Source organism: Staurois parvus, unplaced genomic scaffold (assembly GCF_062004578.1).
Source record: "Staurois parvus isolate SC_StPar_1 unplaced genomic scaffold, SC_StPar_1.0 ptg000454l, whole genome shotgun sequence".
Taxonomy (NCBI): domain Eukaryota; kingdom Metazoa; phylum Chordata; class Amphibia; order Anura; family Ranidae; genus Staurois; species Staurois parvus.
This window is the reverse complement of record NW_028318250.1, coordinates 11702900-11774988: the sequence shown is the minus strand read 5'-3', so window position 1 is coordinate 11774988 and position 72089 is coordinate 11702900. Positions and strand designations below refer to the sequence as shown.

Below are 72089 nucleotides of genomic sequence, written 5' to 3'. Positions count from 1 at the left end.
AAGCGAACAACTGGAGGTATCCTAAGACCGGTCCTACAGGAAAGTGTCTGAAGGAGTCTATAAGCTGCAAACATAAACACAAGGCCACCCCACTTGAAGCGAAACAATTGGAGAAGTTACCTCCAAAGTTGCTGGGTATTCCATAGAAGCTGAATGCTACTGGACTCTTACCAGACTTCCCGCACACTGGGACCAAAGCTGGAGGATCACATCATTGATGGTAGATTCCCAATCAGTCATTCTGCCTTAATAGATGCAATCTCTCCGAGCTGCTGAGAGCAGAGAACAGAATAAACTATTATTCCCCGAGCATGTCCAGGATCCCAGGGGCTTGTGGGAACCCAAGGTGTTGTGGGGAAAGGAGTTAAAGGGGCCTATATCTGCATCTAAGCATAATGAATAAAGGGGTGCTTTGCTACAGTTTTGCACATGTTAAACAACTTTGGATACTTTTCATGATACAGAAATATACCACGAGTGGCTTAAAATATCCCTTTAATTTTGAAAGGATATTTACCTGCACAGCACCAGATTATTTTAATGAAGCTCTTAAGAACCATGTTAAGTAGCACATATGGATATTAGTGAATATTTTTAAGTCACTTTTAAATTCATTCTGCAGAATCGTAGCAAATATGCAACATATAGCTGCCAATTTCTAGTAAATTAAACTGTGACTGTTTAAAGGGCCTGCTCACACTAGAATGCAGTGTGGGTAATCTGCTTTCCCGTGCGACGTCCCACACCCCATTCCAATTGTACTGCTCTTGCAATCTACTGCGGGGGTCAGTGCAAAGCTAATGACATCCCAAACGCAGGTTATAGAAAAGTACCATGCAATGCGGTTGCCCTGTGCTTCAAAAAGAAGTGCATGCACTACTTTTGGTGCAGAGCAGTTTCAGCCAATATAAAATAAATGGGCTGAAATTGCAGTGCACAGAACTGTAAGTAAATTGCACTGGAATGGCACAGTGTTCCTGTGTGGTTCACATGCAGTTCCTAGTGTGAACGGGCCCTAAAGCTCAACTCTAGTTACTTGTCCCCACCTCTACCCTCCTCCAGCCACTTTGTAGTATCCTACAACTTTCTAAAAAAAAAGTCAACATGCATTTATTTTCTAGTTATCTATGCTCATGAGGCATGATGTCACAGGTTCTCTTATCTGCCGGAGGACAGAACGCTGAAGGACTATCCTATATATCCAGAGCAAGAAAAAGAGCGCCACCTGTTTGCTCTTTTTCCAGTTGTTGATTTCCTTGTCTGAGGAGGGCTGCATTCCCGAAGCGCTATCCATAGGCCACCTTTTGCCCTGGTTCCCCTGGCTTTCCTTTGGCAATTGATTCCTGGAGCCCTGAGGTTTTGGCAGGGTGAGGCCTTTATTCCCTGCTGGGCATCTTTTAAACCCAGAAGATGACTACCCCTTTATCCAAGAGCAGCAAGTCTGCTGAGGGTCTGTTGGAGTCAGAGCTTCTTTTTATTTTCCCAGGCATTGGGAATCTTTTTCTTCTTGTTTTTTTACTGATTGAAAAAAGACACCCCATTTAATTCAACCAATAATAACGAAAAAAACATTTTTTACAATCCCATATACACAATATTATACCCACAGTTGATCCAGAGGAAGGAAAAAAAACCCCAAACAAAGCATGATCCAATTTGCTCCAGCAGGGGAAAAAAATCCCTTTCTGATCCACCAAGAGGCAATCAGATATTCCCTGGATCAACTTTACCTATAAATGTTAGTATCCAGTTATATTATGTGCATATAGGAAAGTATCCAAACCTTTTTTAAAGCAATCTACTAAACTGGCCAGAACCAGCTCTTGAGGGATTCTCTTCCACATTTTTTCTCCAGGTGTAAAGAGTGCCCCCTTGTCCTTTGTGATGACTTTAAAGTGAATAACTCTACATCAAGTTCACTATATGGACCACCTATGTATTTATACATGTTGATCATATCCCCACTTTATATCCTCTTCTCAAGGGAGAATAAATTCAGTTCCTCTAATCTTTTCTCATAGCTAAGCTCCTCCATGCCTCTTATCAGTTTGGTTGCTCTTCTCTGCACTTTCTCCAGTTCCCTGATATAATTTTTATGAATTGGTGCCGAAAACTGAACTGCATATTCCAGACAAGGTATTACTAATGATTTGTACAGGGGTAAAATTATATCTCTCTTTCTAGAGTCTATACCGCTATAAATACAAGAAAGTATTTTGCCCACTTTGGAAACCGCAGCTTGGTATCGCATGCCATTATTATGCGTATGTTCTACCAGAACACCCAGATCCTTCTCCACCATTGGTTCCCCCAATTGTCCCCTAGTATGTATGATGTATGATGCATGCATATTCTTAACTGTACATTTATCAACATTAAACCTCATTTGCCACATAGTTGCCCAATTAAACAGTGTATTGAAGTCAGCTTGTAAGTTGGAGACATCCTCTAAGGAAGTTATTCCACTGCATAACTTGGGGTCATCTGCATAAACTGAAATGGTACTTTTAATCCCAGACCCTATATCATTTATAAATATATTGAAAAGTAAGGGTCACAACATTGAACCTTGAGGTACACCACTAAAAACCCTAGACCATTCAGGGTGTGAACAATTAACCACTACTCTCTGAATACGATCTTTTAGCCTGTAGACTTTACCTTACACATTACCCATGTTTGGGGAACTGTGTCAAACGCTTTTGCAAAATCCAAGCATACTACATCGACAGCCACTTGTTTTTGCTTACCTCCTCCTAAAAATAAATCAGATTTGTTTGACAGTTTCTGACTTTCATGAATCCATGCTGTTTGTTACTTAAAATATTTTTTTCTAACAAGAACTCATCTATGTGGTCTTTAATTAAACTCTCCAGTGTCTTCCCAACTGTAGAGGTTAAACTAAAAGGGCTATAGTTACTTGGTACTTTGACCCATTTTAAAATATAGCCACCACAATGGCCTTATGCCAATCCAGTGGTACAATGCCAGCCATTAAAGAGTCCTTAAAAAATTTAAACAATGGCTTTAAAATGAGAGAGCTCAATTATTTTAGGACTTGTGGGTGCCATCTGGTCCAGGTGCTTTATTCACTTTTTTTCTAGCTAAATATTTCTGGACCATATCAATTTTGAGCTAGTGTGGATCATTTGGGGCGGGGTCAGTATCATCCCCTTTATGGACATGAGCTCCTCCATGCTCCTTTGCATACACAGAGCTGAAAAATGTATTTAATAAATGTGGCTTCTCCTTGTCCACAGTTACCCACTCTAGATTATTCTGTAAAAAGCCTACATACACAGACCTGCCCATTTTATTATTAATAAATCTGAAGAATTATTGGGGGGTTTGTCCTACTATCTTTTGCAATCTGTAGCTCGTACAGATTTTATTACCCTAGAATGGGGAATTAAGTTTAGCCGGCATTCCTGCATTCTATTAGTAGGTAAAAGTGAACTCTTTTATGGTTTTCATATCAAAAGGTACTTTACAGTACATAAAATGTATTTTGTTTGTAATGTTTGGTGCTATTTATAGTTGAAAAACTGTACTTCATATAAAGCAGAGCATGTGTTTCCTTCCACAACAAAATGCACCTGTAGTCCTCACCAAAAAATAATCACATGACACAAGGGATGGAGGTTGTTTAAAAGGGTTTTATCATTCAGGTGTGACTTAGGTAGCATGGTGTCTAAATGAATTCTTGCTCCTTTAGCAAATTAAATCCTATTTTCATATCCAGTGAAGGAAGTACTGGTTATGCAAATCATAATCTACTATAAAAACAGGGAAAACACAATTTCATTTCTGATGATGATAAACATTGCAGCATACAATTGTCTTATCTTCTCCTAACATTCCCTTCACTACATATTTCTTACTTCAATGTTGTTCCGTTCGATTTCAGAGAATAAAATGATTCTTCTGGCTTCTATGATTTAAAATTTGGATGCACATTAAAACATCTCATAGAGCCCCTCTCTATGCCAAACTTAAAAGGCTTTCAATAAAATTACATGTGCAAAGATTGCAAGAAAGAAGCATTATCTTCCCTGTCCTGTCTTTCAATTAATACAGTTACAGCAACCAATTTACTTGTGCTCCTCAACAGTGAAGGGTTCTCATCATGACTCACTTAAACAGTTACCATCCAGAGGAGGTAAAATGCCAACGAGAGACACACGCACACGCACGCACGCACACACACACTCAGAGGCCACTTTATTAGGTACACCTGTTTGGCTGATTAGCAATTTGTGTTACCAAGCAATTAAACACATGGCAGCAACTCAATGCATTTAGGCATCTAGATATGGTGAAGACAACTTGCTGAAGATCAAACTGACCATAAGAATAGGAAACAAAGGGGATTTAAGTGACTTTGAATGTGGCATGGTTGTTGGTGCCAGATGGGCTGGTCTGAGTATTTTAAAAACTTCTGACGTAAAGGGATTTTCACGCACAACCATCTCTAGAGTTTACAGAGAATGGTCCGAAAAAGAGAAACTATTCAGTGAGCAGCAGTTGTGTGGACGGAAATGCCTTGTTGATATCAGAGGTCAGAGTTGAATGGACAGACTGGCATGAGATGCTAGAAAGGCACCAGTAACTCAAGTAACCATTCGTTACAACCAGAATACCATCTCTAAATGCACAACATGGTGAACCTTGAAGCAGATGGGATACAGCAGCAAAAGACCACCCTGGGTGCCACTCCTGTCAGCTAAGAAAAGGAAATTAAGGCTACAATTCGCACAGGCTCACCAAAATTGGACAATAGAAGATTGCAAAAATGATGCCTGGTCTGATGAGTCTCAATTTCAACTGCAACATTCAGATGGTAGAGTCAGAATTTGGGGTAAACAACATGAAAGCATGGATCCATACTGCCTTGTATCAACAGTTCAGGCTGGTGGTGGTAGTGTAATGGTGTGGGGGATATTTTCTTGGTACACTTTGGGCCCTTAGTACAAGTTGAGCATCGTTTAAACGCTATGCTCTACCTGAGTATTGTTGCTGACCATGTCCATCCCTCTATGAGTACAGTGTACCTATCTTCTGATGGCTACTTCCAGCAAGATAATGCATCATGTCACAAAACTCAAATCATCTCAAGCTGGTTTCTTGAACATGACAATGAGTTCACTGTACTCCAATAGCCTCCACAGTCACCAGATCTCAATCCAATAGAGCACCTTTGGGATGTGGTGGAATGGGAGATTCCTATCATAGATGTGCAGCTGACAAATCTGCAGCAACTGCATGATGCTATCATGTCAATATGGACCAAAATCTATGAGGAATATTTCCAACACCTTGTTGAATCTATGCCACGGAGAATGAAGGCAGTCCTGAAGGCCAAAATGGGGCCGACCTGATAATACTAGCAAGGTGTACCTAATAAAGTGGCCGGTGTGTCCATCTGTACTGTGAAGTGCCGTCCTGTCAGCTTTGCTACATTTGGCTTAATCTCGGTTGACAGTATATCTCTAAAGACTGCAGAATTCATCCAGCTGCTTCTGTCTTCTGTCACATCATCAATAAAAACCGATGACCCAATGCCACTGGAAGCCATGCACGCCCATGCCATCACACTGCCTCCACCATGTTTTACAGATGACGCTGTGTGGTTTGGATCATGAGCTGTTTCTAGCCTTCTCCACGGTTTTTTCTTCCTGTCATTCTGGTACAGATTAATCTTAGTTTCATCAGTCCAAAGAATGCTTTTCCAGAACTGGTCTGACTTTTTTAGATGCTTTTTGGCAAAGTCTAATCTGGCTTTTCTATTTTTCAGGCTTATGAATGGTTTGCACCTTGTGGTGAACCCTTTGTATTTGCTCCTGTGAAGTCTTCTCTTGATTGTAGACTTTGACAATGATACGCCCACCTCCTGGAGAGTGTCCTTCACTTGTCTGGATGTTCTGAATGGGTTTTTCTTTACCATAGAGAGGATCCTGCAATCATCCACCACTGTTGCTTCCGTGGACGTCCATGTCTTTTTATGTTGCTGAGCTCACCAGTGCGCTCTTCTTTCCTCAGAATGTACCAAACTGTTGATTTGGCCACTCCTAATTTTACTGCTGTCTCTCTGAAGGATTTGTTTCATTTTTGAAACTTTACAATGGCCTGTTTCACTTGCATGGACAACTCCTTTGAACGCATGATTTAGGTTCACAGCATTAGATTCCAAATGCAAATACCACACTTAGAATCAACTCCAGACCTTTTTTCCTGCTTAGTTGAATAAGAAATAATGAAAGAGTAGGCCACATCTGGCCATAAAATAGCTTTTGATTCCATTGTCCAATTACTTTTGGTCCCTTGAAACAGGGGGGATGGCTACTCTGAAGAGCTGTAATTCCTAAACCCTTCCTCCAATTTGGATGTACATACCCTCAAATTAAACCTGGGAGTGTGCAATATCAGCCCATATCCATTATATAACTATAGTTTGAGCATGTTTTGGTAAATACCTGCAAAAATATAAAATTGTGCCTGTGTCCAAATATATATGGACCTAATATACAGTACATTGAAGTTTGAAGGATAGCAGGACTACAGACAAGATGGTCCTTTGTTTAGCCAGAAACATCAGTGAAACACTCCTAACATGGTGGTACCATAGGGCCCAGCCAGCAGTAGAGAATTCTGATGTGTATCAGAAAAACTGGTTCATTATTCCCAACAAACATTCTCCTCTTTCTACTTAGTCAGGAAGACTAAGTCCAGTTGCAATAAAAGTTGGAACTTGTATTGAGAGAATGCTAAACTTTCCCTGTCAAATGGGGTCTCTCTGTACTCTACCCACTTCGCAAATGTGTGCCAAAACCCAGGGCAGGGACTTATAAATACCCTGCTGACCCAAGATGACCACCAGAGGTCACCTGAACGCAGCACAGCTAACTGAGAGAAGAGAAACCACTCGGTTGAGTGCCACCTGCAGTGGAGAAAACAGACTGCACCTGTCTACAGGCTTTGTACAGCAAGTCCATAAAACAAACAAAACATCTGCTTGTCCAAGGCGCAAATGGGTTCCCAAAATAGACAGCATGTGTATCTTTTTGGGAATGCATTTAAAAAAAAATTAGCATAACAAGTTGAGCACAACTCCTGCACACTACTTTACATGGCTCTGCATAGCATAGCCATGTATAGCAGTGTGTTTACAGTTAAAAGCACTAACACAGGCCACTGTAAAACAGCACACAGTTATCCCTTTGATCACCCCACATGTTAACCCCTTCCTGCCCAGTGCCATTAGTACAGTGTTAGTGCTTTTTATTAGCACTGATCACTGTATTAGTGTCACTGGGGATATAAGTGACACCAAGTTAGTTCCCCCCAGTGTCAGAATGCCTGCCACAGTCCCTCAGTCCAGCTATAAGTCACTGATTGCCGCCATTACTAGTAAAAATAAATAAAAAAACAAAAATCCCAGTATACATACCACCATTTGCAAACGCTATAACTTTAACGTAAACCAATTTATTTACACATATTGAGATTTTTTTTTCTAGCAAAGACATGTAGCAGAATACATTTTGGCCTAAAATTTATTTTTATTTATTTATTTACTGGACATGTTTAATAGTAAAAAGTCAAAAACATAGTTTTTTTCTCAAAATTGTAATTTTTTTTGTTTATAGTGTACAAAATTAAAAATGCACAGGTGATCAAATACCACCAAAAGAAAGCTCTATTCCTGGGAAAAAAATGCATGACCGTGCAATTGTCAGTTAAAGTAACGCAGTGCCGTAACACAAAACAAATATCCTGGTCAGGAAGGGCCATAAATCCTCTGAAGGGCAAGTGGTTAACAGTCAACACAGTGATCTCCCTCTCTACCTTACAGTGTAATGAGCACACGCTATACTGAAGGGAAGTGGAGTAGGGTGTCTTGCACAGAACAAACAGGCACCAGTTTCAGAGCAAAAGTCAAGAAATGACTGTACAGTACAGCCACAAGACTTTCTATGTGGACTCCCTCCCCCTCAGGAAAGCCCTCAGGGCATATTCCCACCCGGCCCACCAGTACCAGAGATCAAAAAAAACAACAGAAGATTAAGAGTGCTTGGGGGTACAGATATATGCTGATGGAGCTTTAAGCTGTGCTGGAGGGTACAAAGGTGTGCTGGGGGGGGGGGGGTTGCATGCTCAGAAGGTATAGAGGTGTGCTAAGGGGAGTATAGAGAAGTTCTGGGGGAGGAGGATAGAGAGGTGTGCTGGAGGGACATTGGTTGTAGTAGTGTTATTTGTAGGGACATTGGTGGGAGAGGTGTGTGGGAGTACAATGGGACATGTATTGGGGTATACAGAGATGTGGCAGAAGTGCATTACAGGGTACAGAGGTGTGGGGGAACATTGGTGGCAGAGGTTTGCAGGGTTAAAGTGGTTGCAGAAAAGTGTTAAGAGGTACAGAGGTTTGCAAGGAGGAATGGACATAAGTGGCAGAGGTGTGTAGACATACAGTAGTTTCCAAAGCATGTTGGGGATATAGAGACGTAAGGGGTGAACATTGATGGCAGAGGTGTGGGGGATACAGTGGTGGCAGAATTGTGTTAGGGGATACAAAGGTGTGGGAGGGCATTGCTGGCAGAGGTGTGTCAGATACAATGATGGAATAAGGGTGTTAAGGGGAAAATAGATGTGCGGGGGGTTACAGTGGTGGTGTAAGGACACTGGATTCAGAAGTGTGTAAGGAGTGATGTGGGGGCAGAGGTGTGTAAGGGGGCACAGTAGTGACAGAGATACATGGGAGGAATACAGTTTTGGCAGGGAGCTGCAGATGTGTGTGAGGGGGTACAGTGATTGCAGAGGTGTGCAAGGTGGGTTCAGTGGCGCAGAGGTGTTTGTGCGTGTGTGTGTGTGTGTGTGTGTGTGGGGGGGGATTTTGGTAGCAGAGAGAGTGCAGTGGTGGAAGTAGTGTGTGTAGGGTGTAGTGATGGAATAGACATGTAACAGAGGAAACAGTGGTGAAAAAGGTGTTCCATGATGATGGTGGTGCAGTGGTGGTATTGAGGTCTTGAGGTGAGCAGTGGTTGAAGAGGGGTGTGGGGAGTGCTTTATGTAACATGTAATTTATGCTTAATGTAACGTAATACTCTGTTCACTGTTGTATGCTACATACTATACATACTGTATGGCAAATGCACTGTACGTTACATAGTCTTGATCACAGCACTTTGTACACTGAAAGTCAGCCACAATAAACATTTTGTTGAATATGTCTCCTGCTGTTAAGTCCCATGGAGTGAACCCAGGGGCAGACTGACCATTCGAAAACTCGGGCACTGCCCGAGGGCCCGGGGTCAGTAAGGGGCCCCATGAGATGCCCCTGGTAGCTTTCATAGGCTTTTTTGGGTGTGGTTTGAGTGTGGGCGAGGACACAGGGGCCCCATGATCCCCTATTGCCCGGGGGCCCCATGAGTTGTCAGTCCGCCCCTGAGTGTACCTGCATTTTTCCTGTGATTCTTTATACCTCTGTTTTGTCCTGCACCCAGGATGTTATCTCTACAATGGTGTGGCTCATGCTTTTGAGATATATACTGTATATATATATATATATATATATTGTGGGAACTCGCTTCAACTGGTAGAGCTTTTCTTGTTTAAGCACACAGCAACTCGCTTCTTTAAGGGCTTTTTTGCCCACTTTTATTTAAAGAAAGTTCAAATAACACAAATGCTTCCCACGCAGGGGTATCCACCATCAGGAAATACCAACAAAGATTCAGCCTCCTGGCTTGTACACAGTTTTAAGTCTGCCTCCTGCAGACTCTTCCCAAAATATGTCACTCGCACACAGCTAGTCTGGCTTCCACCTGACTCCAAGGCAGAGACCTCCCGTCTGCCAGGGTGGAGCCCTCCTGACTCCGTTTGCCGGGGTGGAGCCCAGAACTATGGTTAGGACTCTATAAAAAGGTCTGCACACACCTGTGCAATCAGTGTGCCGGGGGTTCTCAAAACACGGACCCCGGATTGGAGATTTCATCCCTCCCAGATCTCTTTGAAATCTCCAGGCTCCAGATCCCAAAACAGACTTAATGAGTAAATGAGGAAACTGAAAAGCCAGTTTCCTCTGCAATCCATCAACTCTCTGGAGCCCCTCAACCTGCCTGGTTGAGAATCCAGGGTTTTCAGATTTATTTTGACCATGGCAGGACACCGCACTGCCACAATATATACTGCTCAAAAAAATTAACAGAACTCCTTTTAATCAGAGTATAGCATCAAGTCAATTAAACTCCTGGGATATTGATCTGGTCAGTTAAGTAGCAGAGGGGGTTGTTAATCAGTTTCAGCTGCTTTGGTGTTAAGAAATTAACAGTATGTGCACTAGATGGACAACAATGAGATGACCCCCAAAATAGGAATAGTTTTACAGGTGGAGGCCCCTGACATTTTTCTCCCTACTCATCTTTTCTTACTGTTTTTCACTATTTTTGCATTTGGCTAGGGTCAGTGACAGTACTGGTAGCATGAGGCGATACCTGGACCCTACAGAGGTTGCACAGGCAGTCCAACTCCTCCAGGATGGCACATCAATACGTGCAATTGCCAGAAGCTTTGCTCTGTCACCCAGCACAGTCTCAAGCGCATGGAGGAGATTCCAGGAGACAGGCATTTACTCTAGGAGAGCTGCACAGGGCTGTAAAAGGTCCTTAATCCATCAGAAGGACTGGTATCTACTTCTTTGTGCAAGGAGGAACAGGATGAGCACTGCCAGAGCCCTACAAAATGTCCTTCAGCAGGCCACTGGTGTGAATGTCCCTGACCAAACAATCAGAAACAGACTTCATGAGGGTGGTCTGAGAGCCCGACGTCCTCTAGTTAGTGGGCCCTGCGCTCACTGCCCGGCACCATAGAACTTGATTGGCATTTGCCATTGAACACTAGAATTGGCAGGTCCACCACTGGCACCCTGTGCTTTTCACAGATAGGAGCAGGTTCATCCTAAGCACATGTGACAGATGTGACAGGGTCTGGAGAAGCCGTGGAGAATGTTATGCTGTCTGTAACATTGTTCAGCATGACTGTTTTGGTGGTGGGTCAGTGATGGTCTCGGGAGGCATATCCATGGAGGGAAGCACAGATCTCTACAGGCTAGACAATGGCACCCTGACTGCCATTAGGTATCAATAGGAAATCCTTGGACCCATTGTCAGACCCTACACTGCAGGCAGTTCCTGGAGGATGAAGGAATTGATACCATTGATTGGCCCCATTGTTTGCCTGACCTAAATCCAATAGAACACCTCTGAGATATCATGTTTCGGTCCCTCCGACGCCTCCAGGTTGCACCTCAGACTGTCCAGGAGCTCAGTGATGCCCTGGTCCAGATCTGGGAGGAAATACCCCAGGACACCATTCGTCATCTCATTAGGAGCATGCCCCGACATTGTCAGTCATGCATGCAAGCAAGCACGTGGGGGCCATACGAACTACTGAGTACTATTTTTGAGTTGCTGCAATGAAATATCAGCAAAATGGACTAACCTGCTGAATCATTTTTTCACTTTGATTTTCAGGGTGTCTTTGTAGGTTGATAATTTTAATTTCCAGGTATGTGGTGGTGGTAGGTATGTGTCCCGATTGTTTGGGTTCTGGTCCTTTCAAGAGATACAACAAGAGGCATATGGAGTACTCAGAGATTCTCACACATGCAGGGTGAGGGGTTAGGGGGTGATCCAGCAGAAAGCGAAAAACTGCTTTACAGTTTTCCCAGGATTGTTAAGTCCTGATACGAGTCCTAGAATTTGGAGGCTTGGAGGGGATGGGAAAAAGCCTGACTTCGGTCCTGAAAGGGTTAACACACCTGAAAGAGAGGGCTTAACAGGGCAGGAAGCAGTCAGCAGGTGTCTATGAGGTGTTGAGTGGAAAAGGATACAGTTGTGAGAGGGCTGTGAACTGCCTGGCTGGTACGTAAACCTAAACCCTGCAGTGGAACTAGTTTATAATGGCAGTTAGACATAGTTTTGTTTTCTGTATACATTATTATTACAGCTGTTGAGTGTTTTTGTTTGGTATACTGTAGGAAAGCTATTATGGGCTGTTTTGAACAATAAAAGACCATTTAAATGTACGAAGTCAGCTGGCTGATAATCCAGAACCCCATAACATCATTATTCCCTCTCTCTCTCCCTCTCCCCCTCTCCCTCTCCCTCTCCCTCTCCCTCTCTCTCTCTCTCTCTCTCTCTCTTCACACACTATATTGGCAAAAGTATTGGGACACCCCTCCAAATCATTGTATCCAGGTGTTATAATCACCTCCATGGCCACAGGTGTATAAAATCAAGCACCTAGGCATGCAGACTGCTTCTACAAACGTGTGAAAGAATGGGTCACCCTCAGGAACTTAGTGAGTTCAAGCCTGGTACCAGGATTGGTTGCCACCTGTGCAATAAGTCCATCTGTGAATTTTCCTCGCTATTAAATATTCCACGGTCAACTGTTAGTGGTATTATAACAAAGTGGAAGAAACTGGGAACAGGAGCAACTCAGCCACAAAGTGGTAGGCCATGTAAAATAACAGAAGAGTTGAAGCTGTTATAGTTGCAAAGGGTGGGCCAACTCAATATTGAACCCTATGGACTAAGACTGGGATGCCATTAAAATTCATGTGCATGTAAAGGCAGGCGTCCCAATACTTTTGGCAATATAATGTGTATATAAATATATATATATATATATATATATATACATACACTGTATAAATAATATACAGTATATATATATTTATATTTATATATGTGTGTATATATATATATATACTGTATATTATTTATATAGCCCTGCCTATAGCACTGTTTAGTAATTTATGAAGTATTGATTTATTGTACACAATATTCTTTTTGTAGCTATTCAACCGCAAACACCAATTTAGATGACCATGTCTGATTGGGAAGATGTTGCAGTCCTTTCCAAAGGCATCATAAAATGATACTACAAATGCAATAGTCCTATGAAAACGATTTAAAACTCTAAATGGGTGAACACTGTGATTTTAGAATAGTAACAGTGTTTCCAAAATTGTATTGTTTGTATGACTTGTTGCCAGTAGTTGCACTTCACTGCATGCAGTTATTTATATCAAACTGAAAGAAGCACAAACATTCAGAGAATGTCACATATGCATAGAATGAAATGATGCATTTAATATAGAAAGAAAGAGCAAGTGAAACATAACATTTTCCGCACTGTATGGAATAAAAGGGAAAAAAAAGCGTTGAAACCATATGGCCATTTTAAAGCCTGTAAACAAAATTATATGGTATGTTTCTAACAATTACCTTTATATTAAATTTCCGCATTACATTTTTTAAAGTGCCCATGGGTGCCTGAAAGCAATATTCTTATAAAACTGTCAGTTCTACTATAATTGCTTTTTCATGGTTGGGGGATTTGGGCTACAAGCAACCAATCACAAACCTTCTTGCAAACCAGTCTGCTTTTCAGTCCTACACACCTCTGATTGGTTCACAAGCAAATGGAAATGCCAGCCTGGAGCAAAATAAAATAGACTTTTCAACAGCCTTCTTCTAATGGAAAATACAATTTACTTTTACAATAAATGCGGCAATTGCACTAAATGCACATTTAGAGAGCTCTGACAATCATCTGATGCAGACTGGACTGCCACCTTAAGAATTGTATTGCCAGTGTTAGTAGATACAGAAGTTAATACTTGCTATTGTATGTAATTGCCTTCCAATCTATATTAATGGTCACATTGATCCTCACTTAATGACCAATGATATTTGCCACTCAATGTGCTATCAGAATGGATTCTGTTGCTATTAATCAAGCAGCCCATCTGTCCTAAGCCTGTCCTCATCATTGATATCAGAGGTTAGAGTTCATTAATCATGACAAATGTAACATACAGCCCAATAGATGTGATCTAGAGAGGGCAACATAAAATTAATGACAAGAACTAATGATTTCAGAAACATCAGTAAAAAAAAAAAAGGTTTATATGGCACAAAGCGTGACATAAACATTCTGTATTTGTAAGTCAGCACCAAGCTACGTAAAAACAAAATGGAATTTTCCAATTACCACTTTTTGCCATTGAAAATAAAGCATAGATGATTTCAAGGAATCATATATTTTGTCATTAGACTTTTATAACTTTATTTTGTATGCAAATGTTTCTCTGATACTAGTGCCATAGGATGAAAATACACTATAATAAGACTTGTAGTCACACAGACTACTAGGGAGATTTAGCTAAATTGTTTTGCATTTAGTAGCTGCTAACACACACCAGCAGCTTTTTTTCAAATAATTTGTGCTTATTTTGGAGGACATTTCTATGTGAAAAAATGTGGCAACCACCATGTATAAGATAATTTCTGATTATTTATTTTTCCACAAATAAATGGCCTATTTGTTGCTGTCAAGATGTATTAAAGTGGTTTTAAATCCCAAACCAAAAATGTAATATATTACAGCTTACCAATCATTATATGTGGTGGCTGCATTAGTTTTCTTTTATTTGGCTTTTTTTCTGTTTTCACCTGGTGACTTGGTCAGTGACACACTTCCTGTCTTAAATTTGCTCCACTCTGGAGGAATGAGCACAGGGGGCACAGCAGACAGCAGTATTATAAGTCTAATGGTGGTGATGGTGGCGGGGGAGAGGGGGTTAAATGTATTAGCAGATTTAAAAACAGCAACTAATTGAAGACAATCTCCATTATAGTCAGTTACAGCAGTTTTATTTCCTTTTGAGATAAAATTTTTACATTAAGAAATAACAGCTGATCATTTTAACCACCCCTGTAAGTGTTAAATGGTCTGTTTCATCCATGTAAGCTGATACATTCTGCTGGAGAGCTTGAGCTTTTGAAAAACAACAGACTTTTTGGCTAGATCATGAGATCAACATAGAAGAAAGAAAGCTTAAAAAAGAAAACTAATACATCCATCGCATTGGTAAGCTGCAACATAATAAATGTTTGCTTTTCAGTTTAATACTGCTTTAAGCCTTTCTTGGATAAGCAATTTGTGAGGAGGAAAGCAAGCACATTACAACTGGAAACAGACAATATATTGTTTAGGAAGAATAGATGTTATAGATTTGCACCGCAGATATTAAACCTGTATGCACAGGCTTCAATTTCAAAATGACATATTGAAAATGATTGCCTTAAAGAATATGTAAACCCAACATTTCATATTCCCGATGTTGCCTTCTTTACCAGGTTGTACTTGTCTGAAGAGGTATCATATTCTGTTTGTATTTCTCCTTTTGTGTGAAATACCTGGTGCTCCCACTAGTCTCTCTGCATTCCTATTTAACATTGTGCTGCAGTTTCTCCTCCCTCAGCTCTCTGAGCTCTTTATGCAGTAAACAGTGAGTTTGTGATTACTTATAAAAAGGGTAAATGTTTACAATATTTTTATATGTATACACACATGTTTACCTTTCGTTTCTATTTTAAGTTCCAATATTTTTTATTAAACAATTTTCAAATGACAAATAGTGCAAATAGACTGGTGTCATGTCGTAATAAGTAGGTTTCAATCAACACAAAGATCATGGCTTATCTAACATAAGACATACATTAGGAAACCAGAGACTCTGTAGAAAATCAATTGAATAATTCAAATAGAGAGTCTCCATCATTTATGCAACCATACAGAGGTGACGAAGGTAGTGGTGGGGTAAAGGAGGAGAAAGGGAGGCTGGAAAGGGGCAGGAAAAAAGGGGACGTAATGGAAGGGAGAGGCCCACTATTTGTAAACCAAAGAATACACACAGAATGAGTGTCGTTTGAAACAACAAATGTTTTATAACATATAGGGACTAGTTTCAACTAACCCCGGAGAACAGAAAAAAAGGAATAGTAAAAAGTAAAGAAAAAAAAGTAGAAAAGGAAAAAGAAAAGGAGAGGGTCATTTTGGGAGACAATAAGGCATGGAAATATTTTGAATCTGCAGATCCCACATTTTATAAAATTTTACAGTATTGTTGTGTAGAATACAAGTGAGTCTGTCATTGATCATAATCCAATTCAACTTATTCTTAACATATTCAAGTGGGATAATTGATTTCTTCCAATGTCTAGTATAGTAATTCTCGCAGCCAACAACATATAAGTGAGCAATTTAAGGGATTTTTTTGGAACGGTATTTGGAAATTTATGAAAGAGGGCTGTCTCCGGGGATCTGTGAATATTCACCCCTGTCACCGTATAGATGAAATTAAACATGTGGATCCACAATCTGGTTGCCATTGGACATTGCTACCAGACATGATACATAGAGCCTATCTGGCCGCAATGCCGAAAGCACATTGGTGAGGCAGATGGATGCATCCTCGCAGTCCGAGTTGGGACCAAGTACCATCGTAATATTATTTTATAATTTGATTCGATTAGGGTGGTATTGATGGAAACTTTAGATAAAGCCAGGGCAATATCTTGCCGATCAGATAGGTCATACTCTAAGTAACATTCAGGTCCCGCTCTGATTGATTCGTATAGGGAAGCTTACAAATCGAATCAGTAAGGAGGGCATACACCATAGAGATATGGCCTCTAGAGAGATCTTTATTATGACAGGAAAGTTCAAAATTGGTAAGAATGGGTGGTTCGTCCAATAAAGCAATTTTTGAGCGGATAAAAGAGACGATTTGATTATATCTACAAGGTTCGATAGGAGGCATTTGTAATGTATCTTTAAAATGTTGGAAAGAGTGAGTTAAATAACCCTGGAGGTAGTCTCCTATCCGCAGTAACCCTTTATTGATCCACCATTCGAATGGGGCAGGAAATAAAACAGGTACAAATTCAGGATTACAAAAAACAGGCACCAAGGCCATGTGTGGGGAAGCTAGTGATTTTTGATGGCGCACTTTATCCCAGACTGTCAAAGAATAAGACATACTGGGACATAGTATGGGGTGCGAGATCGATTGGGAAGCCCAACTAAAGGATGGCAGGGGAGAGCTTCAATAGAAAGCCAGAGGGGAGTAGAACCTTTAGCAGTGGTATAGGCCAGTTGAGTAATTTGAGCAGGTTGGAAATATGCTTGAAGATTAGGAAGGCCAATCCCACCCAGGGGTGGACTGACAACTCATGGGGCCCCGGACAATAAGGGATCCTGGGGCCACTGTGTCCTTGTCCTCACTCAAACTACTCCCAAAAAAGTCCTCCCCTGATCCCACCTTGTGGTTTTGAGGCATATAATGTCTTCTGGTTCATCCGAGGTCTTTTAGTGTTCCATACAAAGCGCAGAACCTCAGCTTGTAGATGCTGCAACTCTTGTCTTGGAATTGGAACTAAAATATTATAGCAATCGAGGCAAAAACGTAATTTTAACTGAGTTGATCCTGCCAAACCAGGATATAAAGTAATCAGCCCAACAGCGAAAATCATCTTTAAGTTTTTTAAAAGGGGCTTTCATTTCTATTTTAAACTCAGTGGGCTGGTTTACTAAATGAGGGTTCACAGATACTATATTTCAGAGACAGACTAGGTCCACATTTTACAGCTGAGCACCACAAATACAAAGCCTATATGGACAGGCTAAAAAATCTTGGGGATTGAGCAGGCATGTTGGCTCTGGAAATAAAAAAAATAGTGATTATTCAAATTTTAAAAAAATGCACAGGTTTGCAGAGTACCTTAGATAGGCTGCAATTTCTGAGGTAGAGAGCAAGCACATTGCATATGGAAATACATCATTATTAAAAATGAAAAAAATCTGTGGTAATAAATTCAAAAACCTACCCATAATTTGTGAAAATGGGTTATAAATCACAACTCGGTATTAAATAAAACATAAATGGAAAACTGCCAACATACTGTAAATACTCACATACAGATATTAATAATAATCTAAAACCATACATTGAAAGAGCTACCCTCAGTGTTCTCAAACATGAAACATAGGTAGTGTACCTTTAAATCTACAATACACCACATGCAATTTATGTTTAACCACTTGCCCTCCAGAGGATTTACCGCCCTTTCTGACCAGGCCATTTTTTGCGATATGGCGTGCATTACTTTAACTGACAATTGGGCACCCAAATTAAATGTATGTCCTTTTTTCCCACAAATAGAGCTTTCTTACTGTGGTATTTGATCACCTGTGCATTTTTTACTTTTTGCCATTAAACATTGTAACACTGTAAGTACACTATTTTGTATGGCTTTGCTATGCAGAGCCATACAAAGCAGTGTACAGGAGCTGACAACGGAGAGAAATGTTTACATACAGTTCTCTCCTCCATCGGTAATACTCGGTGATCACCTGGTGCCGGCGAGTAATCACCGGCCAGGAGCCAGTGAATGACAGCCAAGGCTGCGAATGGTGCGGGCCCCCTATTGTGAACTGCAAAATCATGTATATATACGTGATTTTGCGCACCCCTGCTGCCCTGTAGAAGTATTTATTAAACTAAAGTCCCAAAAAAGTCCTTTTTATATTCAAAATAGGTATGCTTCCATTTTCTTGGAAAACTAAACACCACATTGGACAGGTGGGCGGGGCACAGTGTCTGATGCCATTATGTTTTCACGCATGCACGCTGGTTATTGATGCCGATGTTGCCATTTTGTTTATTGCAATTATTATTTAATATTTGCCAGTTTTGCAAACTAACTTTTTTTTTACATTGTATCTACTAAGAATAAATAGCAGCAGCATTATGCTATGTGCAGTGTGCTTCCTATTTTATATTATATGGTCCATGCAGGAAGAGGTGAAGTGCCTTGAGTGGCTTAATATCTACAGTCCCAGTGACCTGTTGGGCATCAGAAACCATCCATATGGACCCTGTAAAGTAATTCTAGGAAAACATGCAGATTTTATTATGTGCACAAAAAAACCTGCCCCTAAAAAAATAGTGTTTGCCTGTTAGTGACATCTAGAAATAAAAAAAGAGGAAGACTGAAAATGGAAACATTTTCTCGGAAGACTGCAATTTCATAGGAACTGAGCAGGCATATTGCATCTGTAATGAAAATATTAATGTCTATTTGTTTTAAATGTAATGTAAATTGTAACACATCTTTAAAGTCTTTGTTGCATAGGCCATAATTTCCAAGAGAGAGAGTAAACATTTTGCATGTGGAGACGAAAGATGGAATAAATTTACAGATTTGCAGTACAGTCTGATTGTACAGTAAAACTAAAAAATCTGAGTGACTGATTGGACATCTTGTATCCAAAATTTAAAAAATGGTGTCTTTTTGTGTAAAATTTTAAATAAAAAACATGAACCAATTTGCATCACACATTTGACACCTTTATTTCTGAGGGAGAGAGCAAACACATTGCATCTGGAAGTAAAAAAAAGTAGTATTTTGTTTCAAAGATGAGAAAGGGTTACAGGTTTGGACCACACACATCAAGCCTGTATGGGCAGGCTGATATTTTGGAATGGCTGGTTCTTTTTACTTACAATTGAAAATACAAACACTGAAGAGAATTGCACAGCATTTTTCAAACCTTCATTCAAATAGACCTCAATTTCTGATGGAGACAGTAAACAGCTTGCACCTACTGTAAAAGCAAAACACTGGCCTCCTTCTCCACAGACTGAATAAAGAAAAAAAAACACAGCTTGGCTGCTAAGCTTGTAATCCTTTTCAGGTAGGCTGTTTTTTTTTCTGAATGAGACAGTGAGTAGGGTGCGGCTAGAAATAAGCAAATAAGCTTTTCGTTCTTTGATAATGAATCAAGGTACATGTTAGCAGATTAGCACCACAGCTCTTAAGTCTGTTTGGGTAGGCTGCTAACCTGCCTAAAAAGTAAAATTATTTGCAGTGGAAAAAAGATTGGGTTTATTGTGTTAGTGATATTACACATAACCCTTCAAAAATATTTGTGTACTGCGCAGAATATTACCTAACCAAAATGTGTTTTCTTTGCAACTGTGAAAAAGCTGCAAAAAAAATGTGCTGTTCCAAATCAAAAGTGTGGATGCAATGAATTACAGGAATGGGCCCAATATGAGGCTGCAAGTCAGTAGATAACAGTGCCAGTCCAGCAGTAGAGGTGTTATTGGCAGCCAGGTATGCTCATGATTTGGCGTTTTCCGGATTTTATTTTATTAATTTTTTTATTCTCATTTTTATTTTATTTTTTGCATTTTTATATTTTTTTTTGTATTTCATTTATATTTTTATTCATAAAACATTTCTTTATGTTATTTTTATTTTATTATTATTTTTTCCTTTTTTTCTCCTTTTTCCCTATCTGTTTAACCACTTGCCCACCAGTGGATTTACCTCCCTTCCTGACCAGGCCATTTTTTTGCAATATGGCGCTGCGTTACTTTAACTGACAATTGTGCGGTCATGCACCCAAATTAAATTTCCATCTTTTTTCCCCCACAAATAGAGCTTTCTTTTGGTGGTATTTGGTCACCTGTGCAATTTTTTATTTTTTGCGCTATAAACAAAAATTACTATTAATGGTGGCGATCAGTGACTTATCGCGGGACTGCAGAACTGCAGCGGGCATTCTGACACTGGGGGGAACTGACTTGGTGTCACTGACATCCCCAGTGACACCAAATACAGTGATCAGTGCTAATAAAAACACACTGTACTAATGGCACTGGGCAGGAAGGGGTTAACATCTGGGACGATCAAAGGATTAACTGTGTGCTATGTGCTGTTTCACTATGTTGGCTGTGTGTGTGTGTTTCACTGTAAGCACACTGCTTTGTATGGCTCTGCTATGCAGAGTCATACAGAGCAATGTGCAGGAGCTGACAGGGGAGAGATCTGTGTTGTTTATGCACAGGTCTCTCCCTTGTCGGAGATACTTGGCGATCACCGGGTGCAGGCGAGTAATCACTGGCCGGGACGTGGTGATTGACAGCCGAGGCCACGAATGGAGGCACGGGTAGGGCGCAAGTCCCTATCCGGAACTACAAAATATACGGAACCGGGTAATTTCCATCATAGCTGTTATATACGATTCAATTTTTGTTGTTTTTCTTTTACCACTTGGGGGCACCTGTTGATGTCACAACCGCTGGTCCAACTTTCTATGGGTACTATGTCACATATTTAAATGTATTCTTTATTCCTTTTTTTCCTTTTAATAAATTTTGCTTAATATTTTTAGGAGATTAGATGTTATTACTCTTTTTTCAAGCTGATGTTTCGTTTTGCTTTTGGTGGTGAATTATGGAGAGCCTGGCCAAAAATAATATATTTTTTGCAGCCATGATATTGTGTGGCTACATTCACCATCGAGGCTTGGCTCCCTTTCCCCGATCATACAGGAACGAAGTGTGGGCATTTCAACGTTATGGAGTACAATGAAATCCAAAGTGAGTCTTGTCTTCCCACTCCCTATTTAAGTCTGTGCCCCAGAGGACGCCAGGTGTGATGAAACGCTTAGGGCATAGCATGCTGTGACATCATCATAAAACCGCAAGTCTTTGGGAAGCCATTTTGATGTTACCGGCCAATGTTTGTTTACAAGCAATTTTACTTATTTTAAATGTGAGTGTTCTATTTTATATTAAAGATTAGGCTGAATGGTACACGCTATGTGGTGTTTTTTGTTTTTATCTTTGATATGTTAACACTGGGATGGATACGTATTTGAGGAATATCTACCAAGCGTCTTCTGTGATGATTATGGTTCCTTTTGCTTTCTGATGACTCCATCATAGATGATTGTCATGATGACCTGCAAATAATGCACATGTTGACCTTTCTTTAATCAGAAGGTCATACATTTCTGGTAAGCCTTGCATGGTGTTACCTGGTGGAGGATCGTTCAACTTTCTGGGAGATATTCACACCTTATAGCTGTCATGTGGTACACTACTCATCACTACTTTATCTTTGGGACTTTAAGATTTGTTCACTTCATTTGTGGATTTGAACATTCAATTTATTAGCACCAGATGCATATAATTTATTGATTTATACTTGCACATTTATATATTTTTTTTGCATTCATGAATTAGCGCAACACAATTATTTATTTATGTGTTAAACAATTGGCTTTTATTCAGAAAGAAAAAGCAGAACAAAGCAGAATGAGCTACAAGAAAGCATAGCATATCATCATATCATGTAGTACACCGTTTACAAATTTGCTCCAGAACAAAATCAGTAGTATAAACAAAACTTTAGGAAGCATTCACATAGTAAAACATTTACAATTTGCAGGTACAATCATCAAGTATGATAGAAAAGTAAGAACAGAGGAAAATGAAAACTAGGAAAGAAAGCAGGAAAACAGCATAAGTAAGGACAGATCCATCTCCACAAGAGATGCCCAGTATTCACCAGCATGACCCACATGTCCAAAAGAGAAAAAGAGCTATTTGCCCATCAGCCCTTTATATCTTTCCTAAAGTGAAAGCATACCAACTGGACCACAATTTGTTAAACCTGGGAACCATGTCATCAGTCATAGTCAGTGTCTGCTCCAATTCCTGAATAACATTAACCTCTCTTATCCAGTCTTGAATCGAGGGGGTATGATTGGTCTTCCAATGTCTGGGAATTAAGGACTTGGCCGCATTCAAAAGTTGCCGCACCTAGGATCTCTTGTACGATTTCAATGAGGAGGCAACATTAACGAGTTAAGGGCAACGCAGTCTCCGTAATAGAATAGATCAACTCTCGAACTTCCTCTCGGAATGGCTTACGCCGTGGACATTGCCACCAAACATGGAACAAGGAGCCCTCAGCTGACTCACAGCGCCAACATAAGCCTGACGTCTGGGGAAACCACTTCTTTAACCTGTCCGGCGTAGCGTACCAATGTGTTTACAATTTGTAGGAGGTTTCTTGAGTCCTGGTGCTGATGGAGCATTTGTGAGCAAAAATGCAGGCTTTTCCCCATTGGTCATCGGAGAACTCTGCCTGAAAGGATGATTCCCAACCTAACCAAAAATTGTCGTGGGTGACAGAAAGATTGTTTTGAAGCCAAGAATGGGCCAAAGAGGTGGTTTTCTCAATGAGTTTTCCTTTCAGAAATGGCGTTTCTAGAGTCGTAAGAGGTCTGGAGAAGGCTGTCTTCCATCTGTGGTTAGTGAAGTAATTATGTATTTGAAAATAAATCCAGCATGGGAGATAAACCTGACCACATATCTCCTGAAGCTCTCCTTTGGACCTAACTCCCCCTCGCTTGAGACAATGAGTCGCCATTAGAGATATATCCGACTCATGGACCGGAATAACTCCACTTTCCAACCCAGGGGGAATGGGGGTGAGGGGGCCTGGAGCACTAGCAAAACCCTCAACCTTTGCAAGATCATGATATGCATCTAAAGTTGCACCAATTAAGGGATGAGCCAGCAGACACTTCGAGTAGGTAGACTTTGACAACCATGGTGAAAATCTTAAAGGAGCTGAAGAGTAGGAGCTTTCAAGGGAAACCCAGTGTTTATGTATGGAATGACAATTCCAGTCTATGATTCTGGTAATGTGAGTAGCATAATAATACTTTTTAATGTCTGGCAACCCCATACCACCAGAACTTTTAGTGCGCATGATTAGTTGAAATCGAAGATGTGGTTTTTTATTGGCCCACACAAAGGCTCTCTGAGCCTGTTGTAATTGCTTAAAAAAGATGGAGGGGAGCCTAATATGGAAAGCATTCATACAGTACAGTATCTGAGGAAGAATATTCATTTTGATGATCACTGCGCTGCCAAACCAGGAGAAGGTTTTCGCGTGCCAGATTTTAAGATCATTCCGAATTTTGCGTAATAATGGGACAAAGTTTTGCTTGTACAAATCCTCCAGTTTTGGAGTAAGCCAAAAGCCTAAATATTTAAGGGCTAGAGGGACCCACTTGAAAGAACAATTTTGCTTAATGAGGGCAAGGGAAGAAGGGCGAAAAGTTAAATTCAAGGCCTTTGACTTAATGCAGTTAATTTTCAAATTTAAGAGGAAATGGTAGCTGTTGAATAAGCTCAAAAGGTTAGGCCCAAATATGTGGGGTTGAGATATGAAAAATAACAGGTCATCCACGTACAGTATGCCGCCGTTTTGTAAGTCTCATTGTTAATGCAAAATCCATGAATCGCATCATTTTGCTGAACCAGCCAAATGAAGGATGCAAGAGTGAGGAGGAACAAAAGGGGAGACAGAGGGCAACCTTGTCTCGTTCCATTCTTAATAGTGATTGTGTCAGAGAGCGTGCCATTGATCTTGATCTTAGCAGTGGGGTTTTGATACAGAACAGTGATCCAATTCAGCATGTTAGGTACCAGTTTGGTATGAGCACATGTAGCAAACATGAAGTCCCACGACACAAGATCAAAGGCCTTCTCCGCATCAGTAGAAAGAAGGCCCTCGAGGCCCTCACCACGCGCCCTATAGATTAGGTTAAGGGCCTTGACAATATTGTCTCGTGCTTCCCTACCCAGCATGAAACCGACTTGTTTCGGACCAATGATATCAGAGAGATAAGGCCTAAGCCAGTTAGACAGTATTTTTGCATGCAGTTTTATATCAGTATAAGTATAAATCAGCACACATATGTATATATAAAATCCTCAAAAATCCCTTAAAGTCATATCAATATCCTTCCCCTGAAGTACTAATAAAATATATATTCATTGACTTAAACCCAAAAATCCACAATTATAGTGAAAAGATCAAAACCCAAAGAGATTACCCAAAAAATAAAAAATATCAAATATATATAAAAGAACAAAAATAAATAAAGTCCCAATAAGCAAAGTGTCCAAATAATGTGTCCAAACAAAGATCAATTTCTTGATAGGAAGACGCTTCCTACTCCACTGAAGAAGATGCAAATCAATCACAGGTGCTCTTCAAATACCTCAAAAAACAAAATCTTAACATAGTATATTACCTTTTAAATCCCAGAACTAAAGTGCCACACGTGTATCATGCAAAAAAAAAAACACACACTCCAGTGTCACAGCACTCATGTGAGAGAAAAAAAAAAAATTTAAAATTTTATAAATATCACTGCAAACTATATATAAAGTGCATAATTACCCTAAAACAAACAAATTCCAGCTTGTAATCAACCACATATGTACAGAGTGTCCTTAGATTGGTATCCTCTTGTTCCTCAGGACCTCACAAACAGACCAGGAATCAGTATGTGAATTATAATCATATATAAAATTTATTGTAGCCACTTACATATAAAAACGATAAAATCAGCAAGACAGCATCCAACTCCTCATGCCCAGTATGCGATCCCCTTTCCGTGTGTAGAGGGTCTCCCGATCACCAGGTAATTCCCCCTTGCTACTCCTATCCAGCACTATCACTTTGTAGCTCTGGGGGACACCTGAAGTGCACCGTTACTCTCCAGACCTCCAACACACAGGGATTCCAGAATCCAAAATGGCTGCCGCAGCACTTCCGGGAACGTCACGTGCCCTGGACTCGTTTCGTCTCTTCCGGACTTTGTCAACAAGGATACAGACATAAGGTTCCAGTTCTTTAAGTACCCACTCCTAACCTGGCGGAAATACCTCAGCGGCCATCTTACAAAGTGGAAAATTGAGATGAATGACTACCACAGCTGATATACCATGCTAGATAGTCATCCCCACCCCATAGCTCTCATCCCTAAATTATCCTCAAGCCATACTTCAGTTCCAAGGATAATTATACCACCTGCAGCCATTTTGGAAACTGAAAGAACAATTTTAAATAACCATAAGGTCGGGGGTAACACCACCCCTTCACAATTGATTACAAAAATCTACAAATAATAAAATCATTCACAAAAATTATAAAATATTAAAGAATATAAGAAGTACATGCTAAAAATCTAAATAAAAAACAAAAAAACAAAAAACAAAAAAAAAAATTCATAAAAAAAAAAAAAAAGTTTAAAAATTAAAATTACAAATCAGAAATAAAACAATTTAAATCCAAATCAATATTAAGACCCCTAGGTTTCAAGGTATTAAGTTTAAAGATCCAGAAAGTTTCATTACAGGATATTTCCTGTACTTTATTACATCCCCTCCAATGAGTATCAAGAATATCAATACCACAAAAACTCAGAACACTAGGATCCGAATTGTGAAAATCACGGAAATGCTTTGAAACACTATGTTCCTTCCTTCCTTTTTTTATGTTCCCCACATGTTCTTTAAGTCGAATTTTAAGATCTCTTTTCGTTCTACCCACGTATTGGATTTTACAGGGACATTCCAACAAGTAGGTGACATACTTCATATTGCATGTTATAAACTTCTTGATCATAAACTCCTCCCCCGTAACTGTAGATTTAAACGTGGAGATCTTTTTCACTTTAATACCAGTCGTTTTACATATCCTACACTTCCTACATGGGAAGAAACCTGTTAATCCAAACATCCGTGATTTTCTAGGGGGGGAGATAATCCCTTTTACTAATAGGCCTCTCAAGTTATCACTTTTTCTATATATAAAGGAAGGTTTCTCAGGTAGCGTCTTGGCTAGAATATCATCTTTGTGTAACATCGGCCAATATTTTCTACTGACATTCTCCACTTCCCTATACTGGCAACTAAATTTGGAGATAAAAGCATATTCCATTGAACTCCCTCCTTTTTTTCTTAATATTTCTCTTCTCCTTCCCATCTCCTAAATACTTTCTACTTACTGCATATCTCATCTTCTCTAGAGAATCCTGATCATACCCTTTAGCAACAAAACGTTCCTTAATATATTCCGACTGTACAATATAGTCTTCCAATCTTGTGCAGTTTCTCATAATACGAATAAATTGGCCTTTAGGAATCCCTTGAATCCACAAAGGATGGTGACAACTACTAGTCGGGATAAATCCATTCTTGTCGGTATCCTTAAAGAACGTTTTGAAGCACAATCTATTCTCATACTTGAAAACATGTAAATCCAAAAAATTGGCCCATTCCGTACTACTACTAGTGGTAAAACTCAATCCCAATTTGTTATTATAAATATTTTCCAAAAAGATCTCAAAGTCAGATTTATCTCCTTCCCACACTATCAAGATGTCATCAATATAGCGCCTCCAGACTTTTAGACCCATCCAATTTTTGCCAAAAATCTCAGACTCCTCCCACTTGGCCAAAAAAATATTTTGCCAAGCTGGGAGCGAATTTGGCTCCCATTGCCACACCCTTTTGTTGGATGTAAAATTCCCCCTTATACCAAAAGTAATTATTACTCATACTAAAATCTAAAAGCTGTATAATGAGTTTTATATCAGTGTTGAGTAGGGAAATAGGTCTGTAGCTCATGCATTCAGCAGGGTCTTTATCTTTTTTGGGGATAACAGTAATATGTCTTTTTTGGGGATAACAGTAATATGTGCAAGAGAGAAAGAAGGGGGTATTGGCTGAGATGTAGTCAGAGAGTTAAAGGTCTGGAGTAGAGGCGTAGAGAGCAGAGAACTAAAGGTCTTATAATACTGTGGCATCAACCCGCCTGGGCCTGGGCTTTTCCCAAGTTTTACGTTTTTGATAGCATTAGCCAGTTCCACCTCCCCAAAGGGGCATTCTAGCAATTTGACATCTGAGCTGTTTAGGGAGGACAGTTTGCTTTTCTTAAGAAAATCCTCAATTAAGTCAAGTTTTTCACCTTTAAGATTTTTGGGGGGTGTGATTGGGGGGGCAATTTATACAGATTGGTGTAATATTGATGAAACAATGAAGCAATCACTTTATGATCGTGTTCCAGTGTACCTTTCGAGTTCCTGACCCCATGGATATTTTCATTTAGCTCAGCCTCACGCAAGGCCCTAGCCAAGAAATGCCACCCTTTATTTGCTCCCTCATAATAAACTTGTTTTATGAAGAATAAGGAACACTTCTAATTAGTGTCTAGAATGGCCTGTAATTCCAACTGCGCCTTCTGAAGTGCAGCCGCCATAGAATTAGCAAGGAATAGTTTATGCTGGGATTCAAGTTTTGTGATGTTTGCAGAAAATTCTGCAATTCTTCTGGTCTGTTCCTGTTTCCGCCTAGCACCCCAGTTAATTAGCACTACGTGCATAATGCATTTGTGTGCCTCCTACATGTTAATAGGTGAAGTTTCCATCGCCTTGTTGGTATCAAAATAATGCTTAATAGTAGTGGTAACATCGGTCAGAATTTCCATATCAGTCAACAAGGCAGGGTTAAGTCTCCAGTTAAATGTCTTAGCTACCTGGGTGGGGAGAGTCAAACTAAGCATTATTGGGGCACGGTCTGACAAGGATCCCAATCCTAGGGTCAAGCAGCAGAGGGAGATCTCGCTGTGAGATAAAAAGATAATCAATCCTAGCATAACGATTGTGCAGTAGAGAGTAGCACGTGTAATCACGGCCAGTGGGGTTAAGTGATCTCCAAATGTCAATCAGCTGCAAATATCCCAGGAGTAATTTGATCTTTTTAAGATTTTTATATGCAATACAAGTTGCCTAAAGCAGGGTCAAGAGGAATGTTAAAGTCTCTCCCTAGAATTAAGCAACCAGACGTGAACCCTTTAAGCTCATCAAGAATTTGCTGACAAAAGGAGATGTGGGCTGAGTTTGGGAAGTAGACATTGGCCAAGGTGACCCACCCATGAGCCTTTTAAGAAGATGTATCTAGCCTTTGGGTCAATTGATTGGTCTGTGATCAAAATCTGTGCCACCTTACTGAGCAATATGGTGACCCCCTTAGTCTTAGCCAAGGCATTAGTAGAATGGTATGCTTTCGAAAAGTATTTACTTGACAGCTTCGGTATCTGTCCAGTTTTACAATGCATTTCCTGCAGAAACATTATGGAAGGCTTGACTTTGTCAAGTTCACGTAACAGTTGGGATCGCTTCTCAGGAAAATTTAAGCCCCTAACTTTATGAGAGATAAGCAGGGGCTTGTTTATTATATTCGAGTAGGCCATGCCCGTGAAAGAAGATAGAAAAAAAAAAAAAGGGAAAAAAGAGAGATGACAAGAAGAAAACACAAAGAATGCAGGAGCAGGCCTGCTTAAACAAACCTGCAGAGAAATAAATATCTAATTTATTGCTAACCTATAACATACTGCAAACCAATAAAAGCAAGTGAAAAATGATGTAGGGATAAAGTACCGTATTGCAAGGTTAAATAAGTATCAGCAGAAGTAGGCAGGAATGTTAAATGATGTAATGTGCAACACAAATTGTGGGGCTAATGGGAGGGGCTATTGCACAAGCAAAGCCGTCAGTCACTAATAAAAAATAGCACCTATTGTAAGATATACCCTAGGGACGGCAAAGATGATATTAAACAGAAGTCAAAACATGAAGAGAGGTCTGAGCTCAGAGCCAACAACACAAATATTAAAAGCATGTTTCAGGTATTTGCAAGAACTATATCATAGAGGTCAGCATATATCCAAGAAGCATTTGCAATCAGTAGAAATAACCCTTATATAAGTGCAACAATTTCAAACAAATTCAAACAAAAGGCCAATGGTCACTAAACTATCAGACCATATGGGCCCTGCTGGCCATTTATAGATAGCAGATGGAACCATCAGGCCATAAGCAATATAAAAAAGCTGCAGCTGGCTGATTAAGCACACAAACAATATTTAGGCTACCTATATCAGGCAGTAACACAGGAAGCTAGGACGAACACACATCAAGGGAGGCCAGACGGTGGTTAGCCGCATGAAAGACCCCCCCGACCCGCGAACCTCCAATGCCTCATCCTTCCAGAAGAGGACAGTAAGGTCTTCAAAAGAGAAGAGAGGACACATTGACTAAGCACAGTCAGGTATCATCAAAATCCTCTCTAGCTCTGCGCTGTTTAGACTTCAGAGAGGACAAACTGGAGCCCGGACCAGCCTGCTTCTGGTGCCTGGTCTTCCTGAACTGTGCTTTGGAAGGGGTTTGAGGAGGCATGCGTGCAGTGACAGGCACTGCTGATGGAAGTCGAAATTCCTTATACCATTCAGGAAGTTCCATGTGTGGAAGTTGGAGATCATCACAGAAACCTTGAAGGTCAGCAGGCAGTCTGAGCAGATAGTGTTTGCCATTCCGAGCAGCTTGTAAGGCAAAAGGAAACCGCCATCTGTAAGGAATCCCCTTCTCCTGCATAATGGCCAGTAGGGGGCGTAATGCTCTTCTATTTTTCAGTGTGATAGGGGATAGACCTTGAAAGAGGGCAAGTTCATCACCGTTAAAAGTAATGAGCTCATTTTGCCAGGCTTTTTTAAGGATTTCTTCTTTCAGTGTGAAATTGGCAATACAGCAAATAATGTCTCTGGGAGGGAAGCCATCCATCCCGCTTGGCCTAAGGGCTCTGTGTGCTCTCTCAAAATCAATGACAGTGTCTGCAGACCGCTCTAAAAGATTATTGAAGATGGATTGTAAAGCTGACATGAGCTATTCAGCAGACACAGATTCAGGGACGCCTCTGACTCTGATGTTATGCCGTCTCCCTCTGTTATCTAGATCTTCTAGGTGGCAATTCACATTAATCAGGTGTGTGGTATGTGTTTCAGAGACTTTCTCCAGCCTAAAGATCGCCCTGTCCCTGTAAGTCCCAGCCTTCTGCACAGTTATCAGTTGCTCAGAGAGAGATAGGAGATCTTCCTTCAAATCGGTTATGGCCGTTGTGAACGATCTCTTCAGATCTGCAGCAATCTGTGTCATCTCAGTATGTGAGTGGTGGATTGGGGCGAGTGTCCTCACTTTCCCTATCCTCAGATGCTGGCAGAGACTCCTCACTGAAACTCCTCATGCTGTATAGGCACCATCTTACTCCCAGCAGGGCCTCTCCTCTGTGTGCCTCTATTCTGGAAAAGATCCTGGATCTGTTGTGCTGAAGACCCGGAGTGCGAGTGGTGTGGGCGATTGTGTGAAGTGGGCTTAACCCCTTGACTCCCAGCGCACGCAAATATGCGGCCTCCTGGCGTCTGGGCCTTGACACCGAGCAGCCGCATATTTGCATGCAATTAGAAAATACATATGTGCTGAGAGGGCGTGCCCTGCGCTCTCCCAGCACATATGTCCGTGACTCACGGAAAGGTCCCGATCTCCCCTTTCGATCAGGACCTTTTCTGATCATGACCGTGACCCTAAAACCCCTCCCGCCTTCTGAAACTCTTAAAGGGCCAGGAGGTGCCGGTGCGAAGAGGTTAATGATTCTGCCCATGATCGTCCTGCTGTGTACCGCTTAAAGGGGAGGTCCACTCACCCTGTCAAAAAATAAAAGTCAGCAGCTATAAAAACTGTAGCTGCTGACTTTTAAAAAACAACCACTCACCTGTCCCAGGGTCCAGCGATGTGTCCCCCGCAGCCCGTTTCAGCAGCCGTCCTGTATTCCAGGAGGCCGGCATCTTCAGTGTGGGCACCCGGCTGTGCAGATTGAGGCTTCACAGCCAGGTACCCACTGCACATGAGCGACTAGCGCTGCACTTCATGAATGGTCCTGTAGTCTTCTGGGACATGTCACATGTCCCAAAAGACAACAGGGAGGGAGGGAGGACACCTTCCGCTTCCTATTGTCTAGGCAATCGGACCGGAAGTGGGAGCGGGTACCTGTCAAATTTGGGTACCCGCTCCCCCACCCCCCAAAGGTGTCAATCCTTAATGGGGATCAGGGGAGCAGTCCTTAAACCGGAACTTCCCCTTTTGGGTGGGGAAGCCACACCCCAATATTTTAGTTATTGTGTGACTATACTAATATCTCATAGTGTGTTTGCAGCTTTTTCAACTTTAAACAAAAGTTTTCATCTTTAATTTTTAACTGTTGTTTCATTGTGTTTTGTTTACCCATGTGCAGTTCACATATTTAACTTGTCAATGGTGGCAGAAGGCAAAATTTCCAGCCTGCAGTAATAAAAGGGCAGATGCTTATGTTGTACAGAAAATAAATACTTTGGGTGGCAGAATCTCTCAAAAATGTGTTCTGCGGCAGGGGTTTGGCTGTCACTGATCAAGAACTGGTTCATTTTAACAAATGTTAGCCAGTCAACTGTATTTGGGATCTTTTGTCTGTCATGCAGCCCCCTGCAACACAAAGTGTATGTTCAGAGAGGATGCTGGTTGCAGGGCAGCTCAGCAACTCAATTGCATGCATGCTAATCTCTGCCCAGTGCCTTAGGTCCATCCTCGTTGACCAATATTCGAGGGCGTCACCTGTTATGGGTATCAACAGCCACCCTTAACATAATGCACACTTCACCAAACAATGCAACTGCTGGCAATGGCTACTGGCCTGGTTGCTGGGTAGAGAAAAACGTTCTAAATGCCTTGTTTAGGCAGCAACCTCACCACTGCTTCTCCTTTCAATGACTGAAGTATCCATGTTATTCTATTCACGAGTAGACATGTGCAGAACAAAAAAATGTTTGTGTCGTCTCAATTCATTATTTGAATAATTTTGCTTAATTAAATTTGATTCAAATTTTCTGAATTTGCTCGAATTGAATTGGACTGAATTCAGAATTTTAATCTGAATTTATTCTATTCAAACTTTGGAAGACAGGTATATTCTTTCTATTTTATTCTATTCTAGCCTATTTTTTTTTTATTCTTTTTATTCTGTTCTTTTCTATTCTAATCTATTCTATTCAAATTCAAATTTATTCTATTCAAAATTTGAATTTTGGAAGATAGTTATATTCTACTTTATTCTAGTCTATTGTTTTTTCTATCCTATGTTATTCTATTCTATTCTATTCTTTTCTATTCTAACCTACTCTGTTTTGATTCAAATTTATTCTATTTGAAATTTGAATTTCAGAAGACAGTTATATTATTCATATTTTATTCTATTCTTTTTTCTATTCTATTTTTATTTTCTATTATTTTCTATTCTATTATTTTCTATTCTATTCAATTTCGAATTTATTCTATTCAAAATTTTAATTTCAGAAGATGGCTATATTCTATTTTATTCTATTATATTGTCTATTCTATTCTATTATTTTCTCTTTTATTCTAATCTATTCTATACAAATTCAAATTTAAATTTGAAATTTGAATTTCAGAAAATGGTTATATTCTATTTTATTCTACTCTATTCATTTCAATGCTATTCAAAATTTGAATTTGGGAAGATAGTCATTCTATTTCATTGTTTTTTTTATTCTTTTCTTTTTTTTATTCTATTCAAATTTGAATTTCGGAAAAAAATTATACTTTTTTTATTCTATTCTATTCTTTTTTATTCTAGTTTAATCTATTCTATTCGAAATTAAAATTTCAAAAAATGGCTATATTCATTCTATTCTATTCATTTATATTATATTCAGTTTTTCTATTCTATTCTTTTCTATTTTATTCTTTTCTTTTCTATTCTAATCTATTCTGTTCGAAATTCAAATGTATTATTTTATTTTTATTTCAGGTACTTATATAGCGCCATCTATTTACACAGCGCTTTACATACATATATTGTAGATTCACATCAGTCATCACATCAAATTCAGAAAGATTATATTCATTCTATTCTGTTGTTATTTTCTATTCTATTTTCTTCTAGTTTTTTATAGGCTATTATAATCTATTCTATTTTTTTCTATTCTATTCCTTTATTTTTATTATATTATGTTCTGCTTTACTCTATTCTATTCTCTTTTATTCTATTCTATTCTTTTATATTCCATTCTTTTCTATTCCATTCTTTTCTATTCTATTCCTTTATTTTCTTATATTATTTTATTTTCTATTTTATTCTGTTCTGTTTTATTCTATTCTTTTCTATTCTGTCATATTCTATTCTTTTATATTCTATCCCTTTATTTTTTTTGTTGTTTTACTCTGTTCTATTCTATTCTATTATTTTATATGCAATTCCTTTATTTTATTTTATATTTTATTCTATTTTTTTATTCTAATTTTTTTATTTTAGATTCTGTTCTGTTTAATTCTATTCTATTCATTTTTATTCTATTCCTTTATCTTCCATTCTATTTATTTCTATTTTTATTTTCAATTTCAATTTAAAATTTGATTCAAATTTCGGATGACATTTTGTTTTTTTATTTTGGATTTGTTTAATTTAGTTATTACTGCAATTTGGAGATTCGAACACATCCGAATCTTTGAATAACGAAAAATTTGGCTGAATTGTGATTCGGAACAAAATGAACCACACATGTCTATTCATGAGACAATGTGCTGCCAGCCTCTGGAAAGGTAGAGAAAGTTAACAGATTCTCTGCAGCACACCCTCCAGGTGTTTCATGTGTTGGCCCCTCTGGGAGGGCAAAATGAGCTCTGTAGCTTTCCCCTAGTCAAAATGAGCTCTGTAAATTTCCCCTAGTAGCATGGATCCAGGAGGGTTGCCAAGCAGAAATGGTCACTCTTCTTGAGGCTCTGGAGCAAGTACATCTGCCACATGTTACTGCAAGCAAAAAACCAAACGCCTTGGAGTTACTAAGGATGACATTGTCCTCACATACTTCCTCTCAGTAATGTTCAACTGCTGAGGTTTGTGAAGGATGAAATCCATCTCTGGAAGCCTGTCCCATATCCTCCTCCTTCTCCTGAACACCCCCACAACAGCCATACATTTCCTTCTCTTGCTCCTCCTACACCTGCTGAGGACTCACAGGAATGGTGTCTGGATGTAGAGGGCCCTGAGACACCAGGAAATCCTTCTCTTTCTTCTACTGCTGTGCATCTAGAACCCTCTCTACGATGCCATGGAGTGTCTGCTCAAGCAAAAAGACTAGAGGAACTATGAAGCTGATACCTGCAATGTCACAGGTTACAATTCTGGTTGCGATGATCCATTGACAAGGGGAGAAGAACCTCAGCTGCCCTGAGCTTTTCCTTGTGCCATACTCATAAAGGTATTAATTTATTGCCTGTTGATGCATATGCAGTTACTGCAGCATGGTAAAGGTAGAGTTTCATGGGATGGGAGGTGTGCAGGCAGATGGAATTGTTGATTTTCACCCAGCAACTGATTGGATGGGTATGACCTCCTGAAATGGTTACAAATTCTTCTGGCCGGCCTCAGAAGATTCTGCAAGCCAAAGTACCTATCCAGGAAGCGCTGCACCATCAGGTTGAGGAAGTGTGTTAAGCTAGGTCTGTGTGTAAACTTTCACTGATGAAGGGCAGACAGCAGGTTCGTTCCATTGTAAGAACATGAGGTGGCACAATGAGCATCAGCAATGTGAACTGTCCTGCATCTTTCCCCACTGCCAGCAGGGTTACCAGTGGGCCTATACTTGCTGGACCACGTGTCCATGGTCAGGTGGGCTCTCCAGTTGGCCACTTGGTCCAGCAAAGTGGAAAAATGTTTCCATATGATGGTGGAGGGTGGGCGTGGCCTTATGGATAAAGAAATGGCAGTCAGAAACCTACCACTAATGTAGAGCACAGGCCCACAAATTCATAAAAGAGAACTGAATCCACCATCTGAAAAGGCAGGAGTTTTACGATCAGCAATTTTGTCAAGCTGGCATCCAATAGTTGGGCATAGAGAAGGCTGGGGGCTTACATCTTTTTATGCTCCAGCAGCTGGGGCAGAGAAAATTGCCTGCTAAATGCTACATCTGCTGATGGCAGGAAGAGGTTGGCAGAATAAGGGAAAGGCTGCAGACTATACTTGCCCCTGCTCTTTGTAGCACTCTACTTACCCTCTTCCCCACTGAAAGATCCATGAGGTAAACCTCTGACATCCCTTGAAAGGCTTTCATCCGTATCACTGAAGGATGCTGATGGGGAATCTTGTTCATTGGGGGTAGAGGTGGAAAGTATAGAGCAGGAAGGGATAGTGTGACCTTTTTTGTTCTGACTGATAGCAATCAATCTCAGCTCCCAATGAGCTTTGTGATGAGAACTAATGTGTTTCTTAATACATTTTAGGGAGAGACTGCAAATGACTACGGTGCAGTATACAATATATGTGTTGAAAAGGCCCACACAGCTGAGCTCTGGGAAGCAGGCAATGCCATAATATTGCCTTGTGAGTCTATTCCAGTGGAATAGGAAAGCTTCTCCCTCCACTCCTCTGTGATCTGCCCATGGATGCCATCCTGTCTTATTGATATTGTGCTCAGTGGTGTATTTAGGTTTTGTGCTGCCCTAGGCAATACAAAAATGGTCTGCCCCCAAGGACACTGACCAACACAACCTCCCCTTCCCTCTTCCACGGAGAAAGCCTGACATTGACCAAAAACATCCCTGCCCCCCACCCGGGAGAGCCTTCCACTTACGCCCCCCCCGGAAGAGACACTCATATTCACAGCTCCGGATATGCCCTGGAAAGAGAGCCAGGCTCTACATACACCGTCAAGCGGCCAGCAGCCTCTCTCAGATCCCACCTAGTTCCCATGGTGTACGTGTCCCTTCTTTTATCCCTTCTTCTGGGGGAGGTGCTGCCCCCCTGAAAAATGCCTCCCTAGGCAAGTGCCTTGTTTGGCTTGCGGTAAATACGCCCCTGATTGTGCATCTCCCTCACGTAACTATACCTGGTAGCCAAATATGATCAAAGACCTCATCATCATCACCTACCCATGCCCATTGCCAGAAAAGAAAGGCACATGTGACCTGCCTCTAGATGCTGCACCCCAGTCAGTACCTTGGCCTGTGGACAGAGATGCTGTTTGTCCCCTAACAGCTACACAGGGTTTACATATGGGTCTCCCTTTGGGCCTTTCAGACATGATATTGTTAACAGGGATGTACTGTAATTTCCCACTTTTATTAGGAGCTATTTCAAGAGATGTATGTGGGAGATGTAATGTTTAAGATGTCTTGGAAATTCGCGTTAACGAATTTCTCCTTACCGTGAGTACTTGCAGTTGGATGCGCAGAAATCCCCCATAAAGCTGTGCGAATCTCGCTTACCACGACTGCAGCTAAATTACACGATTCCTGCCCATCCAAATTGGTTAGCTTCTGTTGAAATGTGGGGAATTAGAGCTCTGTTACCCTAGAATGATCACACGACACTCTAAGGCTAGTGTTGCAAACCACATAAAGGGCCGTTTCAGACTCAGCCCCTGGTTTTATTAAAAATACACACATGCCCCCCACATGAATAAAGTCAATCCCCTCTCACCGAACAATGCAATGGAGAGTGCCTATACACAGGATGTACATTCCGATTGGAGCATAGCCTTTCCTATTATCTATCACTGGTCCTCCCCCATGAGCCTTCTGAGGTCAGCAGACTTCCTCCCCTTCCTCCCATGAGCCTTCTGAGGTCAGCAGACTTCCTCCCCTTCCCCCCCATGAGCCATCTGAGGTCATATTTCCCAGCTCCTAGCAGTATGTCCATTCTCTGTAAAAGCATCCCCTAGAAATATCAGTCTGTACCTGGATGGGCCCGATACGATCTTTATTAAAACACATCCATCCGAGACACAGTTCAGGTCAGTAATGGGTTGTAAGATATGCATAAGCCTACACGCGGAGTTCACACCGCTTGGCGCCTTGCGTTATGAAGCCCATGTGGTACTATGCTGCTGATATGTGGATACAGGCCCGCGGTCTACTGCCAGCGGCATTCGCATCGAATGCCGTGGTGGTATACACGCCGGTCTATAAGCGCAGATCCGCCATCTCATCCATTACCGAGCTGAGTACTGTAATACATACATTGTACATGCGCATGGCCCAATTGCAGCCTTCAGAGCTTTAATTAAGCCACACGAGAGACATATGAATAACACTCATATATGACACATTTAAAGTTCGACCAACAATACAAAATTTCCATGACATTCCCTCCTGTTTTATCATATTCTCCTCGAGTCCCTTCTTGATCTTCTTCAGCTTGATGGGTGTAGTCTCAAAACTTCAAAGAGTTCCTGTAGTTGTCCCTGAGAATAAAGCTCCACGGGGTACCTGAAACAACAAGACCCGACGCAAACTCGACGCAAACAGGCTTGATTGAAGCGATGATCCTCAAGAGCGTTGGAACCTTCACTACAGGAAGGCTCTTGCAAAAACCACAAACAGACTTGTGGAATGAATAAGGTTTGTGATCCCACGGTGGTCTGGGGAGATCCAGCAACAGATTCTCAAATTGCCCCTGCAGACGGGGCCACACAAGGTTGGTCTCGACCCAGACAGTTTTCCAAATCGCAGACACAAACCATGATGAGGCTTGAAGCTTGCTTGAAGGTCTTGGAGAATGTGGTCTTCAGAGAGATAAATTAGAGGGAAGCCAGGACGTAATCTGTAGAGAAGGTGGTTGGTTGGTGAGGTCTTCCTCCGATCAGTGGTTGGAGTGGGATCCCAGGAGCGGGCATGGAGATGTGGTCGTCTGCCCGAGCTTGGCTTACACGGTCGATGAGGCAACAGGAACATCTCACCGCGGCATATACTGTAAGAGGCAGAGGAAAAAGAGAAGCATCAGGACATACACTCCCACTTCCTTCAACCAAGATCCGATGGAGAACAGGAAATCTCCCAATCCTCCCAAACCCTTGAACGGATTCCAACCCTCTCTAGCTATAGCTCTAGCTTTTCCCTGTAGTTCACTAACTTTGTCCATATGGGCCTGGACCTTGTCATCGGTGTCTTCTATCCAAGTACAACAATCCTCTCCGATGAACTCACAGAACCCCCCTTTGGCGGCTAAAAGGTAATCAAGGGCCATCTTCTCCTGAAGCACTAAAATTCCCATCTGCCGTTGTTCTTGGGCAATTTCTCTGACAGCCTCTACGGTCTCGTTAAACATACTATCCACGATGACAGAAAAATTGTTCAGGCGCTTCATAAGTTCTATTCCCCAACCTGTCCATGAGGGGAACCAAGCCCATGCCTGGTCGCCCTCAGAGAACAGCTCCCTGCGAACTCTCCCTGCCATCCTTACCTTCTTGTGGACCATCAACTCTTCATGATCCATCACTACATAGGATGCTGGGACTAGCTTTATGAGGGCACATGAACCTTTCGCGTTCTGGGGAAATGTTCTATAGGCTGCCGAACCACACAGAAAATAGTATGGACCTGTCAGAGCAGAGCAGGAAGAGTTCCTCGTTCGGCCTCTGGCACTGAGCAACAGTTGCACAGACTGGGGGATTGCTCCCTCAGTCTGCACATCACATCCGTCCTTCCAACACACGTGGTCTGGTCGGTCAGTGTGGTTACTCAGAAGGGAAGTCTGGTTAGTCAGATTGACAGTTATACCTCCCTCACGGGTGGTAGTCCCAACAAACTTGTTACCTGTGCCAAAGCTGATGTTAAAGCACACCTGAGGGCTGCCTAGCTGTCCAGTTACCCATAATGGACTGACGAGGGTCCTACAGGAGCTAGAGCTAATATTGGTGCTAAAACTGATGTTACCTGCTAAAAATGTGTCATTAAGTTCTACCGATAAATGTCTACGTGGGGGCTGACCAGGGGTCCCTTGCTTTTTCATGCCGACGCGGATGTCATATAGGGCATGAACAGCGGCCATTGCGGACATGTGATGACTGGGTGGGGGCTTAGAGCATACCCAACAGTTGGTTTTGTTGGCGGTTCTGGCTAAACGCAGGTGCATTTTAAATAAAAGGTTGGGGTATCTGCCGTCTTTTCCTCCGTTCACACACATGTAAGACATACAAACAAAAAGAAAAAGGAAAATGACACCCCTCATTCTCTGGTGTAGCTGAAAAGCTTCTTGCAGTGGCTTGCGTGCACCCAGTTGTCTCGTCCCTCGAGCTTGAGTGAGGTAGGTGTCGTCAGCTGGACTTGGTATGGTGAACCGTGGCTCGAGTCCGGTTCTTTGATGTTTCTTTAGGACGACCCAATCACCTGGCTCAATAGAAAGAACACCTGTTATTGCATTTGGATCCGGGAGCGATTTACGAACCCAGTGGTGTATCTTCTGCAACTCCCGTTGCAGAGATTGCACATAACCTGTAAGCTGTGAATGCAAAGACGACAACTGTTGAGGAAAGTACAACCCTGTTTTGGGAGGTCCCCCAAACAACACCTCGTAGGGTGACAGCCCATGTGGTTGCCGAGGGGCATTCCGGATGGAATAGGGGGCAATGGGGGGACACTCAGGCCAAGGTTTTTGGGTATCGGAAGACGGGGTGTGTCGCCGCTGACTCCAGTTCCACCAAAGAAATGCAGTCGTGTCCTTTGGAAGAGAGGTTAGTAGTGGACAAAGAAGACATGTTAGCAGAAGAGGTGTTAGTATTGTTAGTCGTGTTGCAAAATTCAGCACTGTCATTGCTGTCCTCCCCCCCCTTCTCATCTTCCAATACAGGAAGAAGAGAAGCTGGGTTAAGAATAGTGCATCGTTTGATAGTGAGGTTAGTAGGGGTTAGGAGGGCTTTCCCCTGAGAGGGGTACCTTGCCTTGGATGTCCTGTTTTCGCAAGACCGTTCTTGCTGCACTGGTGTCGGTGAGGCAAGGGAGGGGATATTTTAATTCCTCTAGAAAAAGATGGATCTGGGCCGACACCGATTTGTCAACTTCCTATGAGAATTCATAGGAGTTACTTACCATGGTGGTCACAGGGGCGGAGAACTCATCAGGAATGAACTGCCACCGACCTTTAGGTAATTGGGGACATCTCCTCCTCATGTGCCCCGTTTGGTGGCACTGGAAGCACCTGGGTGGGGGCCTATCCTTCCTGTGACCCAGATCCCTTGGTTTTTCGTGTGGGGTCTGGGACATAAGAACTTTGGCCTTGTCCTGTTTTCTTCTATCCATTTCCCTCTCTATTGCCGCAAGAGTGGAAAGGATAGCAGGGATAGACATCTCATTATATTCGGGTCGGGCCAGAACCAGCCTTTCCCGAATTTTAATATTGATGCCTTCCAAAAATTTGGCCCGCAACAGAATGTGCGTCGCGGTCACCTTTACCCCTTCAGTTGGAGCATCAGGTCCAACTTCCAGATCCGCATCCAGTGCCGTCTGCTTGAGACGGCGCCAGAAGCAGGCGCTTTCCTCATTAGGACCCTGGGTGAGCTTCATCATGTCCGTAGTAGAGGTAGCACCATACATTTCTGGAAGCTTTGCCTTTAGCTGTGTACAGAACTCTTTGCCCCCTAAAGTCATCTCCTCATGCGTGGTTATAGAGCACCCTGCAATCACTGTACTGGCCACTTCCATGCCCACCTTCGCCCGCAGGATCTGTGCACAATCTGATCCACTCATACCATAGCTGAACTGGTATTGTCCAAACATTCGAGCAAATCCTCTCGGATTGACTCGATAGTCCGGGAGCTCAGCCAGAATAGTGCGGATCTCTGCCGGGGTGAAGGGGACATGCCAAACTACCCGTTCCCCTAAAGTCCGTTCCCCCTGTGCATTGGGAGGACCTTCAAATTGCTGCACTCTGACTGGATAGGCCTCGGTCCGGGAAGAGTGCAAGGGCTGACCCAGCTTCATCGGTGGGCTTAGATTAACCACCTCGCTTACTGCACCTTCAGGTTTGAGGTCCCTCAGATCAGGGTATAGCTGGGGGGCAGGGGTCTGATCAGTGGTTCGTAGCGCTTTGATGCAATCCGCCCTGTTTCTTAACCGGGTGTCTATTCCCCTTGATTCACAGATAGTCTGCAAATCGGTTGTTGAGAAGGCTTCATAGTTGGAAACAGAAGGAGCTGGGGTGAAGCAGGGAGAAGGGAGAGGTAGAGGTAGAGGCTGAGGCATAGATACAGAAGACACGGAAGGTACATCAAGAATGACATCACTAGCAGAAGAGACAGGTGCAGTTATACTTATCTCAGCCACTGTTGGTTGTTCGGGAACCCCAGCAGACCCTGATCCTGCCTGCCTTAGTAGAGTCAGCCCTGAAAGAGCTTCCTCCACCTCTGACACTGGATCCTCCTGTTTTATTCCCTCTGGAGGCCAGCTATACATCACCTGGTTCTTCCGGACAGACACCAGTTTATGTATGCCCTGCCTCCCTAATTGGATTTGACCTGTGAAGCCATAGCTGTGCGATCTCTAGTTCTGACGCCTGCATCCGTGGTCCAAATTCAGAGATGAATTTTTCCCACCTCCATGCGTCAAATGTACCTTCCCGGGGAATTTCCCATCTGGTACCCTTCGACCATTTATTCCACCTTTTGAGGGGTTCTGTAGACTTCCCCCCCAAACTCACCTTCATCAGTTGTGCAGCTGTCCTTACCCTGAAGAGGGCTGGTTCCCCCTCTCTCTTCATGGACTGACTACTGCCCATCGTGACTAGTCACTGGTATATATCCCGCGTCCGGGTACCTGTTTACCCCCTGGAGCACTCGGTGGGATCCTACCGAGAGGCCTGATTCCACCACTTTCCCAGCACAGCGTAATTTATGTGATACTTATCGATCACCCGAAGCGCACCAAGTGGCGGTCAGACTGAGAGCACACCTCCCACTCCCACAGCGCAATTTATGTGATCCTGACCACCCGAAGTGTTTGTGGTAACCAGGCTAAGCGTTACACTTCCCTGGACCGCCCACTCGCACAGCGTAATTTATGTGGTTCTCATCACCCACTGTGTTTGGCAGGCCACACCGCACAATGACGAAAGTGGCTTTTCTCTCCCTGCACACAGTAGCTAACACAAGTCAAAACAAAAAGAGGGGTTCTTAGATGTTACTTAGGGGTCACTGGTTGGCCGGAAACCTGCTAACTGACCTTTAGGAAATTTGTGTAAAGAAAAAACTTTCCTAATACACACAGAAAAACCCCTTTTCAACCTAAAAAACCGTTAAAAAGGACAAAGTGGATCCTTATGAAAAACACGGGACGTTTCACAGTAAAACAATTACACAGAGGTAAACCGAAAAACTGCGCCAAAAGTAACCTTGTTGCTGACGCAAAAATCACTCATACCAGCACCGCTAAACGATCTGCATTACACACGCAATCTTCACTGCAACCACCTAGAACCGTTTACACAAAAAGTCTGCTGGACGCGACACGTGACACAGCAACTTAAAACAAACCCGCTTTACAATAAGGAACTACTTTTAACAGGAAAAACACAAGAAAAACATAATCACTATACAAGAAATCTATGTGCAAATACCCAGACTTCACCGCGCTCACTAAATGTGGAACACGTGAGGGGAAAACTCGCTTAACATACTTTAAATTGGCTGGCAATACGCAAATTTAAAGCTAAAAGCAAACAACTTAAACTGTAAAAAATTTGGATTAAAAACACAATATGGGTCAAATGCATATAGAAAGCTGCATACACATTGCATAGAGATTACTGCACATGTGGTATTCAACAAAATGGCCACCAACAGGGAAAGCACATGGTAGCCAACAAAATAGCCACCAAACAAAAGGAGTACATGTGGTTAGTCAAGAAAATGACCCCCCACAGAGGAGCACATGGTAGATACTAGAATGGCCCCCCACAGGGAAGCACATGGTAGCAACTAGCCTCAAAATTGCCTCTAACCTCTTACATAAAACAGACTTTTGGACAGAACATACACTGGACAATTACACAACAATATACAGCACACATACAACACAATTTGGGCACAATCACAGAACGGACATAAAACACCAACATATCACACTAACATGCACATGTAACAGAAAGGACCCCCTGCTGCATGCTTGCTGGGAGCAGTAGTACCACAAAACACTGCACAGACTACATACAAAGATCTTACAACAGTTAACAATTAACCTAAACCTTTCAGCACTGTAATAATTACCTCACGTGGAGGGGGTAAAGCAATCACCACAGTACCTACAACCCGCAAATACTTACCTAAACATGCAACAACTTTTACCCACTAAAACATATACCCGTTTAATTTTTGGTTGGAAGATTTTTAAACTTGACCAAATCCAGCCAACCAAACCCACCCCTCTGCTGCTCTCAGCAGAGAAAACCCTCGTCTTTCACCCACAGATCAAGAGTTTAGGACAAAAAACTAGGTCCTTGCTAAGCGGTAATTCTTGTTAGCTAACCGAGAGCGAAATCAGCCACACGAACACGCAAAAAGCGATTCTCTTAATGGCAGAGAGACCTGAAATGTGCCGGCATACTTTTTGCTAGTTCATGATGGCCCATTCCCCCCTCGTGCTTGGTTAGCTATGCAAGAATACGCGTTAGTATCCACCAGGCTCGCCAAACTGTCTTGGAAATTCGCGTTAACGAATTTCTCCTTACCGTGAGTACTTGCAGTTGGATGCGTAGAAATCCCCCATAAAGCTGTGCGAATCTCGCTTACCACGACTGCAGCTAAATTACACGATTCCTGCCCATCCAAATTGGTTAGCTTCTGTTGAAATGTGGGGAATTAGAGCTCTGTTACCCTAGAATGATCACACGACACTCTAAGGCTAGTGTTGCAAACCACATAAAGGGCCGTTTCAGACTCAGCCCCTGGTTTTATTAAAAATACACACATGCCCCCCACATGAATAAAGTCAATCCCCTCTCACCGAACAATGCAATGGGGAGTGCCTATACACAGGATGTACATTCTGATTGGAGCATAGCCTTTCCTATTATCTATCACTGGTCCTCCCCCATGAGCCTTCTGAGGTCAGCAGACTTCCTCCCCTTCCTCCCATGAGCCTTCTGAGGTCAGCAGACTTCCTCCCCTTTCCCCCCATGAGCCATCTGAGGTCATATTTCCCAGCTCCTAGCAGTATGTCCATTCTCTGTAAAAGCATCCCCTAGAAATATCAGTCTGTACCTGGATGGGCCCGATACGATCTTTATTAAAACACATCCATCCGAGATACAGTTCAGGTCAGTAATGGGTTGTAAGATATGCATAAGCCTACACGCGGAGTTCACACTGCTTGGCGCCTTGCGTTATGAAGCCCATGTGGTACTATGCTGCTGATATGTGGATACAGGCCCGCGGTCTACTGCCAGCGGCATTCGCATCGAATGCCGTGGTGGTATACACGCCGGTCTATAAGCGCAGATCCGCCATCTCATCCATTACCGAGCTGAGTACTGTAATACATACATTGTACATGCGCATGGCCCAATTGCAGCCTTCAGAGCTTTAATTAAGCCACACGAGAGACATATGAATAACACTCATATATGACACATTTAAAGTTCGACCAACAATACAAAATTTCCATGACAAAGTGCGCTGGGATCTATTGTTCTTTAGTTGCACCACAGTACTATGCAGTGCTAGGCTGCAAACAAGGGGAACGAATTTTTCACACTGCTGTTTCTGCTGCTGATCCTGGCAAAGATAAAATAAATACATAAAACACCCTAACAGATTTAAACACAAAAAAATGGTGCTGAAGCCCCCCTCCCCTAAAAAAAAAACAAAGAAACAAACAAAAAAAAAAACAAAAACAAACAGCAACCCTAAAACACTACAAACAAAATAAATCAAACTAAACCTCTCTGATCAGTCTCTATGCAGGATCAAGTACAGATGGCAGAACTGAGTCCTTTTTAAAAGATATCCCAGTTAGGACTACCATTGGCTCTTCTACCCAAAGAACACAACACATAGTCACTAGGACCTTAAGCTCAGGTCAGTACTCACAATGTCACAGGATCACCAGATTCCTCCTTCCAGTATTCACTGGACACTCTTCAGTGAATGGGATGGTTCATGTTCACAATGCCATAGGACAGCCAGACTTCTGCTGACTTCCATCAGGCACTCTTCAGTGAGGTCTGCAGACCAGAGGGTTCCCTTGCATAGCTTCAAAAATTATTTTTTTTTAAGTAGCTCCTATAGCTAAGCCACAGCTTGAACCTCAATGATAATACAGCAAATTCCAGCAGTCTTCCCAAAGGGGTAGAGGCTCTCAGGCTGGAAACTCCTTCTGCAGGGTTAGACCCAGCACTAAAACAATGCTGCTCCAGGTCTCAGACTATTTATGTGCTCTTCAACTACCTTCTTGGCACACCTTCACAGAGATGGACTGTAGCACAATAAATATTCATGCTGTCCATTTTCCTTGCTCCACCTCCTATGTTCCAGAAGTCCCCTGAAGGCATGGAAAAGTAATCAAACCTGCAGCCTGTGAAACGCACAACAGCCAAAAGAAATCAACAGCTGCTTCAATGATTACAGAGAAGCCAAAAATAACTACATTTACCTAGCATCCTAACAGTCTATCTAGTAGGGTGCTACACATGCTTAGTTAGGACTACTAAATTCCCATATTTTTTCAGGCCCTAGAGTTGCTATTTTTGTTCTGAAAATATGAGGCACAGTGAGTTGCATGAACTGAAAAAGCTACATTTGTCAGCTTGGATATGTTATTCTGTAGTCCTAGCATGTTGGTTCTTTTATTGATTTCCTGATTTTCATCAATAATCCAGTCACATTTTGATCCAGCACAAGGGAAGCCTCGGAAATACAGAAAGAGGTCACTTTATCTGCCACCCTCAGGATGTTAAGGATCAATTATATCCCTGGACAATGAAATGCCTGCTAGGTCAGATGATGTCTGCTTAAGAAGGGCCATTATAAATAGCAGTATCATTACCATATCAAGAACAAATCTTTTAGTAGTTGCTAAACAAAAGCAATGTAAAATTCTCTACTAGCATGATAAAACTAAAGCTCCCTTTTTTACTGTCTGCAAGGTTATAGTAGATGAGAAAGTTCAGATGTTGGCTAAAACTCAGCATGCTTTCTAAGGTTCTAATTGTTATGGATAAAGTGCCATCTATTTGTTCATCTTTTTAACCACTTGTCTACCGGGCACTTTTACTTCCTTCCTGCCCAGGCCAATTTTCAGCTTTCAGCGATGTCGTACTTTGAATGACAATTAGGCAGTCATACAACACTGTACTCAAACATTTTATAATTTTTTTGAGACAGATAGAGCTTTCTTTTAGTGGTATTTAACCACTTGCCTACGAGGCACATATACCCCCTTATTTACCAGGCCAATTTTCAGCTTTCAGCGCTGCCGCATTTTGATTGACAATTGCGTGGTCATGCAACATTGTACCCATATGAAATTTTGATCTTTTTTTTCTCACAAATAGAGCTTTCTTTTGGTGGTATTTAATTGCCACTGGGCACTTTACTTTTTGCGCTATAAATAAAAAAAGTGCAAAAAATTTGAAAAAAAAAAAAAAGTTTCTTTGTTTCTATTATAAAATTTTTCAAACAGGTATTTTTTCTCCTTCACTGATGTGCGTTGATGAGGCAGCACTGATGGGCACTGATTGGTGGCACTGATGGGCACTGATAGGCAGCACTAAAGGGCACTGATAGGCAGCACTAATGAGGTGGCACGGATAGGCGGCACTGATAGACAGCACTAATGAGGTGTCACGGATAGGTGGCACTAATATGCAGCACTGATAGGCAGCACTGATAGGTGACACTGATGATGGGTACTGATAGACGGCACTGACTGGCATAACTGCTGGGCACTGACTGGTGGCACTGACTGGCAGCACTGCTGGGCTGCACTGGTGGGTGGGCACTGGTGGGCAGCACTGGTGGGTGGACACAGGGGGGTGGCACTGGTGGGCACAGGTGGGTGGGCACAGGTGGGTGGCACTGCTGGGCACAGGTAGGTGGCACTTCTGGGCACAGGTGTGTGACACTGCAGAGTGGCACAGGTGGGTGCACTGCTGGGCACAGGTGGGTGCACTGCTGGGCACAGGTGGGTGATCTGCTGGGCACAGGTGGGCGGAGCTAGTAGGCGCACTGCTGGGCACAGGTGGGCGGAACTTGCGGGTGGCACTGCTGGGCACTGATCATCAGGGCATTGATCATCAGTGCCCTGATGATCGGTGCCGATCCCCGCTCTGACAACTGCCGGTTCTCGGCAGTACTTTCCTCGCGATCTGACAGCGTGAGGAAAGTGCAGCCGAGAACCGGCACTTGCATTTCCCTGTGATCAGCGTGTCATTGGACACCGCTGATCACGTGGTAAAAGGCCGCTGTGATTGGCCTTTTACCACAACACGTGATCAGCTGTGTCCGTAGGAGAAAGCGATCACGGAGATCGCCGGGTGCGCGCCCCCTGGGGCGCGCAGGAGAGCGCGTTCTGGGAGGACGTCATATGACGTCCACTCAGAACTGGCCGGCCGCAGTGCAGCCGTCATTCGGCTATCTGCGGTCGGCAACTAGTTAATCACCACTGGGTTTTTCATTTTTTGCTAAACAAACTAAAAAAACTGAAAATTTTGAAAAATAAGCTTTTTCTTAGTTTCTGCTATAAAATTTTGTAAATAAGTAATTTTTCTCCTTCACTGATGTGCGCTAATGAGGCTGCAGTCATGTGCACTGATAGGCTGTACCGGGGCAGACTGACCATTTGGAAACTTGGGCACTGCCCGAGGGCCCGGGGTCAGTAGGGGGCCCCATGAGATGCCCCTGGTACCTTTTTCATAGGCTTTTTTGAGTTTGGGCAAGGACACAGGGGCCCCATGATCCCCTATTGCCCGGGGGCCCCATGAGTTGTCAGTCCGCCCCTGGGCTGTACTGATGGGCACTGATAGGTGGCACTGATGAGGAGGCACTGATAGGCAGCACTGATGGGCATCAATGCATCACTGGTGAGCATTGACAGGCATCACTGATGGGCACTGAAAGGCAGCACTCAGATATGGCACTGATAGGCGGCACTGATAGGAAGGTACTGATAGGCGGCACTGATTGTAACTTATAGGTGGTACTGATGATCAATGTAGATGTCCCCTCTAAAGAATGCCGCTCACCGGCTGACAGCGTGTGTGGCGAATACTGCCGATAACATTTCCTATTTACATGCAATCAGCGGTGATCCCAGGGAAACAGCACACCACTGATCACCGCACATGCGCAGCTAGAGTGGGAGGACATCATATGACATCATCCCAGAATGAGAGAACCGCCAACTGTCCGTCATTTTCTTATATGGTGGGTGGGAGGTGGTTAAATAGGTTTTGTGATGTGGTGCATTGATTGGTGTTATGACTTCATTTTTCTTCAAATAAAAAAAAAAAAAGAACTGTAGTGATTTCCCCTGGAGGGGAAAGAGAATGGTTCTCCCAAAGTAGTACCAATCACACATGCTCATTCCTACACACACTGGCAATTCAGACTCTGTCCAGGGGATGTATTTTTTTGTATTTATTGATAAAGAACTTCTATGGGAAGGGGGGGGGGGCTTAGGTTCACAGAATACTCCAAACCATTCGGTAATAACAATACCAGGGCAAACTTCTCTGTAACCTTCCAATAGCAGCTATTCTGGGAGTAAGAGGAAATGGCTAGAATATTTAGAACCCTAAAACCACAGTCCATACTACATCCTCCAGCACTTATCCCAGAAGCTGTCTGCCTACCCACCATCCACAGGTCCTTAGTGAGGGAGATAAGATCCTTCTCCAGACCAGTGCTTCAATACAGTGCTCTCCAACAAATGTAAAGCTCAGGCAATCTTCTCCAGGCCCTCGGCCCAGCAGCTGCTAAGGTCCACACGGCAGTATCTTATCTTAGTGGAGCTGCTTCCAGGGGCAGCAGTCCCATGAGAGCTGAAACTCTCCCTGGAGGAAAAAGAACCATCTGGCAAGGTTTCCTAAACATTTATCACCTCCCCAGACACCTTCTGGAGGCTTCCTTCCAGGAATTGGCTGTGATATGATAAATATTCATACTGATCATTTGAATCTCTGTCTTATGCCCTGTACACACTATAAGAAAATCATACGAAAATGTTCGTACGAGGACCGATCGTCCAATAATCAGATCGTTAGTACACAGCTTTTGAGAGCCGATCACGACAATTCATACGTCAATATCCGAAGGGACAAGCACAAAAATGTTTCTCGTTTGATACCAGATCATACAATTTTCGTTTAATCAGTACAGTACTCGTCTGAAAATACAATACAAATACAACGCAATACATCACATCACTTTCAAAATTATTTTCTTTCATAGGAGAATTTTCGTATCTTTTAGGAACCTTTTCACTTTCGATGTGAGACTAGCATGCAAAAAAAATGGCCGATCGTTCGTCCGATATTCTCATCGTGTGTATGGGGCATTACATTCTGGAAACATCTTTCAGAAGTGGGAGGAATCAAACTCACAGCTCAGCAAACCCTGAACAGTGAAATCAAGAACTAAATTTTACCGAGCAGCTTAGCTAGAGGAGAGAGCAACAGAACTATTGTCTTTTTAGTGCTTAGATATATTTGTAAAAGAGAACAACTTAACATTTGTACAAACCTTGACAATTAACTTTTCATAACTCCTCCCTTTTGGTATGTTAACACTCAGCTTAAATCTGCTTAAAGGGTAACTCTGCTTTCATGGCAAAACAATAAATAAATAAATAATACAACTGATACACAAAACATATTATAATTGAATTATTAATTCATAATGTGTTGCGCTCCCAGTGAGAGTATCAAAGATATTAATTCTATTTACCCTTTTGTAAACAAATATATACTCAGGTAATGTGCAAAAAAATAAAAATATATATAGTGATAAAAAAAATTGTTATATATATTATCCACTAATGAAAAATGGAAAATGTGAAAATAATACCCTCGAAAACAATATGTGATAAAAATGTGTACTAAAACAGGAATATAAATAAATCAATATGCATCATGATTATTCAAAAAAATAATAAATAATTAATATATATATATATACTGCTAATTAATTTGTGATAATAATGTCCTTTAATTTCTGTGACTTTGTGCTTGATTAAATCTTGATTTGGTGACTTATTGTGAATCCGTGACTTTCTTTAAATCCTTAATCAGTGAAGATGTATGCTCACCTCCTTATCAGCCTGCAATTAGGCTATTCACACTTGTGGTTCACCTCCCATGGAACCTGTTTAGATGGAATTCCTCCTTTACAGATTGTAAAAACGTGGATATCCGTTATCCTTAATTAGCCCTTGTGCATTTTTCCATATGTGGGAACAAATTGCCAGACATAGTGTTTTATCCTTATAAAAAGGTTTCCGCTTTATTGCTTTCCAATAGGTACACTCACATAGATAGTGTGCGGTATAGGATGAATTGCTCAGCTCAAGTAATCCGCCAACCGTCCAGCCATGCACCCGCCGTCTGTCAAACACTCCAGCTCTCTCCGAGTGACAACGCAGCCCCACCCCTACGCGTTACGCCACTGGTCACGTGGCTTCATCAGGGGGTTGTGATTCTTATATTATAATTGAATGTTATTAAAAATTACCTTTCCTTTTCAATCTGCAGAGCTATAATTTTCTGTCAAATGAAATGCATTATGTATGGCTACCCGAAAGGTATTTTGCACACAGATGACGTAGAGAATGCTCCCCAGGAATGTCATTTCCTTCTTAGATGATTGTATTACTGATTTTCCCAGAAGTCTGCACTAAGATATGTCAGATTTTGAGCATCCCTTGCAACAAAATGTCATTTTGGTGAGATACTCACAAAGGGAAATTATTTCTAAAGGCATGCAATTTTCCTCATTAGAGCCCTGAAGATGCAGCAGCTGTTTGATAATCATAGTACCACTCCCATACAGATTCACTCAGCAAATGGACACAGACAAACATCTACTGTATTTCTTCAGAATAACAAAGGAATCATCAACAACATTTGTTAAAGTCCTTGCAAAATACATAGATCACCCAGAGGGGAATATTTTTTTTCCCCAACAAAAGTTCGAGTTACTCTTTAAATTGTGCCTTCTCTGGTTCCTCCTTCCATCCTAATCAACATACTAATGCAATTATTACATGTAATGTTTTTGATTTTATTACATATTTTATTTTACACCCTGGCCATCATCACTGGGTCTATGTGCTTCTTTATGCTATACATGGAGATCATGGCTTTTGGCAGGGTCTGACAGTGTGCTGTGCATAACTTTCTGAAAATATCACAGTACACTTCCTCAGTTCTCCTCTCAAGAGCCTTCAGCCCTGATGTAAACATTGGTCATTCCTAAATATGAGGTTTAGCAATAAATGTGTGTGTTACCTAGGCCAATCTGCATGCAAGTGATCTGCCTAGAAACATCCACTCCACCAGGCTCAATAAAACCATTAAAATCAAATGAATGAAAGGGATGGGCAGACACAGTAAGGCTGGGATAGAAAGAGCTAGATGTCATTGGAGCTGGATGTGGACCCTCTAGCTGTATGTAAAGGATACCTAAAGAAAGATAGCAGGCTTACCCAATGAGTGTAGGTAGAGAGCTGGTTCAGAGTGAAGCAGGGCATCACGGGGTATATCAGACCTGGGAGCTGGACCTTCAGAGTTGGAGCACTTGAAGAGAGGATGGTTTTGGAGACAGGACTAGTATAGCTCTGGAACACATAAGACCAGGAAGTAGGATCAGAACATCTTGAAACAGGTGGATGGTCCCTTGTGAGAGCAGGTAACAATGAATCCACCAGGGCACAGAGTTTAAGGACCAGCTGGCATTCACCAAAGTTCCTGCTAGTGGTGATGGGTTTTTCTAAGTGCTGAACCCAGGTCAGGACCACTGGGTTTACCCAACTCAAGACCCTAAGTGTGGAGACAGGAAGGTGGGAAGCAATGGTGAAAAGCAGGCTGGATAGCAGGAAAGTACAGGGCTTGGTAGATAGCTTGCAAAAGCATTGTTTTTGCAGTGACCTGAGAGCTGCACCAACTTTAAATAGAGAAGGCAAGACATGAAAGCCTCTCTGATAGGGTACAGCCCAACAGTAGGCGGCTCTCTGATTGGTTGGACAATGACATTCTGAGCAGGTACTATCTGTAAGGGAATTCCTATAAGGCTACTGGCGCATAGATATGTGTACGCGCACAACATCGCTAATAGAAATGTGCATAGGTGCACCGCTCATAGAAAGAAGTATGCGCGCATTCCTGTGTGCACATATGTGCACACACACGGCAGCATGCCTACAGTGTCTGGTGCCAGATAGGCTATTTAAAGGAAGCTCACTGTTAGTGCTGACTGGTCTTTGGCTTACCTGTGTCCTGATTGTATTCTGTATATGATTTCCGTTGATGACCTGGCTTGTTACTGACCTGATCCTGGATTCTGTTTGTACCTTTGCTCATCCATTCCTGACCTTGGCCTCATTCCTGACCACGCTTTTGTCTACACTTTGGAACATTGTTGCCACCTGCTACTGACCTCGGCTTCCCCTGGGACCTTGCTCCTGCTTCCGACTTGGCTTTATACAAGTTCTGAGTGTCTGCTTCGGCTGTCCTTCATAACAGCTCCAGTCATCACAGTGTGTTCCTGCCTAAAGCCTTCTGAGAACTTTAAAAAGCCATGCTTCCAGAACCTGCAGTACATGTGAAGTGTCCCTTACCCTCGGCTGGTGCAGTGTGCATCACATCTGCTTCTGACCTAATGCCCTGCCTGACTTCTCAAGCCTGCACCTCCAGCTGTAAGTTCTGTTATCAACACCTGCCAGCACTCGTGTTCCTCCTCTACCTTGGCACCATCTATTCCACCTTCAGTGGGGTCTAGGCTGGAGATACAAGAGAGGCTAACCTCATCAATTCAGTCTCCTACCAGGTACGTGACACTAGCTGTGTAGCTGATTATATCATTTAGCAAGTGACACAAGCTGATGCCTATAGCTCAGTTTTGTGCAGGAACAAGGTAAAAATAGAGTACAATTGTGGAACTGCAAGTAGTATATTGAGGCAACAGAGTATCAACTTAAAAAAAAAACAATGACAGGCAGGGATTTACAGCAGAATAGACCCTATCAGTCTCTTCTACCATAAATGCGGCACTTCTGTGGCTATGGGTACATGTTACATGTTCCATCATAAAAATGGGCTGAACATATAATATATAAATGAGCATTAAAAAAAGGTGATCTAGTAACTCATAAATATATCAGTGAAAAGTTGTGAAAATAAAGAGTGAAAACTGAGTGTATAGTCCAAAGAAAGTCCGAAAGCTACTTCTTATCCACCAAGCGATTCTTCCAAATCTTCAAAATAATCACCACGTGAGAGAAGAAAATTATGATCCCCCTATATGGTACACACTCACCAGCAAATATTTCCCCCCGCTCTCATGGTTGGCTAAAGAGGCTATTGGGAATCCAATATGGCAGCACTTAGGGTAACAGAGGAGTCTCTCCCTCCTCTAAATACTCCACACTCAGACCAAATGACCATGTAAGAGAAAACAAGAAAAGCTCCAATGGCGCAGTACGAAACACAATACTTTATTGCTACAAATAGACTGCCACTTACATGATAAATGAAAATAAAACGCCCAGAGATGCTGCAATATGAGTAAGTCAGAAATGACGATACACATCAGAGCGAGACTGTGTGGCGACCGGAAGTGACGTGACCGGAACCAGAAGTGGCGCGGCAGGAACCGGAAGTGATGCAGGAGCGTCAGAGGCGGAGTACCGGGGGTGGTGAGAGCATTGGCTCGGTTTATACTAATGTGCACACTTAGTGCAGCATCTTTGGGCATTTTATTTTCATTTATCCTGTACGTGGCAGTCTATTTATTGGATTCCCATTATTATATGAATCATTGTCGACCTTTTGGGGATAGGCAATTATAAAGATTGGAGGAGAGGAATGATATTGGCACTGATTGATCTGTCAGCCTACCGGGAGTTATTGATTGAGCCTCTTTAGCCAACCATGAGAGTATGGGGCAACATGTGCTGGTGAGTGTATACCCGATAGGGGGATCATCATTTTCTTCTCTCACGTAGTGATTTAGTTTGAAGATTTAGAAGAATCGCTTGGCGGATAAGAAGTAGCTTTCACACTTTCTTTGAACTATACACTCAGTTTTCACTCTTTATGTTCACAACTTTTCACTTATATATTTCTGCACTAGTGGATCACCTTTTTTGAGTGTTCATTTATGTGTTTTGTTTGATAATTTTTGAAGTAGCAGCATTTTTGTATTTATCCATTTATTTGTGTACTTATTCATTTCTGATTTATTTTTCAAGCATTCAGCGCAGTTCTCACTTTTTGAACATATAACATGTTCCAAAGGTGACATTATCCTTTAAAGGTAAGTCTGTCATAATGTACTAGTATGAAGCTAATACTATCACATTATGGCCCAAACAAAAAAAGTATAAATCATGCTGTCTTATCTGGCAGGTTAATTAGGTGGCCAATGTGCTTGTCAAGGTATTTTCGACTTTTTTCTATACGTGACCCATAATTACAGTGGTTATTAATGAATAAGCAGCAATAATTATCCATCCACAGTTTCCTAATATGGACCATAATGATTGAAGTGGTATTGATAGAACTGGATTGTATATTATTTTTTAAAATATACAGTGTATAATACTTTTTAACTTCTAAACTAAACATACTCCTAGATTGTAAGCTCGAAAGAGCAGGGCCCTTGACCCCCTTGTGTTTTGTTTTGTTACTGTTTTGTCTCATATTCTGTCCCCCACTATAATGTACAGTGCTGAGTAAACCTTTTAGCGCTATATAAATACTGTATAATAATATAATAATAATAATACTCAACTGCCTTTTATCAAGTGATAGATACATTTTACTTACCGTATATACTCGAGTATAAGCCGAGTTTTTCAGCACATTTTTTGTGCTGAAAAACAGCCCCCTCGGCTTATACTCGAGTCAACGGGGGGGGGGGCGCGAAGCTCCGTCAAGGGGGGCGCGTACAGGGGTGGGCAGAGGGCTGCAGTCTCTTACCTGGCTCCCACAATGATCCATCCAGGAAGCGCTGCTTCTTCCATCACTCCGGCCACTCCCTCACTCCTGCCGCTCGGCTCCGCCTCCTCACCGGTGATTGGCCGCCAGAACTGTAGCTCAGGAAAGGTACACAGGCGGCATTCACGGGCGAGGAGGCAGAGCCGAGCGGAACCGCGAAAACCGAGTGAGGGAAAAGCCGGTAAGTGTGCAGTGCAGAGGTGCTGCTGCAACCACATATGCTGGCTGCAGCAGCACCATACTGCAACAGGGGTCAGCAAGTGTCATTGGTGTCAGTGGGAGGAATAGTGCCGCATCATTGGTGTCACTGATACTAATGATGGGGCATTATTCCTCCCACTGACACCAACGATGGGGCACTATTCCTCCCACTGACACCAATGATGGGGCACTATTCCTCCCACTGATACTAATGATGGGGCATTATTCCTCAAACTGACACCAACGATGGGGCACTATTCTTCCCAGTGATACCAATGATGGGGCACTATTCCTCCCACTGACACCAATGATGGGGCACTATTCCTCCCACTGATACTAATGATGGGGCACTATTCCTACCACTGACACCAATGATGGGGCACTATTCCTCCCACTGACACCAATGATAGGACACCATTCCTCCCACTGATACCAATGATGGGGCACTATTCCTCCCACTGACTCCAATGATAGGACACCATTCCTCCCACTGATACCAATGATGGGGCACTATTCCTCCCACTGATACCAATGATGGGGCACTATTCCTCCCACTGACACCAACGATGGGGCACTATTCCTCCCAGTGATACCAATGATGGGGCACTATTCCTCCCACTGACACCAATGATGGGGCACTATTCCTCCCATTGACACCACTGATGGGGCACTATTCCTCCCACTGACACCAATGATGGGGCACTATTCCTCCCATTGACACCAATGATGGGGCACTATTCCTCCCACTGATACCAATGATGGGGCACTATTCCTCCAACTAATACCAATGATGGGACACTATTCCTTCCATTGACACCAATGATGGGGCACTATTCCTCCCACTGATACCAATGATGGGGCACTATTCCTCCCACTGATACCAATGATGGGGCACTATTCCTCCCACTGATACCAATGATGGGGCACTATTCCTCCCACTGATACCAATGATGGGGCACTATTCCTCCCACTGACACCAATGATGGGGCACTATTCCTCCCACTGACACCAATGATGGGGCACTATTCCTCTCACTGATACCAATGATGGGACACTATTCCTCCCACTGATACCAATGATGGGGCACTATTCCTCCCACTGATACCAACGATGGGGCACTATTCCTCCCACTGATACCAATGATGGGGCACTATTCCTCCCACTGATACCAACGATGGGGCACTATTCCTCCCACTGACACCAATGATGGGGCACTATTCCTCCCATTGACACCAATGATGGGGCACTATTCCTCCCACTGATACCAATGATGGGGCACTATTCCTCCCACTGATACCAATGATGGGGCACTATTCCTCCCACTGACTCCAATGATAGAACACCATTCCTCCCACTGATACCAATGATGGGGCACTATTCCTCCCACTGACACCAACGATGGGGCACTATTCCTCCCAGTGATACCACTGATGGGGCACTATTCCTCCCACTGACACCAATGATGGGGCACTATTCCTCCCATTGACACCAATGATGGGGCACTATTCCTCCCACTGATACCAATGATGGGGCACTATTCCTCCAACTAATACCAATGATGGGGCACTATTCCTTCCATTGACACCAATGATGGGGCACTATTCCTCCCACTGATACCAATGATGGGGCACTATTCCTCCCACTGATACCAATGATGGGGCACTATTCCTCCCACTGATACCAATGATGGGGCACTATTCCTCCCACTGATACCAATGATGGGGCACTATTCCTCCCACTGACACCAATGATGGGGCACTATTCCTCCCACTGTCACCAATGATGGGGCACTATTCCTCCCATTGACACCAATGATGGGGCACTATTCCTCCCACTGATACCAATGATGGGACACTATTCCTCCCACTGATACCAATGATGGGGCACTATTCCTCCCACTGATACCAATGATGGGGCACTATTCCTCCCACTGATACCAATGATGGGGCACTATTCCTCCCACTGATACCAATGATGGGGCACTATTCCTCCCACTGACACCAATGATGAGGTACTATTCCTCCCATTGACACCAATGATGGGGCACTATTCCTCCCACTGACACCAATGATGGGGCACTATTCCTCCCATTGACACCAATGATGGGGCACAATTCCTCCCACTGACACCAAAGATGGGGCACTATTCCTCCCACTGATACCAATGATGGGGCACTATTCCTCCCACTGACACCAATGATGTGGCACTATTCCTCCCACTGATACCAATGATGGGGCACCATTCCTCCCACTGATACCAATGATGGGGCACTATTTTTATTTTATTTTATTTTTTACATTGACTAGTAGGTGCCTCATTTCCCACCTTCGGCTTATACTCGAGTCAATAGTTTTTCCCAGTTTTTTGTGGTAAAATTAGGTACCTCGGCTTATATTCGGGTCGGCTTATACTCGAGTATATACGGTATTAAAGTGATTGTATATGCTAGAATTTTTAAATTAAAAAAACAAATATGTCATACTAACCTGCTCAATGGTTAGCCATAGAGCAGCCCAAATCTCCTATTCTTCCCTGCTCCTCCCTACTGCTGAGTGCCCCCATAGCAAGCCACTTGGTATAGGGACACACATGTGTGTGCTCTCTCCATAAGATACAGAGTGTGGCTTGGTCCCACCTCCAGATCCTTCTTCACTGCTTGTGATTGACAGCAGTGGGAGCCACTGACTCCCACTGCTGTATCTGAGCCAATAAGGAGGAAAAGAGCAGAAATTGAGATAGGCTCATGTGTGCATAAAGGGGGACTGGGGGGGGGGAGCTTAATGCAGAAGGTTTTTACCTTAATGCAGAGAATGCATTAGGGTAAAAAACAGTCTGCATTTACAACTACTTTAAGCATTTTTAATATCAGTTTTGTCTATCCTCCTTGACTTATAGCTCTGTTAGTGATGTAAAGGCAACTATTTCAAAGGCCAATATTTGCAAACAACATCATACATTTGGGAGTCTGATTGGGTACAATCAGGCCTCTAAAGGTTAGTAAAAAGAAATGCTGAAAATTAATTTTCACTCTTAATATTGACTGATGTATACAATATATGTAGAGACTTTTTGATGCATATAACCTGTGAAGAGAACAAAGCTTTCTTCATGCATGAGCTGAAAGTACCGATTGGCTGAATTGAAAAGTAGGTTCACTTTAGTGTCACTCAGATTGTTAGAGGATAGGTGATCTCAGTACCTGTTTTTTTGGTAAGACATCTGTTTACTAACAATCTACAGTACATCCATTCAAGGCATATGTTTTTGTGATACACATAAAATGTGTAGCGAAACGTCTTGAGGACATAATCAGATCCAACTGGAGTCCCTTATCCTCACGTATCGACAGCTCCCTGTCTCATGCTGCAAGAAGAAGCATCTCTAATATCTTTAACTATTTTCTGTTTCCTCCCTAATAAAGAGTAAATCAAGCATGCAGCAGAGATTGGGGAACCCAAATCATAAATGACCATTCAGAAAAATGTACCCATGGAACAACTTCATATTTGCTACTGAAACATGAAAACATAAGCAGTAGAAGGCAAGGACCATAAGTGTAATTTTGAATATTTTGAGCATTTTCTTCCAGGTAAGTGGTTCTTGAGGACAAATTGACGTTGGAAGGATCAGGTTGATTTTGTAGGGCTCCACACAAAAGTATCATTCTACTCAAACTCTCATACTGTACTTAAAACACCACAAAATTAAATGCAGTAAACTCACAAAAAATATTCCTTGCTAGCAAGGTGTGTTTTAAAACAACCTTTAAATTATTTTTTTTACTACAGTTACTTTTTAACTGTACCTAGTCCCCCACCCCACCAATTCCCAAGCTTTATGCTTACCTATTTTCCTGATATCTAATACTCTCCTTGTTCAAATATTTTATTAGAGAGTATCAAAAATGCATTGCATAAATGTAGACTAAATGATGGTGAATGCAAGTCATCAACAAATATTACAATAAAGAGACAACAAGCATGGAGACAACCATGCATATGCACCATGCAAAAAGCATTTGACATAAGAGGACAGGCCTCAAGAAGGATGAACCACAGTAGGCTGATAATCTAGGTGTAGTATGTAAGCTGACATGAAAGGGGAAAGGTAGGATAGGGTGCATCTGCTAGGATGCACGGACTAGTGTCTTGGTAATAACCACAAGGGCTGCTGTCTGGCATTCCAACCAGGCAAGTCATACTTGAAGGGGGGCCTATGGCCTACTTATGGCAGAGCTAGGTGCAGAGAGGCTATGGAGGAATCTTGAAGAAAAGGAGATATCAGCAAAAAAACGATTGGCTGAGCCAGAGGGAAGAAAATAAAGAAGGGAGAAAAGGCTTGGTGGCACCAGAGGAAGGGTAGGGCACTAGAGGGATGTGGGGAAGAAGGGGAGAAAGGGATGAGGGGGGTATGGGATTCCCTAGGGGAGACCAGGACAATATCTACTGCTCTCATTTTCCACAATAGTCTCCCATCCGGGCTTTCCTTTTATTCTATGAAAAGACCATATATTATTCATACCACTGTTGAATAGTCTTTCTAAAGACCTGGTCTGGAGACTGTCTGGATATTGCTGAAGTGCTGGAGAAGTTCAAACCACATCTGGGCAGAATGCTGGTTCACAGATCAGGCATGGGAACATGCAGGAGCAGGAAGATGAACAGTAGTCAGGGCAAACTAGAGTGTGCAACAGCTAGATAGCAAATGTACTAATTTGGCAAGCAGAAGCAAAGTCAGAGTACCGGCAGAGATACCAACACAGCAGTCAAAAACCTAAATCAGGAAACAATTAAAGGTCAGCAGCAGGAGATGCAGGTACAGCAAAGTCAGGAGGCAATGCTGGGTCAAACACAGGATTGTAGTAATGCAGGTGGGATCACAGGTCCCATTATCTGATGACCACTCAGCAACTTTCCTAGGTTATTCTGAGAAATAAACAAGCAATTGGTGCCAAAGCCAGTGCCACATGCCTCTTCATGCTTACACATACACATGTAACCATGTGCATACACAAAAGCAGACGTCCACAAAGCCATAACTCTAAGCATCAAACCACTGCCTGCAATATGTGCACATGCAAATCTTTGGTGGTGGTCATGTGGCCAACATTTCTGATAGTATGTTTGAAATGCCTTTGTGGTTTATTCTAGTAACTTTCCTATTTGTAGAGGTCTTTTTTTTTTCCACAAAAAAGATTTTCTTTCTTAATAAGTAAAGTTAAGTCTAAATAGAAAGATTCCGCTTTACTTTTGCAACTGCTGTGAGTCCTCTTAGCACAGTTAGCTTCTGATTCCCTGTGAGCTCTGAATTGCAGAGAACTGCTCCATGCTGTTAGTGAAGTCTAATGAAACCATCCACAACTGTGCTAAATAGATCCCTCTTTTATGCGATGTAATTGTGAATTTGCTCTTTCCTAAAGAGTAACTCCAGCTAACACGTGAAATCATTGAACTGCTACAGTTAAAGTACACTCTGAATTTTGCAGCCAGATTGGGATAAAACCTACCCTGTGTATTAGTTATTTGTTTCTTTTAAATTCAAAAATGCAGCATAGCTTTTTATTTGCTGAAAACAAATCTTGGCTTTCTTCTTCCATTTAATGATTAAATGGTTCTAAAGCCTATAACATAAAAATCTTTAGGTAGTCATATCGCCCCTCCACCTCCTCACCTCCCTATACTTACTTGAGCCCCTACTGAATCCAGGGTGCCTGTCTGTAGTTGCTAACCTACTCTCAAAGGCTTTGCTGAGGCAGTGGGAGCCTTAGGCTCCCACTGTTGTTAGTCAAATCCTGTGACAAAGGAGTGGGGGACAGGGCAGTGTCTGTGTCTATGGATGCAGGCAGCAGAGCTCAGGATCAAGCCTGCAGGCGTGCCACTATAGAAAGTGGCTTCCTATGATGGCACACCGAGAAGATGAGTAGCCTGGAGTACTAGCAGAGGAACCCCAGAAGAGGAAGTTCAAGGCCACTCTGTGAAATTCCATTGCACAGAGCAGATAAGTATATCATGTTTTTTTATTTAAAAAAAAAACTTTACAATCACTTTAAAGGAAGGGCTAAGGAATTATATTTTCCATAATAACCCTGTTTGTACTGTGCCAATGGATCATCATTATCAGTTATAAATTAGATGTGCACAATGTCTGCATTATTAAAGATTTAAAGATATCAAAGCTTGGGTGGTAATTTGTATGGTAACCCCTTGACATTCAGCCTTGGAGCCCCCCTTTTCAGTAGGCAGGTCAGACTACATGATCACTGTTATTGACTATCACATTGTTCACATGATTGAGAGCCCATCTGGCCAGCTCCTGAAAATTATTAGAGACCAAGAGCTGTCTTTGATTGCTTGACCACTCTGCTGCTCTCAGCACAGAAACATTGGCCTTCTATGAACACTCAAGCGCAGCATCTGGGTATTAAATCCCACCCTCTTTGTTGCCATACATATGTGTTACATGGGAGACAAAAGGTTAATACATACAAAAATGTCCTTCAATCTGCCCCCTAACTGCACATTTATAGCTTATCAAACCAATAGAATCTACTTACAGAGTACTATGAATATTCCTGTTCCAAAGCAACAAGAAAAGTAAGAAACATTTCAAAAAAATATTTTAGGTGTGCTGTGTGAATAGGAACACATAACAAACAGAAAGTGGAGATTCCACAAATTTGACTGCAAAGTTGCAAATACTCCTTAAACAGAAAATGTTGAAACTAGGAATAAGAAAAGCATTAAAAACTTCCAGAATTCCCTCTTGATTTATTTTTCAAATGTTCTCTAACATTTTTTTCAGCATTCATATATCATAACATTGTAGCTGAATGCCCCTTTATCCACCTTGCGCAACAAAGGGAGCAGGATCTTTTGCTCCCCAAAATCCCCTGGGCTCCTATCATGTTCTGGACTCTTGGACACAAGCAAGGGATATAAATTCCACCTCTTCTGTGCTCAGGCAATCTGAAATACTGTGCCTAATGGGACAAAGGTGACTGGGCTCAAGTTCTGTCACCCAATGTCTGATCCTCCATTGCTAAATCTGGCATGTGGAACTCTAAGTGGGAGCAAAAAAGCATGCTCCTCTCATAAAAGCCATAATAGTAGTGGGCTCTATGCTTGTGAACTCCAGAATACTGTGTTTGCAGTAGGATGTCCCTGCTGCTATGGATGCTCTCCTGTATATCCAACCCTGGAATTACTCCAATCTCTTGTCTGTGGGATCACTCCTAGGATCCCTGTAACATCCATGTCTTCTGCAAGACCATAATCTTGAGAAAGAGAGGCACTGCCAGTAGGGGCCAAACAAAACTCATAGGGCTCATATTCTTCAATGACAACCTAATCTCATGCCTCCTCTTTTTCAAATCTAGACCATTAGGCATATTTTCCTGCTACTGCACCATCATCACATTTGAACCATGTTCCATGTAACACCCTAAATACTGGTGTAGCATGTACCATAGTGCAAAAGGTGGAGGTAGCCTTTAATATGTCCTAGTTGTTGTGGTGGTTTATGTAAGGATATATATTATTTATAAAGGGCGTGTCCCTTTCCCTTAGATGAAATATTACAGTGCCTCCAGCCGTTAAAATACGGCAAATATTTAGTAAACCAATAATTTGGACACCTTGATAATTTGATCACCACTTATTATTATACCTTGAATTCTTTTAGCCAATATGATTTCGTACCATACACACAAAATTTGCCTTATAATAGATAAATATAAAAATTTATTTATGTACAAAAATTATATATATATTAACACAAAACGCAAAAGACTGGTGATAAATGAATATTGGTACACACAATCAAAAATATATCCTACCAATGTAAGACACACTAATAAGGTCTCTAACTAATTACATCAATCACAAATTTTTAATGATATGATATTTATTAAATTTATTAATAATTAATAATTTCGAATATCTCAAAGGTTATATTCTTACAAGCCGTGGCCATAGGATTGCAGGAAGGAAGCCCTTGATATATGATACTCTGGTTATTAATATTCAATAAATTATGAAATATGAAAAAATTTATAATATGGCAATCAACAATTTTTAACAGTAACACAGTATCTTTCTACATATATCTAACTACCCAATATTGTTATGATACACTAAGATAATTTTATGATTCCACACAACAGAGAAAATAATTAATACAAAAATCAAATAAATATCTCACCACACCCGGAATTCAGACTAGGCAACTCTCCCGTGGATTTAGCTGGCAGTGGAACGCCTTTAGACTGATATATAGGGCAAGTGAAAGATTCTCAGTAGGGGAGAATGTAGGGAGTTATAAGATTAGAGGTTTAAAGTTTTAGGAAGTTTGAAAAGATGGAAGAGTAGTTATTCAGCAGATCTTCTTCAGATGTCAGGTCTTTCCATGAGGTTTTTTTTATGAGGGATCTTTTTTCCTTAAAGCACATGGGCTTTTATATCCACTAGTCCATTGTTCTAAGATACCTTCCCACCAGGCTTCCTGATTGGCTAGTTGAGAAATGTGTGTACATAAGCTATTTCTCACCTGCCCGCCAGGTGGCGGTCATGTATCACAGAACAATGTGAGTATTTGAGATGACTCATACCTTGGGTGGAATCTTCAGGTAATTTCAGGAATAAAATATACGGCTCTATCCAGATATAGCAGTGATACCTATATTATTCTAAATAGGGACCATGGAATATAGGTGTATATTCGGTTATTCCTCCTTGAAGTACCATCCTGTTTGTTTCCTGATAAGACATGTAACTAATGCTAGTCTATAATACATCTTACTTCCCATCATCTCAATACTCAAATTAGTGATATATAGTTCCCATTGCTGAGTATTTAGTGGTGTTTAAAATCTATAACATCTTATTTATGATATGTTTTTGTAGTATATTTTTGTCATGATATACAGTGAACTTTTAAACTTAAATGTCCTGAATTTCACCCCTTTGTTTCAGAATCAACATTTTCTCTGTGTAGGGAAAAAAAACTCTCTATTTGCATGGCCCTTGTATTGGGCTCATGGTAAACAATTGTTAATGCTTTCACCCTTGGTGAACAATAGTATATGGTAATAGTTTCAGAGGTCTGTTAGTTCATCACACTCTACAAGGTTTGGGTAAGCTCTCAGACAATCAGTTTGGTTCCTCTATTGTCATGTCCAGACCTTGTATATGTTTACCTGCTTATTGAAGTCTGAATAATGGTGTTTGATCACCTGTAGAACTTCAAAATAGTATTGTCTCTAGGAGGAAAGAAAAACAATCCCTTCACCCATTACATTTCTCTAGCTAGATGGTCATTGACTTTCCAACCAAGACAAATTAACCCCTTAACATCCGGCTATGCTGACTTGATGTTATATAATATTATGTCTTGATAAAAGTCATATTTTTGAGACGTGATTCAAAAGTCCACAACAAATCCCCCTTTGTTTTTGGGGTATAGGCACGCGTAGAGGGGTGTCTGTATCGAAAAACATGAGTGGGACTTTTGGTTAGAGTGATCGTTCGTCTTCTCCGGTGAAGGGAATGAAATAATAAAAAAAAATTTTTTTTTTTTTTTTTTATAATAAAATGGCAGCGGTGATGCTGGTTGGTCCTCAACTTGACTCGGCGTCTTTAGATGGACACTTCCGATGACGATCCTGGTCTTGTGATGAGGCCGGCCTGGCCTGGCACATCCACCTTGGGGTCCATGGGTCCTCCGCACTACAGGTCTCTTAGACGGTCTCCTAGGCGGGTCTTCTCCTCTGGACTGGCCCTTGGTGGCCTGGGACATCAGGTTATCGTCTCCGGATCGATCTCTGGCATCTGGTCTTTCCCACAGGACATTATAGCTTCCTTCTAGGGTCCGGTCATTGACACCTCCGATCGCCGGTCTGGTCATAGTCTGGGCCTTCCTTTCTAAATTATTAAAATGAACAGTTTAAGTATTGGATATACATAAAATTATATTACTGGATCCTGTAAGACAAAAGATGAATTATATGTTCAAAGGAAATTTAATGATGATCTCAATATCTCCAGATAGGAACTGGTGGGTTAGTCTTCCAACAACTGCAATTGAGACTTCGGATGGCAAGCACGTAATTGATTGATGTGCACCCATCTATCACTGATTTCACCATACCGGGTAACCTGCAATTTATATGCGACCGGAGAGATTTTATCAACGATAGAGAACGGACCTTTCCAAGATGGAAGGAATTTCCGTTCCTTGATCTGGTCTCTTGCAAAGTTGTATAGATAGACTTTGTCACCAATCTCATATTCCTTCTTGGAGGTTTTGAGATCATAGTATGTCTTAGCACTAGTTGCAGCTCTTTCCAAATTTCGCTGGGCAAAGGCAAAAGCATATTGCAGATGTTTACGTAAATCCTCTATGTACTGGTGTGTGGTGGTAGCATTGATCAAATTTTGATCTGTAGTGCGATACAATAAGTGCTGGGGCAGTACCATCCGTCTACCTGTCATCAGTTCAAAAGATGACATTTTTGTAACTGTATTCGGAGTAGCCCTCAACGCCATCAGGACCAGCGGGAGTTTGACATCCCAATCTTTGCCTGTTTCCTTAACAAATTTCTTAAGGACATTAACGATGGTCTGATTGTATCGTTCTACACCACCACTAGAGGCTGGCCGATAGGCGATATGCAATTTCCTTTTAACCCCCAAAATTTTCCACAATTTGGCCATCACTTCGCTAGTGAAGTGCGATCCTCTATCAGACTCTATCCTCTGAGGTAAACCAAAACGTGAAAATACATGATTTATTAGCAATGCAGCACATGTCTCGGAGCTGTTATTTGGTGCTGGTATACATTCGACATACTTGGTGAATAAACATGTAACTGTTAACATATACCGATTTCCTCGTGAAGATTTTGTTACGGGCCCAATAAAATCCATTTGAAGGTCTGACCAAGGCATACATATCCCCCTCTTCTGGAGAGGTGCTCTGTGAGTTGGCTTGGTAGGTTGAAATTGGGGACATATTAGGCAACCTTGGCAGTACTCCTTCACATCACGTAACATATGAGGCCAGTAGGCATAATCCCGCAGGATCTCATACGTGATCTTTTCTCCACGATGACCGGAAGTGGGAGCATCATGGGCATGCTGTAGCATCAAACCTCTAAATTTAAGTGGGACGACCCATTGTTGTACGCCACCCTTTGAGGTTCGTATCAACAATCCCTGGTATAAAGAGAATTGGGATTTGGATTTCATTAAGATACGTAAATCCTCCTTCCCACTACATACTTCCTTATTTATGGGATTTTGGTTGGGATCTTCTATATGACTATAAAACAAGCCAATTATTGGGTCTTCTTTTTGGGCAGTAATTAAATCCTCACTAGGAGAATCGTGACTCCACTGTAATGCATTCGGATCACCAGCTGTTCTGGCCTGTTGCCTGGTGACAGCTTCAACCTGTACGGTACCTAAAAATTGATCAATGTCTAACAGTTCACCGGTGATTGCCCCTTCCTTGGCTAAAGAATCGGCCAGATCGTTCCCTTCTTTCTCGGCACCTAGAACCTTGGAGTGGCCTTTGGTCTTCTTGAAGTGCAGGGTGAGATCATTGGACCTTACCAGTTCATCGATGTGACAAAAGAGCTTACCATGTTTCACGGGTTTGTGATTACTCTTGTTCATGTTGTTTCGCTTCCACCTAGGGAAATACTCCACAAAGCTATTCCTGACATAATTGGAATCGGTTATGATGGCACACTCTCTGATGTTGAACTCTATAGCCATCTCAACTGCTCTAAGGATTGCAGTAAGTTCAGCAACCTGACTGCTTTTTGGTCCAAGTTTGTATCCCACAGAAATTGGGGTGACACCTTGGGTCCAAACGATTCCAATACCTGCCACTAGTTGGAGCTGTTCCCCATCCTTGTGATGAAAAGCACAACCATCCACATATACACACGGCAGCTGTTTACAGTATTCTTCATCGTAAACCTTGTAGGGAGAGAACAGTTGTTCTTCCAGAAAGTCAGTGTCCGGGCCCTCCATAGCAGGCGTAGTTGCGGAACAATCATGGAGCTCGGCTAGGCCCTGGGCTACTGGACTTTCCTTGTTCTGTTTGTACCGAATTTCAAGAGGCCACCCTTGCAAAGACAAAGTCCAAGCAGTGATGCGGCTATTAGACACATTTCCTCCCTTGATACGTTCACTCTTTAAATACTGTAAAGGCTGGTGTGCCGTTTCAACAATGATTCTCTCTCCCTGAATGTAACTGCGGAAATTCTGTAATGCCCACACGGTGGACAATAGAGCTTTTTCACAGTCACTGAACTTTACTTCAACCGGGGACAAAGTTTTACTGGCATAGGCAATCACCTTACTGACATCATCACGTTTCTGGTAAAGAACAGAACTCATACTTACCTGCGTAAACCCTGTCTCTAGATAGAAATTTTTACCCCCTTCGGGATATCCGAGACACGGGGCTTGTGTGAGACGTTCCTTTAATTCCTTCATGGCGTCCTCCTGTTTCTTACCCCACGACCATTCGACATCCTTCTTCAGTAGGTGAAGCAACGGCTTGCTTATCTCGGCGTAATTATCAATAAACTTACGCGAGTAGTTCACCATACCTAGGAATGATCTCAATTCTTTAAGGTTAGTAGGGACTTTACAATTCAGAACCGTCTCAACTTTCTTCTTTTGTGGGTTCAAACCTTCAGCAGTAACTTCATGGCCTAGGAAGTTTACCTTCGTGCGACACCACTGGGCTTTCTGTAAGGACAGTTTAACTCCTGCTGCTTTTAATTGGCCCAGGACATGCCGAAGTTCTGTAATGTGTTTGGCCATATCAATACTTTTGATCAGGATATCGTCCACATATGCCAACGTCCCCCTTTCGAAGGCGTCTGGCATGGCCTTGTGCATGAACACAGCAAATTCATGTCCGGAATTTATGAATCCGAAAGGCATTCTCACCCAACAATATTGTCGATTCCCAAAACTGAAGGCCAGTTTGTATTGGTCTTCCTCGCTCACCTTTATGGTCCAATACCCCTGTGCACAATCCAAGGCTGTGAAAACTTGGGATCCTTGGAGCTGGGCTAGACATTGGTCTATGTATGGGACAGGCCATCCTGACATGTACACACGTTTGTTCAGCTGACGGAGATCAGCGCACAAACGCCATTGTCCATTGGGTTTTAAAATACCCAGGATCGGGTGGTTGTAGGAGCTGTGGATGGGCCGAATTATACCCCTTTCATGTAACTTCCTGATAATCTCAGCTAGAGATTCATAGGAAGCTAATGGTAACCTATACTGTCTTACGAATACTGGTGGGGCATCTGGATCTGTTTGGATCCTAGCGATGTGTAGGTCAGTAGTCCCACAATCGTAAGAATCCTTGGCAAAGATCTCTTGGAATTCAAGGAGAAGCTCTCGGAGCAATTGTCGGTCGAGATCACTGGCACATGCATCGGCGAGGGCCACCATCTCTTCCACTAACTCCTTGAATCCAGGAAAGCTTTCCGGCTGACCTATCTCATATGCCTCCTCAAGTTTCGCGGTGAGGTCATTGGGTATGTGATGTGTGTGTGTGTTCTCCTGCCATCCAGGTTCTATGGGGTACTCTTGTTCTTTGATTGGGTGATCAAAGACAATTGATGTCTCTTCGATTCGACAGGTGCCATCTTTAGAATCGAATGGATAAATGGACTCTATGGTGAAAATACCCTCTGGTAATGAATGGAATGTTTGTTCAATTAATTGTTCCTCCGACAAATATTCATCGGGGATGAGTCCAATCACCTGGTTAGTGACCCCAAAGGTGTAATATTCAGTCTCTACCGCTAGACCAATAAGGGTCTCTTTGGGTAAGACGATGTCCTGATTGGACAGATTATGTATGTAAATGTACATCGGGGATTGATGTGTGTTGACTAGGGGCGTGTGTGTAATGTTCAGTCCCTCCCCCTGGATTTTATGGGAGAGGCATACTAATGCATCTGACCCCTTCAGTCTATGTCCCTTTTTAACTTGGATGGGGAGTATGAAATTATTTATGCCCTTAGGAATTGTAATCTTTTGGGCTACCTGGACTTCAACAGCATAAGGCATCTGTTGCTGGGATTTTAAAGCTAAGTCCAGATTTTGGTATTTTTCGGGGTCCCCCTTTAGTCGACTCCATAAACAGTCATTAATTAGGTCGACTTGCGTTGCAAAGCGATGTAATATATCGTTGCCAAAATAAATTTTAGTTTGGGGATTATCCAAGACTAGGAACACATGGGTGGCTGTTTTGTTTCCTACAGTGACGTTTAAGAGACACCTAGCCATTGAATTGTGATCATCAGAGTCATCAAGGGAGTCTGAAATCCAATGACGCTGAGGTGTGGAGAAACGGATCATTTCCATTTCGGTCAGGTGTTTTATCAGCCCATGGCTTACAAAGCTGTGTTCCTGTCTCAAATCTAGTTTGGCATATTTTGACCTATTAAGACCATTTATCCGGATGGGGATAAACAAGTCGCTGTTAACCCTTTCAATACCTGTCAAGAATTGGGTATGATCTCCCCCTTTTCTTGGTTTATCCTCCTGATGAAAAGATATCGTAAGGATGTCATCTTGGAGGGAAATATCTTTTATTTTCTCTTGGGGAATTCTAAAAATGTGTTCCTCATCTCTTCTGATAGGGTTATGGTCATCAGGTTTGATAACCGTTACATCAGGAAGTTGGCTGTTCCTGAAGTGGATTTCTAATGATCCAGGCCTTTCTTCCACCAGGTGGCAGTGTTGTCGGGAATGGGGAGTTTTAAGTTTCCCATATTTAATTGGGGTATTTACCTGTGACCACAGGACTTGGTTCACACAGTCAACTATGGTGTTCAGCCTTTTTAGGAAGTCCATCCCAATTATCATGTGGTGCCGGGAGATGCTGGCAATGATGATGGGGTGTCTCAGTTCCTTATTACCCAGTTTTAGTTTAAGCCAGGCGGTACCCATGACTTGTAACGGGTCTCCACCTACACCAATCAATGAGCTGTCAAAACTTTTAAGTCTCGGCTTGGTGGGCATGACATTCGCCACTTTGTCAAAATGTTCCTGTGACATGATGGTTGCTTGGGATCCAGTGTCTATTAAGCCGACAATCGAAAGATCACTGGCATCCTGCACCTGTACTGTGGCATAATATCTCCCATCAGATTCAGTCAGCTCACACATGAAATTAGTGTGGTTGAAGATCTGTGGGCCCTTCAATAACATGCGACTAGCTCTTATCTCACCGCATGTGGTGGACACATTACCCTTATCCTCCCTGGTGGGATTCTTGGACTGTCTCAAGACAGAAGCACAACTAGAAGTTGGTGCTCCGTCTGGCTTGTCAATCCCGACGACTTCCGATGCCGCGACTATATTAGGGGCAATAGATGGACACTGAAAAACAGGAGAATCATTAATAACCAACAAATGGTCCCCCTTTGCCTGAGAACTAGCTTCTCCATTAGTAGGCGTGTCAGGGACGGTACACACATCTCCTGTCATTCGACTCAGTGTTCTCCCCTGTTGGTTTAAGGCTTGGTTGCCTGTTAATTCTGTGACCCTTGGTTGGTCACAGGAGCTGCTCCTAAAAAAGGATTGGATGGAAATTGAGTGACAAGCCTGTCCATTTGTTCAGCCATTTTGCTGACCTGTGCCTCTATTTGTCCAATACGCTCAGAGGAGTCATTCTGTTGATTCTCCCTCTTCCTATACTTACGCTTGTATTTTGGACGGGACTGGTAATGAGACTCAGAGTCAGAACTACTGCTCTGGTCCCGACGCCATTGTTCCCTCTGAGGTTTTGGGGTCTCCCTGTTATTAAAGGGAGCCTGGGGTACTGTCTCCCCCCTTTGAGCCTGAGGGTGTTCTTGGCGTGGAGAAAATCTTTGGAAGTCTGAGTTTTTATTAAAATGGGGATTCTTATTGTAATTATGGGGCCTGTTGAAATTGGGGTTCCCATAAAAATTCCCATGTTGGTTTTGGCGAGGATAATAGAACCTCTGAGGATACCATTGCCTCCTTTGATTCTCATCACTGTACTGACCCTTACCATACTTTTTATTCTTCTCACTTCCACTACCGTAGTTCCCTGGCTTTTGTCTATCCTTTCTCACCCACTGGTTTTGGGGTGCAAAGTTTTGGACCTCCTTCACTTGCTGGGTTTGAGGTACAAATCTAGGGGAACCATTGGTTTTACCCCCACGGACTACTTCCGCATATGATTTCTTCTCTGCCTGCAAATTTGGATAGTGGCTGCTACTATCTTGGGGCTATTTTTAGGTTCTCTTTTTATCCCGCCCTCACTGGACTGTTGGATCGAGAATAAATAGTCACTCTCTCTCACCAACCAATCAAGAGAGCATCCCTTTCTGTAATCCTTTGCAAGTCCCAATTTTATGTAAGCAGGTAATGCTTCATAGAATAGT

At 42.1% G+C, this 72089-nt stretch overlaps 1 protein-coding gene across 1 annotated transcript; it reads right to left on the bottom strand.

The window, feature by feature from the left end:
• Positions 1 to 36836: 36836 nt before the first annotated feature.
• On the bottom strand, positions 36837 to 52006 carry LOC149453043 (uncharacterized). The gene is made up of 2 exons (XM_089688810.1): positions 51925 to 52006; positions 36837 to 39624 (listed from the first exon to the last, which is right to left on the bottom strand). Exon 2 carries the CDS (start codon positions 39464 to 39466, stop codon positions 38192 to 38194), a length of 1275 nt encoding a protein of 424 aa, XP_089544936.1. The 5' UTR covers positions 39467 to 39624; positions 51925 to 52006; the 3' UTR covers positions 36837 to 38191.
• Between the last annotated feature and the right edge of the window lie 20083 nt (positions 52007 to 72089).

What these genes read in the sequence shown, in the direction of transcription:
- LOC149453043 (XM_089688810.1), bottom strand. Translation starts at nt 39,466, where the DNA reads ATGAGGGGTGTCATTTTCCTTTTTCTTTTTGTTTGTATGTCTTACATG.